The sequence below is a fragment of the Procambarus clarkii genome, chromosome 49, assembly GCF_040958095.1.
Source record: "Procambarus clarkii isolate CNS0578487 chromosome 49, FALCON_Pclarkii_2.0, whole genome shotgun sequence".
NCBI lineage: Eukaryota > Metazoa > Arthropoda > Malacostraca > Decapoda > Cambaridae > Procambarus > Procambarus clarkii.
In genome coordinates this window covers 28,376,202-28,447,593 of record NC_091198.1, presented here as the reverse complement: position 1 = coordinate 28,447,593, position 71,392 = coordinate 28,376,202, and the positions used below count along the sequence as shown (strand labels likewise).

At 48.2% G+C, this 71,392-nt stretch overlaps 2 protein-coding genes across 3 annotated transcripts; one reads left to right on the top strand and one right to left on the bottom strand.

Moving 5' to 3' along the window:
- The first annotated feature begins 14,244 nt into the window (after nucleotides 1-14,244).
- Nucleotides 14,245-58,727, top strand: LOC138351363 (cerebellin-3-like). Of its 2 annotated transcripts, none has more exons than XM_069303156.1 (5): nucleotides 14,245-14,344; nucleotides 57,397-57,551; nucleotides 57,655-57,724; nucleotides 58,275-58,393; nucleotides 58,476-58,727. In XM_069303156.1, exons 2-5 carry the CDS (start codon nucleotides 57,397-57,399, stop codon nucleotides 58,675-58,677), a joined length of 546 nt encoding a protein of 181 aa, XP_069159257.1. In that variant the 5' UTR covers nucleotides 14,245-14,344; the 3' UTR covers nucleotides 58,678-58,727. The 2 variants fall into 2 exon arrangements, with proteins under 2 accessions (XP_069159257.1, XP_069159256.1); XM_069303155.1 differs by lacking the exon at nucleotides 14,245-14,344 and adding an exon at nucleotides 57,061-57,216.
- Nucleotides 35,498-36,857, bottom strand: LOC123748507 (complement C1q-like protein 2). The gene is made up of 4 exons (XM_069302874.1): nucleotides 36,688-36,857; nucleotides 36,479-36,548; nucleotides 35,807-35,925; nucleotides 35,498-35,721 (listed from the first exon to the last, which is right to left on the bottom strand). Exons 1-4 carry the CDS (start codon nucleotides 36,840-36,842, stop codon nucleotides 35,520-35,522), a joined length of 546 nt encoding a protein of 181 aa, XP_069158975.1. The 5' UTR covers nucleotides 36,843-36,857; the 3' UTR covers nucleotides 35,498-35,519.
- Nucleotides 58,728-71,392: the final 12,665 nt, after the last annotated feature.

Here is a 71,392-nt window from a genome sequence, read left to right as displayed (position 1 = left end):
CTTCGACAGCCCAAAATTAACAGAATATGACTCACTCCTAAGGTCAATAACCGTGAAAGTGTTAAACCTCTCCCTGCAAGATGACCAATGGGACCAAGCAACGCTCCCAGTTAGACTAAGGGGGTATAGGTATTCGCAAGGCAACGCAGTTAGCATTGCCGGCATTCTTATCCTCGACCAGTGCTACAGGTGATTTAGTTAAGGAAATACTACCAGAATACCTAAGAGATTCCATTGGAATTCATGATTCCAAATTCGCGGAGGGAGTCAGTCAGTGGAACACTCTTGCCAACCCTCACCCTCGACTGACTTTTCCAAATGACTGCAAACAGGCCAAATGGGATAGCCCCATAGTGGAGAACATCGCCACATCATTGCTGGAGGCAGCTTCCAGGAAGGACAGAGCGTGTCTTCTAGCTGTGCAAGCTCCCCATGTCAGGGACTTCCTATTGGCAGTCCATAATTCCGTCTTGGGCACCCGCCTGGACCACCAGGTCCTAAGTACTTGTGTTGCCCTGTGCCTTGCCGCCCCTATCTCCACCGAACATAGGTGCATTTGCGGCCATGCACGGGCAGACCAATACGGTAGCCATGGTCTCATCTGTCGTAAGACACAAGGAAAGATTGCCAGACACGAAGCAGTCAATAACATCATCAAGAGAAGTTTGACTACAGCTGGGTTCCCAGCACAAAGGGAACCTCAGTTGTGCAGACTTGACAACAACCAAAAACGCCCAGATGGAGTCACCCTGCAGCCATGGAGGGAAGGTAGACAGGTCGTATAGGACTACAAGTGTACGGCTACATTGGCTGATACCTATCTACGTTAAAGCACAGCTGATGGAGGCGGGACGGCCATCTTCAGGGAGACCCAGAAAACCAACAAGTACAGGAACCTAGAACATTGTTACAGGTTCGTGCTGATAGGCTCCGAGACTCTGGGCGCTTGGGGTATATGTGCACTTAAATTCCTAAAGAAGGTGGGTGAGGACCTCATAGGGAAAACTAGAGACTCAAGAGCGGCCAATTTCATGTTCCAGCACCTCAGTGTCGCGGTTCAGAGGGTATATACGTGCTGTATCTTGGGTACGCACCCGACCTCCGAAGAGATGGACGAAGTCTTTGAACACTGACTGTTATATTGTTATATAAGTGTGCGGTCTCTGTAAACTGTAGCAATGCAATAAAATTAAATAAAACAAATTAATAAAAAATAATAGGGGTGGTAGGAGAGGAAAAGATTAAAATGTTCAGTGAGAATCCACAAGGTCTTCTCTCAACACTCTTTATTTTCTTCTTCGAGGATGTGGGTCCCTTCAATTGGACCAGTGGTGGTACTTCTAAATATATTATATATTAAACATATATATATATATATATATATATATATATATATATATATATATATATATATATATATATATATATATATATATATATATATATATATATATATATATATATCAACCTTCCCTTGTCTCCGAGTCCTCCCCACAATTCCCCCTTCTCCCCCCCCATCCCTTCGTCCTCGCAAATATTCCTTACTCCCCTCGTCCCCTCATCCTCTTAACCATTCCCCAGTCCCCTTTCCCTAGTCCTCCTCATTATTACCCTATCCCCCATCCCCTTGTCCTATCCATCATCCTCAACTCCCCCGTCCCCTCATCCACTCCACCATTCCCCACTTCCACATCTGATGCATTCCTAAATGATGTGATGTTCCCATCAGAAAATTGGGAACATCAAATGATCTGATGTTTCCCTCACTGAAATATAAACAAAACAGTTAAAAACGAAATGAAAAACAATGAATAAATACAAAAATAAAAAATACTCATAAAATGAACATTATTGTAAACAACACAACACAATTCCAATGCAATGTCACACAAAATAATTAAATCAAAATGAAAATAAATCGAAATCTATGAAAGTTTAATTTAACAATGAATTTGGAAACTTTGACATTGAATTTTAACATATTTAGTATAGTGAGTGTTGCTCTAATGTGCAACAGATGGTGCATTTTAAAATAAAAAAAAATATTACCTGTCACAGGTGTTGCATCTATATATTGTTGACCAAACCACACACTAGAAAGTGAGGGGACGACAATGTTTCGGTCCATCCAGGACCATTCTCAAGTCGATTGATTGATTGATTTCAAGTGGCATCTATACTTATACTCTCGAAATGAACGGTATGGTAAACCACACAGCTCAATTGTAACACAATATTACACAAAAATATTAAATCAAAATGAAAATAAATTGAAATCTATGAAAATTTAGTTTGTTATTGCAATCGAAAACATTGAAATGGAATCATAACATATTTAGTATAGTGTGTGTTGCTCTTACATGTAACAGATGGCACTGTTTCATAAAAATAAAATGTTTTCACCTGTCACAGGTGTAGCATTTATTCTTATACTTACTAAACGAATGGTATGGTAAATAACACAGCTCAATTCTAACACAATGTCATACAAAAAAATTAAATCAAAATGAAAATAAATCAAAATAAATAAATATTCAACCTATCAATGCAATCGGAAACATTGAAATGGAATCGTAACATAGTTAGTGTAGCGTGTGCTGATATTATGAGCAATAGATGGCGCTGTTTTTCCAAAAAAGAAACATATTTTTTTCCTGTCACAAGTGTGATATCTATATAGTAGGTATATAAAAACATGTGCATATTAAAATTAAACATTGTGTCGAAATTTCAACGCAATCAGTGAAGAACTTTCGGAGATTAACAGCCTGTGTTGATCTTACGTCCAACAGATGGCGATTTCAAAAAAATATCATGTTTTTTTCCTGTCACAGGTAAAGCATGTATATAATAGGTAAATAAAAACACACACCTTTTCTAATGCAACGTTGTGTCAAAATTTGTGTCAAAATCAAAAGAGGTTTCGAAGATTTCCCTCACATGGAAAACACCTAAAAAAACAGTTTTTCAAACAAGCATGTTTTTTCCCATCACAGAAGTGACATCTATAAAGTATGTATATAAAAACCCGCTAGGATGCGAATGGAATGCTGTGTGAAAATTTCAAAGCAATCGGTGAAGAACTTTCGGAGATTAGCGATTTTGAACAAACGAACATTTCCATTTTTATTTATATAGATATATAAAACTATTCTGAGGAATTGTATCTGACAACACTCCCAAAAATTCATTCCTTAAAGTATAATTTAGCACCAACGTTCCTTCTAATTCATTAGATTTTATAAAGGACGTAGAAATTTTAGGAAATTATGGAAGTACTGAAGAACACGATTTCAGTTACAAATTTTAATGTAGTCAATCTTATCTACACCGCCACGGAAGAAACTGCTGGCTGTCAGAGATTCTTTGAATTGTCTAAGGCGAGCCCTAGTCTATGTGTGAGTAGTTTAGAGAGTTGCATGGTGACCACCGGCCCGGTCGGACGTTCCTGAGGTCTCTCCGCTCCTGGCTCGTGTTTATGTTGGGTGATTGCTGGTGGAGGTTTGCCACTGACAGGGTGACGTTTGACTTAGCCATGGGGACTTCTCGCCCTCCAGTGAAGAGGACTTTGTCGGCTTGTCCGGCATTTACGGTGCCAGTGGACCATTCGTTGGTTGGTGTCGCCCTGGTGGACGTGCTCCACGTGCAGCTGTCGGACCTTGTGGGCATCCAGCTGCTTCAGGACAACCGTGCTGTGGTCAAGTTCCGCCTCCAGGCTGCCTTTCAGGCTTTTCTCGAGCGGTGTGAGGGGCGTGTTTAAACTCTCCCAGATACTGCTGGTTCTGTTAAGGTGGTGAATCCTAGTGTCACCTTGACGACTGTGGCGGTGTATGGTGCCCCCTTCGAATTTCAGGACGACTTCTTGACCTCCTGTTTTGAGAGATTTGGGACAGTGTTAAGTGTTCGTTGGAACAAGGTCGTTGCCGGGCACTGTGTTGGTATGCTTGACGGCTCCCGCACCCTGACGATGTCGCTGAAGTATAATGTACCGTCATCAATGTCCGTGTTGGGTTACACACTCCGCCAGTATCGGCATCAACAGCGCACCTGTTATCGGTGTGGTCACGAGGTCATCTGGCTGCAGGGTGCGACGTGGGAGTGACTGGTAGGGTGCATGTTTTTCGTGCTGAGGATTTTCCGCCCCTGTTGTGTTCGGACGGTTCTGAGGGCGAAGTGGGTGCTGTGCCTGAGGTGCCTGATTGCCTGTCTGCTGCTCCGCCTATTGAGGCGAATTCTACGGCCTGTTCGACACGTCTGGTGACTGCTGTGGCCCCTGGGGTTGTTGAGCCGGTGTGTGTGGGTGTCGGGCCGTCGCCTGCGCTGCGTGTAGTGCGGGATGTCCCGGTGGAGGTTCATGTCCCACCCCCGCCTGTCGATGTGGTACCGTCTCCTGGGGATGCGGGTTCTGCTGTTTTGGAGGGTAAGTTTTGGCAGGGGGAAGTGCCTGCCGTGCCTGTGTGTGTTGGCGCCTGTAGTTCTGCTCTTTCCATCTCTTTGCAGAAGCGTGCGCGTCGGTGTTCTGAGGCTGTTTCCCTGGATGATGTGGACAGTGCGGGCGATGTGGCCTCTGTGGACTCTTCCGACGGTACGGGAGTGGCCTGTGTGGATGTGAAGATGGTGGCCATGCCTGCGGAGGGGCCTGCTGGGCGTGGTGTGGTGCAGCCTGTCTCGAAGCGTTCGCGGCGGGCTCAGAGTGTCTTCCCTTCGTGGTGTGCCTTGGGAGGAGGTGGGGGAGTATGGTGCTCACCTGGCATCCCCCGCCGTGGATGATGGTGCTGTACGAGGCTCCGAAGTTGCTGCCTGTGCCCGCCCTCCTGCGTCTCAAGCTATTGGATCCCCGCAGTGGGGGGTTGCCCCTGATGATCGGGACCTCGTCGTGGTGTTGCGGAAAGATATGCGCCGAGGTGCCTCAGCTCCTGTGCCCTGTGATGCGGTCGATGTTGCGCCTGCATCCCCTGCGGTTCCCCCTCCTTCGTTGTCCTGGACTAGGGGAAGCCTAGTTCCGACTGCGGGGGTCGTGCCCTGTTGGGGTCCGGTGTAGGGCCCTTATCGGGATGCCTGGGAGCTTCCGATCCCGTGGTGCACGTCCACTGTCTGGGTATCGACCGTAAAGGAGTTTGTTTAAAGGGTGCCGGATAAGATGTCTCAGCCGAGGGCACCGCCTGGTGGCTGAATGCCCTCTGACCTGTGAATGATTTGGGAAGCATACTGCTTGCGCATTCCGATATACAAGTTTCTGGAGAAGTATTAGTTAACGTCTTGCGCGCACTGCTATGCCGTGCGTGGATCAGTAAGTAATTATCAAAAGAAGGCACCAAACCGGGAAGGCTATGTAGCACCATCAAATGTGCGGAATAATCAGAGGGCGCTAAATATCACCAAGGATGCTAATACGAGAACAAAAACGCATAAGGCGAATGATATCAAAAGTATCCGAGTCACCAAGAATTCTATTGAGGGACAGGCGACCGCGAGGGGAAGTCGGAAAGCAAAACACATGCTCGTCCTGGAAGTCAGGACATGCACGACCGTAAGAGGGACAATGCCATTAGTACAATAAGGAGGACGGCGCTCCATCAAGTGACCATGGGTTAAGCAAGTATGGCCAATACGCAACCTCGCCAGAGCTGTTTCCCATCGACGGTTACAGTGGTAGGAGGACGGCCACGAGGAAACACAACATTTAAGAGTACGTAGTTTGTTACCAGTAACAGACGACCAAGAAGCCTGCCAACGGGTAAGGATGAAGGAATGGATAACCGGGTAAAAGTCGGAATTTGAAATACCTTTACGAGAGATGGGACAAGAGCGGACAGCTTCCTTAGCGGCAGCATCCGCACACTCATTTAAAGACACACCAATATGGCTGGGAACCCGACAAAACTTAACCGACATACATATACTGTGAACAAGAAACAGCCAATGCTGGATATCGACAACTACTGGATGAACCGGATTAAAGGACCCGAGAGCCATGAGGGCACTACGCGAGTACACAATAACTACAAAGGAAGACTGACAACGAGAAAGCAGAAGACGAAGAGCATAGAGAATAGCATAAAGCTCCGCTGTAAAGATGCTAGTCTCTGGAGGTAAGTGACACATATAAGTGCGATCAGGAAAAACAACATACTAGTTAACACCGTCCGCAGACTTAGACCCATCGGTGAAGACAGAAACGGAGCAGAAGTGAAAATAAAAGTGCGCAAGGAAAAGGCGTTTTAGAACCGTAGGAGGGGTAAAAGCTTTAGTGATGGGGGGTCAAGGATGTACAAAACTGCGGAATGGGGACTCTCCACGGGGGCAAAGAAGGAACAACACGAGGAGAAACATTAGAAACACGAACGGAAAGAGAATCCTGTAAGCGAGATAACCGGGCAGAAAGAGGGTGGTGGTGAAGAGGAACAGGAACCGCAGGAAAGGTAAAAGTTGAAGCACGACAGAGGCAAGAGGAAGGATGTTGTAAGGACCACGCAAGATAGCGAAGACAGTAGCGATCACGGCTGTCCTGGAGAGACAGGAAGCCAGTGTCAACATACAAGCTAAGGACGGGAGTCGAACGCAAGGCACCAGAACTGAGGCGCAACCCAGTATAGTGCAAAGCATCAAGACGGCGAAGAGTAGAAGGAGAAGCAGATGAGTAAGCAGGGCAACCATAATCGAGCTTAGACAGGACGAGAGAGGAATGTAAAGCAAGGGGAGTGCGCCTATCCGCTCTCCAAGAAGTATGGGACACTACCTGAAGAAGGGTAAGGGCCTTAGAGCACTCAATACGGAGGTAAGAGATATGGGGAGACCAAGACAAACGAGTGTCAAGGAATAACGCGAAAAGCTTTGCGGAATCTTTGTACTCAAGGGGATGACCATAAAGTGACAAAGAGGGACGAAGAAGGACTCGTTTCCGAGAAAAAGACATGGCACAAGTCTTAGAAGTAGAGAACTTGAAGCCATGATCGGTGGCCCAAGACGACACGGCATCAATTGCAAGTTGAAGCCGGCACTGAGGGAGAGGCGAATCATCACCCTGGCAGCAAAGGGTAAGATTATCGACATAGAGAGCGGAGAAGGCGCCCGAAGGAAGAGAGGAAAGAAGACCATTGAAGGCAACCAGAAAAAGAGTAGTGCTCAGAACACTACCCTGGGGCACACCTTCGTACTGCTGAAAAGAGGCCGAGAGAGCGGTACCAAGGCGCACCCGAAAGGAACGACGAGAGAGGAAGCTGCGGAGAAAGAGAGGAAGATGACCACGAAGGCCAAAAGAATGAAGCTGGGATAGAATATGATATCGCCAAGTAGTGTCGTAAGCCTTTTCCAGGTCAAAGAGGACGGCAACAAAGGAGGTCCTCGAAGCAAAAGCAGTACGAATATAGACCTCCAAGTTCACCGGGACATCTGTCGTGCTGCGGCACTTGCAGAAACCAAATTGAGAAGGGGAGAGGTGATGGTGTTCCAGGAACCACACCAGACGAACGTTAACCATACATTCAAAGAGTTTGCAGACACAACTTGTGAGGGCAATAGGGCGAAAGTCCTTAGGGGAAGTTGCCAGAGACCCTGGTTTGCGAACAGGGAGGACAACGGCATCGAGCCAGTCCTCAGGGACTGACGACTCCTAGATCCGATTATACAGACTCAGTAAATACTGAAACGTGCACGGAAGGAAATGGCGAAGCATCTCATAATGAATACCATCGAAGCCCGCAGCCATAGAACCGCAAAGGGCCAGGGCAGAACGAAGTTCAGAGAGAGAGAAGGGATCGTTATAGGAAAGTCGAAGACGAGTGCAGAAATCTAAAGGACGAGACTCAAGGACAGGTTTACATAGAAGGAAAGATTGGGGAAGATGAAGACCAGAGCTAACAGAAGAAAAGTGGGAACCCAGTTAGGTAGCAACCTGCAACGGGTCCGCCACAAGAGTACCACGGAGGTGAAGGACCGGTGAAACATCGGGAACGAACTTACCCGCTATCTTGCGGATATGCTTATAGATCTGTGGCAGTGGAGTTTCGGACGTAATTGTGGAGACATATGATGCCTAACATTCACGTTTAGCCGTACGGATGGCCCTACGGCCCACCGCACTCGCTTTCCGAAAGAAAAGAAAAGAATCGGCCGTCAGCCGACGGCGGTGCCTCTTCCAGGCTGCACGCTTACAGCGGACAGCCCGAGCACAGTCCACACTCCACCAGGGAACGCACTTCCGCGGACCCTAAGAGGAAGAGCGAGGAATAGAGCGGAGGGCAGCGTCGAAGACAGTGTCATGAAAAAGGAGGAGAACGTGAGGGAGAGGCAGAAAGGGGAGGTCAGAGAGAGCAGCACTGAGGGTAAATAGGTTCCAGTCCGCTTTAGCAAACTGCCACCTTGCGAAGGAGAGGGAAGGACGAAAAGAGTTAAAGGAAACAAGGATGGGGAAATGGTCACTGCCATGGAGGTAATCAAGAACCTACCACGTGAAATCTAAGTAAATAGAAGAAGAGCAAAGAGAAAGATCAAGACAGGAAAGGGTGCGAGTCCGCGAGTCCAAATGAGTGGGCTCACCAGAATTCAGAAGAGACAGGGAAGAAGAGAGGAGAAACGGCTCAAGAAAGCGACCTCGGGTATTCGTCAGAACATCACCCTAATGAGAATGACGACAATTGAAATCACCTAGCAGGAGCACAAGCTCCGGCAAGGAGTCCAGGAGGTGATTCAGATCAGGAAGAGAAATCGGGACACTCGGGGGGGGGGGGAGATAAATGGAACAAACTGTGTACCATTTCCCCACAAAGACACGAACAGCAGAACAATGGAGAGGCAAAGGAAAAAGTAAGGGGACAAAGGGAACATCAGTGCGAATCAAGAGAGCAGAAGAATTAGGAGCCCCAGCAACAGCTGGGGGGGGGGGGGTGAGAAAGGAATAGCCACGAAAACGACCAGAACGAGCACTAAGCATCGGCTCCTGGAGACAGACACAAAGGGGCCAAAACCGCAAAATCAGAAGTTGGAGTTCGAGGAATTTAGCGTAAGAACCTCGAACGTTCCATTGAAGAATAGACATCGACGAGAAGAGAAAGGACAACAACAGAGAACAAGGAAGAAACAAAGGTAAAAGAGTAATATAGCACATTAAAGAATATCAGGGTCAGCAAAGTCAGGGTTAGGGGGCATGGGTAAACTGAGCAAAGACGGAGGGAAGGAAGCGGGAGAACAGACCAGAGGGGGGTGGGCGTGGTCCGGATCAGGAGGAGGAAGAGGAGGAGACAACGGAGAGGAGCAGTCAAGGACAGCAGCAGGAAGAGGGGGAGTAGAAAGAGGGGAGCGCACCTCAGCAAGGACAGCAACCAAGAGGGAAGTGGGGGCCAAAGAAACCTCCATAGCAGGAACAGGGGGCGCAACCACCGAAATGGGAGGGGAAGGTGCGATAGAGGCAGAAGTAGGGGCCGAGGAAGAAAACGAAACCATCTTACCCGCCGGGGAGGAGGAAGGAGAGGAGCCAGGCTTACGCTTCTGACGGAAAGAGATAGGTGTCCCAGCAACTACGTACCGGGCAACGGATTCGAGCGTCTCAACAGGAGAAGCCGATCGAGAGCACACACGACGGCCGTTTGGAGAGCAATGGACATCAGCCCGCACCGACAGGCGGCGGGAAGAGTCAAGAGACGGAGGGGAAAGATGGGAAGAAGGAACAGAGGGAGACGAGGAAGAAGACACAGGAGACAAGACAGACTGGGTAGAAAGGAGGGGAACCCCACACAGAGGACCAGGAGGTGGATCCTTCGGGACAGAACTCAAAGGAACAGAGGAGGGGGCAGTGGGCGTATCAGGGTCCAAGGCTCGGAAACGGTTGTGAGTCTGAGGAAGGTGGGAAGGATGAGGAGAGGAAGAGCGTAACAGGCGAGCATAAGAGATATTAGCATAAGGCGGGAGCCGGCGAACCTGGTGCCCCGCCTCAAGAAAAGATAAATGCTCCCGGTTCTTCAAGTTGAGGACGGCTGCCTCAAGCTTGTAATGGACACACGCACAGGAGAAGGTAGGATGGGCCTCACCGCAGCTGAGGCAACGAGCCCGGGGAGAAGTGCACTCCGACTTAAAGTGACCTTCGCCACCACACAAAGGACAGAGAGAGACAGTCACAGAGCAGCGGAGGGCACCATGCCCAAACCTCCAGCACTTGTTTCAGAGCCTAGGAGAAGGAATGTACTCCTGGACAGAGCACCTGGCACCAGCAAGAATGACAGAGGGTGGAAGGGGTCTGACCATCAAAGGTAATCTGCACAACCCGAAGGGGTTGACGGCGACTACCACGAGGGGGACGAGTAAACGTGTCCACCTGGAGATTAGAATGGCCCTGGGCATCAAGGATATGTCGAATATCGTCGTGGCAGTCTCGCAGATCCCGAACACCGGTCGCAACATGAGGCGTTAGGAGCACATGCGTTGCTGAGCCACAGCAACGCGTGGCCGGGTACAGCTAGTACTGAATGATTATTACAACGCTACACCCAGGTTAGTCTTACAGTCAATACTCATACACTGCAGACTGGACATGGGTCAACAAGATCACATCAGGCTCCCACATATATGTCAGCTGCACTTCGTTGCTGGCACAGACGAGAGCTGGAGGACTTGCCAGTACCATTCCAACCACCAGACTAACATCAGCCAGCCATAGCTTCAAACATTTCACCCCGCCTCTCATGGAAGGTATAATTCGATTAGCCGTCGGTCACCTTGTTCCTAGAAGCCTGAGGTCACCTTTTATCCTCTTGGCTGTAATCATTAGTTGGGCAAGTAGCTGCGGTCTTAATCCCTTGACCTTACCTCGATGTGTGACCAGTCGTCTGTACACTTAACATGTACTTCCACTCATCATTTGTTAAGTGTTGCAGTAATGATTCTCTAGCTAATATTTCCATCTAATATGTGGATTACAACATATGCTGTAAGTTACAGCATAACAACAAGCCAAACACGCCATCTGTTGAGCGAGATAGATAGCAACATAGATACAAACTCATTTTTTTTTTATTTGGGAAACACAAATACAACAAAACAGAAAAACATCAACAGCATCATTCACATGTACAAAGCAGAAACACACCGATAAACTGTAGAACAGGAAAACACAAAAACAAAAGTCATACAATACACAAAACCGAATCATAAACATAGGTAACAATGAAATACAGTCAGAAAAGAAAAACACTAGAGCATTATAATTCAACAATAACCAGGTAAGAAAAACATGAAAAAAAAACTCGTATCACACAGCTTATCAAAACAAGTAAATAAATAAATAAAGCAATCAAAGCAAGAACCACATCCACAGTTAATCATCATCATATTTATCTGGATAGAAACGACGCGGGCACTTCTTCCCACTGAGCCCACGACTCCACAGACGCGTTAACGTGACTACGTGATCCTCGCGGACGATGCATGAAGTCAGGAACTTTCAACTCGGCGCCCTCCACCACGGGGGCGGAAGTCACGGGAAGAGGCTGCACAGAGCTCTTCGGTACAGACGGTGGAACCCCACAGGATTGAAGCACAGGAGTCGGCCAGACACAGGCTGGCAACATAGCAGGCAGAGTCGCAAGGAACACAATCACAGAGGGCGATGGTGCAGGAACCGACACCACAGGGGGCGGAGTAACAAAGGACGGCTCAGCAGAGGGCAGCCACGCAGCGGTCGGCATCACCGAGGGCAGATGCGCGGAAGGCACAGATATAGACGCCAGAGGCACGAGGGTCGCCGGAACAGAAGCATTCTTAAGAACCAGCACCAAGTCCCCTCCCTCTCCGGCAATCTCGGCCAGTGGCACAACCTCCCAACTCGGGGAACCAGCAACCGATGATGCGGAGGCAGCCGGAGAAGACACCGGACCAGGGCCAGGCGACAATCCCACCACAAGACCCATCACCGCTGCAACACGGCCCACAGGAGCCGCAGGCGCTCCAACAGTGTCGCACACATCACCATCCACAGAAGACGAACTTCCAGAGTCCTCAAAATCCCTGACGTCGGCCCAGGCCTCATCACGAGGCGGAGACAGACTCAAAGCCCGCCGCGAACGCTTGGACACAGGTCGCAGATCGTCGGAACTATCACCCCCGCTAGGAAGCACCGTAGCAGAACCGCCTGTTGGTCGCGCAACTCCCCGCAGCGCACGATCACTCAATATCGCAACCTCAACAACCCGGGGAAGAGGACCACACACCGCAGGAGACATCACAGTGTGCACGTCGACACAGGCCGAAGACACAGCTGCCGGAGACAGTACAGGCCGAGGTGCAGCCTCGACGTTCGGAGTCACGAGATCACACATCACAGGAGACACAACTGGAGACTCGACTGGAGACGAGGCAGGTAGGGAAGGCTGAGGTGCGGGAGCCGGGGATGCACTAACTTCCACTCCGACACCCACAGCCACATCGAGGCCGGCATCAGAGACCGACAACGGGGCACCAGACGACTGGGAAGTATCACCCATCACAGCAGCATCTTCCGACAGGTCCGGGACCGCCAACGGTGGAAAGTCCTCCTCCCTGAAGAGGTTCACAGGCCCGACCCGGCTCGCATCACATCCCGCAGCCTGATGGCCCGAGAGTCTGCACCGGAAACAAGTCTGGGGCTGATCCCCATAGAATACGCGTACCATAATGCCCAGAAGCTGGAGAGACGAAGGGATGGAATCCTTCAAGTGCAGCACCACAGTGCGGGTTCCATTCGGGATACCCTTCCACCGCCCGGAGTAGACTGCATTCATCCTAACACTCAAGACCAACCCATACCGGGTAAGGTGATGCTGGAGAAGAGAATCAGGGAACTCAAAGGGAGCACCATGAACTGCCACATAGGTAATCTCACTGCACCTGTCCGACACCTCCACCGAACCACCACCCTCAGGCAGAGTAAACGTCCTCCCGTCATAGCGGTTCACAAAGTCACGATACACACCCGTAGAGCAGAATTTCACAAGAATTCGATGCCCGGATACAAGTTGAACGCCGCACACAGATGCCACATCCACCCGCAACAGGTCAATCATCACCACCTCAACTGCCGGGTAAGACGCGGGGCCAGTAAATTCTAGGCCAATGGTATCCCTCCGCTTCACAGGAGGGAGGGGGGCCACCATCCCTCCAACTGCCACGGCCCCAAGGGTCTGCTCACACACCCTCTGTTTGTTGTACTTGTGTTTACCAAATAATAATAAAAAAAAGACTTTGTGGCCCGGTAGCTTTACTGTCTCTTCATAATTTGTTTACGTTCTACTACTTAACACTTCGCGGTGAATAATGTGAAAGGAAATTGCGAACTTTCAAAGTTGTTAGATGCAGTTATCATTTTCTGATGTCAAGAAGCTACGTCAGCCTTTCTACCGAGCATCTACGTGGCTTGCATTGGTGGTGTTGTGTAATAGCGAGACTCGTAGCTTTGGTCCAATAAATGCCTAGTGCCACGAGCATTCCTGTCAAACTCATCAATTATTCATCATCTATTTTTGTTCTATATATTGACATCAAAGCTAAAAATTCTTGTTTCCTTGAAGAAAACACTTTTCAAGTTGCACTACATCAGTTATATGTATAATGTCATTAATTCCTATAGAAAATGTAGTAAATTTCTTAACTTTTTCTTGTACATACTAAAAACTGGGCCTGTGGACTACTTAGAAAGGTAATTAACTGATATATACTGAACTGGCATTGACAAATATCCATTGACAAACTGAAGCGCTACAGGGCCTACAATTAAGCATTTAAGTTTGAATGGCCACAAGACATCAATTTTCTCATATATTTTCAGTATTTTCAACTTAAGGTGTGGTAGTCGGGTCGTCAAAGGTGTGGGTGAAATGAGTGCCTCACAGGCAACATACTGAAGGGTAAAGGGCCGCTTGTATGCTGTTTGTGGGCGGCTTGTGAGCTGTTTGTGGGCCGCTTGTGGGCCACCAGTGTCCCGATGGCCGCATGTGAGACATTGCTCGAGATATCGCCTTGACACAGCTGGCCACCTAGTCTTTAGGCATTTTACAAATTGATCAACGACTCCACGCGTTTAATGCACCGTGAATTATACTTAGCGAAGGCTTAATTTTTGCATGATTCTCAGGTGAATGAACAATTACTTTCTGACTCTTGTTCCTAACTCGCTCAATAGATGGCGAGGTAACTGCGATCTTACGTTCAGGCAACTCCGGTTATGTGTGGCAGTTGTCGGCTTAGTGTGATATCCCGACCAGTAAGTCCTTGTTGAAAGTTTACAAGCGACGTTGGTCAGTGGGTGTTGGTTAGTCTGCCTTCTTCTCTTGTTTGGTGAAGATCTACGTCCAGTTTTGTGTATACTTATTTATTTGAGGTGAGTAAGATTGTGAAATGTGTGTTCAGATATGTAGTTAAAAGTTACTAAATAAATTTAATCTTTATTTTGGGTGTTGCTTGGCAGTATACTTAACTTTAGGTTATACAAGTTTTGTAGTGTTTATATCTGCGGTTTTAATTATTACATAAATTGCATGACTTTAAATGTATTGAACAGATGGCCGTAACCCTTATCTGGATGGTACTTGTGGGTCTCCTAGCAATAGGTATAGGAAAAGGTTCTTTAATGAGCTTGGCTGAAAAGGCTTAACAAAACTAAAACCTACTGTATAATGCAAGGTATAAGTTTGTATACTTGCACCACATGACTCGTCTCAAGTTTAAGCTTAAGACGGTGTAGTGTTATTCCCTAAACTAGTAAATTAGGTGTTAACCCATTACCTCCCCCCACACGCACGTGTGTGTTTACGCTAAACAATCCTGAACTGCACCTGTTCATAGTAACTGTTCTTCGTTTAAAAATCTTTAGACTATATTGTCATAGACTTCTCAAATTATTCAAAGATTAAAAAATATATATTTAAATATAGGTATTGAAGTTTCGAGACATTCTAGCAAACAAAAGCTTAACATCCTTTACTACAGGAAGTGGTGACCAACACAGGAGGCGGTTGGGACAATACAACCAGCGAGTTCGTGGTTCCTGTTGCAGGACGTTATTTATTCATTTTCGGCGCTATTAGTGACCAGACCAGCAACTTTGCGTGAGTAGAAACACTCAACGTTAGGTAGTGCTGAAACGAAAAAGTGCATACATCATTAATTCAAATTTACATTTGTTTGCAGACTGTCTTTGACCCACAATGGCGTGAATAGGGCGACTGCATACGCGACAACCACCACCTTGGAATACGCCTCCACCTCGGTGACCCTGGACCTCTACACACTTGACAGGATATACTTACAGTTGCAGCAGGGCAGGATACACGAAAGGCCGGGCGAAGAAACTTTTACAACCTTCGTGGGTTATCTTCTCGTCCCCAGGTAAAAGTCGGTCAGAAGTGAGGTGCCTTCATCTTTATTAAACGAATTCGTGCATTGTGTGAATTTTAATGAGTTCGTTCCCATTGTTTATCCTGTATCGTTGGTACTCAAATATTTAGCAAAGTTTCAAATGAAACTTGGAGGGGAACTGGGCTAAGTTCATAAAGATCTTGCTTGCATAAATAGAATGCTTACAGATTAAACTACTGTAATTAATTAATTTATATCTTGATGAAAGTTAACCATATGTAATGTTAACTAGTCAGCCTTTCATGTTTCCCATCGTCAAGAAAAATCGACTAAATGTCCTTTACTCTAACCTACAAAGGCCCCAAAACAGGACAGTACATCTAAATCGTGAGCAGTTTCATTTAATAGCAAAAAAAAAATTATGGCTTTGTATAACTCGTACGAACGGAATCCTACGTACTTTGTAAGAGGAAAAGTTGGGTCGACATTCATGATTCTTCAAAAACTACAGGAAGGGTAGTTTGTATGAACAAATCCACAAGGGCCGTGACGTGGATTCGAACCTGCGTCCGGGAGCATCCCAGACACTGCCTTAATCTACTGAGCTACGACAGGGTGGTTAAAAATTTTTTTTTTTTTGAAACCAAAGTTCTACTGAACTTGCTGGATCCAGTAGCCTCTCGTAGGCGCACACCAGCATTTTGCACAATTTCCCCCCCCCTCCCCCTCCTTTTGCACCCGACTATGTCAATAGGCCGTTCTCCCTCTTCAATGGCAAGATTGTCAATAGGCCTGCCTCCCTAAGGCAGTGTCTGGGATACTCCCGGACGCAGGTTCGAATCCTCGTCACGGCCCTTCTGGATTTATTTGATTACCATGTTGGTGAGATCTGTGTGTAATGGTAACTTGTATAGTCTTACACCCTCGCCATTAACCCCCCCCCCCTCTTTTTCCTTGCTCATCCCTACATTTGAGCATGCTTACTGGGATCCAGAAGAGCCTCCCTAGTAGTTTAAAGAATAAAATGCAAGGAACTTGCATTAAAACTTGGCTGTACCCAGCCACGTGTTGCTGTGGCTCGGCTATGTGTGGGAGTTTGAACCACAAACTGTCCTTCCCACAATTCCCTACATAACCTTCCCAGTTTGGTGCCATCTTTTTTGATAATTACCCCCTCCCCGCTCAGCTCGTTGTCGCCGTGTGGGGGCTTCGTGGGCGGCTGCTGGAGTGTGATGCTCCTTAGGACAGTCCTCTGTCCTTTTCTAGCCTTGTGCTCCTGCTGCCGCCCTCTCCAATTCTGCTGGGCACCTTTTCCTTTTCCTTCTGTTTCGTTTTTCTCCCCCCTCTTCTCCTATCTGCTTGCCGTTTCCTGCCGACCTTTTGCTCGTTCTGGTTCTTCCATGGACTTCTTCTATTTTGACGCCCGGGTGCTTGAGGAGGCATACTCATGCACCCGTAGAACTGCAGTACCCGACGTAGAGAGCGAGGGGAACCTTTTATTGTCAATCCCCACTTCGTCACTGAACCCGATCTCGACGGACTGTCGGTTTCTTAAGGTGGCGTTTGTGGGGCGTATACTCACGACGCACCCCTAGGAGGCCCCGACAAGATCGGCGATAGCTTCTTGTTGGGTGTCCTGCCTCTAATTGTGGCTCCATGGTGGGTGTGGGGGCACATTCGTGAGTGAATTCTTAATTTCGTCAAGATAACCCCTGTTTCGGCTGCTTCTGGCTTACCTTTTCAGGCTCGTGGGGTGGGCGACCAAGCCCCCGAGTCGGTCCGTATTGGAAGACCGGGCTCTGTAGCCTCCGCTGCATTGGGCCCCGACCTTGCTCCTCCTTTGGCCTCTCTGACTCCTTCCCCTGGCTCCCCTCCCTCCTCTGTGGTTGGGTCGAGCCCCAAGCCCCCAGTGGTGACTACCTCGTCCCCTGGCGCGGCTCCTTCTCTAGTTGTAACTACTGCGCCTTTTAACCCCTCTCTCTCTGGGGGTTCTCACCGCCGTCCTCGTCACGGCCGCCCTCGCTCGATTCCTTCCAGTTCTGCTACCTATCAAGCCTTGTTTGGTCCCGCTTCGTGGGCCAAATATTTTGATCTCCTCCCTCTTGATTTTGCGCCTCCTGACGATTTCTCCCTTCATCGACATCTCATTGATTCCGTGGATGCCTCCATTACTTTCAACCCCACTCGTCTCGGTACACGTGTCGTTGCTGCTCCTTCTCAGGATGCTGCTTCCCGCTTGGCTGCCTTATCCTGCCTTGGCGAGACCCCCGTTCGGGTCTCGAAGAACGCTCAATTGAATGCCAGTGTTGGCACTATTTTGCTCCCGCCCCATGTTGCAACCGGTGTTCGAGACCTGCGCGACTGCCACGACGATATTCGCCATATCCTCGCTGCCCAGGGCCATTCTATTCTCCAGGTGGACACGTTTACTCGTCCCCCCTCGTGGTAGTCGCCGTCAACCCCTCCGGGTTGTGAAGATTACCTTTGATGGTAGGACCCTTCCACCCTCTGTCATTCTTGCTGGTGCCAGGTGCTCTGTCCTGGAGTACATCCCTTCTCCTCGGCTCTGCAACAAGTGCTGGAGGTTTGGGCATGGTGCCCTCCGCTGCTCCGGGACTGTCTCTCTCTGTCCTTTGTGTGGTGGCGAGGGTCACTCTAAGTCGGAGTGCACTTCTCCCCAGGCTCGTTGCCTCAACTGCGGTGAGGCCCATCCTACCTTCTCCCGTGCGTGTGTCCATTACAAGCTTGAGGCAGCCGTCCTCAACCTGAAGCACCGGGAGCGTTTATCTTTTCCTGAGGCGAGGCGCCAGGTTCGCCGGCTCCCGCCTTATGCTAATATCTCTTATGCTCGCGTGTTGCGCTCTTCCTCTCCTCGTCCTTCCCGCCTTCCTCACTCGCAACCGTTTCCGGGCCTTGGACCCTGATGCGCCCACTGCCCCCTCCTCTGTTCCTTTGGGTTCTCTCCCGAAGGATCCTCCTCCTGGTCCTCTGTCTGGGGTTCCCCTTCCTTCTACCCGGTCTGTCGTGTCTTCTGTGTCTTCTTCCTCGTCCCCCTCCGATCCTCCTTCCCATCCTCTTCCTCCATCTATTGGCTCTCCCCACCGCCTGTCGGTGCGGGCGGATGTCCATCGCTCTCCTAACGGCCGTCGTGTGTGCTCTCGTTCGGCTTCTCCTGTTGAGACACTGGAATCCGTTGCCCGGTACGTAGTTGCTGGGACACCGGTCTCTTTAAGTCAGAAGCGTAAGCCTGGCTCCTCTCCTTCCTCTTCCCCGGCGGGTAAGAAGGCTTCGCTTTCTTCCTCAGCTCCTCCTTCTGGCTCTGTTGCTCCTTCCCCTCCCGTTTCAGTGCTTGCGCCCCCTGTTCCTGCTATGGAGGTTTCTTTGGCCCCTGCTTCCCTTTCGGTTGCTGCTCTTGCTGGGGTGCGCTCCCCTCTTTCTACTCCCCCTCCTCCTGCTGCTGTCCTTGACGGCTCCTCTCCGTTGTCTCCTCCTCTTCCTCCTCCTCCTCCTCCTCCAGACCCTGCCCGCCCACCTCTGCTCTGTTCTCCCGTTTCCTTCCCTCCGTCTTTGCACAGTTTACCCATGCCCCCTAACCCTGACTTTGCTGACCCTGGTCCCGACCCTGATATTCTTTAACGTGCTCTGTTGGTCTTTCGCCTTTGTTTCTTCCTTGTTCTCTGTTTTTGTCCTTTCTCTTCTCGTCGTTGTCCATTCTTCAATGGAACGTTCGAGGTTATTACGCCAATTTCCTCGAACTCCAACTTCTTATTTCGCGGTTTTCGCCCCTTTGTGTCTGTCTCCAGGAGCCAATGCTTGGTGCTCGTCCTGGTCGTTTTCGTGGCTATTCCTTTCTCTCTCCTCCCCCAGCCATTGCTGGGGCTTCTAATTCTTCTGCTCTTTTGATTCGGGCTGATGTTCCCTTTGTTCCTTTACTTTTTCCTTCGCCTCTCCATTGTTCTGCTGCTCGTATCTTTGTGGGGAAATGGTACACAGTTTGTTCCATTTATCTCCCCCCAAGTGTCCCGCTCTCTCTTCCTGATTTGAAACACCTCCTGGACTCCTTGCCGGAGCCTGTGCTCCTGCTGGGTGACTTCAATTGTCGTCATTCTCTTTGGGGTGACGTTCTGACGAATACCCGGGGTCGCCTCCTTGAGCCGTTTCTCCTCTCTTCTTCCCTGTCTCTTCTGAATTCTGGTGAGCCCACTCATTTGGACTCTCGGACTCGCACCCTTTCTTGTCTTGATCTTTCTCTCTGCTCTTCTTCTCTTTACTTAGATTTCACGTGGCAGGTTCTTGCTGACCTCCATGGAAGTGATCATTTCCCCATCCTTGTTTCCTTTTTCTCTTTTCGCCCTTCCCTCTCTTTCCCTAGGTGGCAGTTTGCTAAGGCAGACTGGACCCTATTTACCCTCAGTGCTGCTCTCCCTGACCTCTCCCTTCTGCCTCTCTCTCGCGCTCTCCTCCTTTTTCATGACACTGTCTTCAACGCTGCCCTCCGCTCTATTCCTCGCTCTTCCTCTCGGGGTCCACGGAAGTGCGTTCCCTGGTGGAATGCGGACTGTGCTCGGGCTGTCCGCTGTAAGCGTGCAGCCTGGAAGAGGCACCGCCGTAGGCAGACGACCGATTCTTTTCTTTTCTTTCGGAAAGCGAGTGCGGTGGCCCGTAGGGCCATCCGTACGGCTAAACATGAATGTTGGGCATCTTATGTCTCAACAATTACGTCCGAGACCCCTCTGGCCCAGATCTGGAAGCGTATCCGCAAGATAGCGGGTAAGTTCGTTCCCGATGTTTCACCGGTCCTTCACCTCCATGATACTCTTGTGGCGGACCCGTTGCAGGTCGCTTCCGAACTGGGTTCCCATTTTTCTTCTGTTAGCTCTGGTCTTCATCTTCCCCAATCTTTCCTTCTTCGTAAACCTGTCCTTGAGTCTCGTCCTTTAGATTTCTGCACTCATCTTCAGCTTCCCTATAATGATCCCTTCTCTCTCTCTGAACTTCGTTCTGCCCTGGCGCTCTGCGGTTCTACGGCGGCGGGCTCCGATGGTATTCATTATGAGATGCTTCGCCATCTCCCTCCGAGCACGTCTCAGTATTTACTGAGTCTGTATAATCGGATCTGGGAGTCGTCGTCAGTCCCTGAGGACTGGCTCGATGCCGTTGTCCTCCCTGTTCGCAAACCGGGGTCTCTGGGTACTTCCCCTAAGGACTTTCGCCCTATTGCTCTCACAAGTTGTCTGCAAACTCTTTGAACGTATGGTTAACGTTCGTCTGATGTGGTTCCTGGAACACCATCACCTCCTCTCCCCTTCTCAATTTGGTTTCCGCAAGTGCCGCAGCACGACAGATGTCCTGGTGAACTTGGAGGTATATATTCGTACTGCTTTTGCTGCGAAGACCTCCGTTGTTGCCGTCCTTTTTGACCTAGAAAAGGCTTACGACACCACTTGGCGTTATCATATCCTATCTCAACTTCATTCTTTTGGCCTTCGTGGTCATCTCCCTCTCTTTCTCCGCAGCTTCCTCTCTCGTCGTTCCTTTCGGGTGCGCCTTGGTACCGCTCTCTCTCCCTCTTTTCAGCAATACGAAGGTGTGCCAGGGTAGTGTTCTGAGCACTACTCTTTTTCTTGTTGCCCTCAATGGTCTTCTTTCCTCTCTTCCTTCTGGTGTCTTCTCCGCTCTCTATGTCGATGATCTTACCCTTTGTTGTCAGGGTGATGATTCGCCTCTCCTTCAACGCCGGCTTCAACTTGCAATTGATGCCGTGTCGTCTTGGGCCACAGGTCATGGCTTCAAGTTCTCTACTTCTAAGACTTGTGCCATGACTTTTACGCGGAAACGGGTTGTTCTTCGTCCCTCTTTGTCACTTTATGGTCATCCCCTTGAATACAAAGATTCCGCGAAGCTTTTGGGGTTATTCCTTGACACTCGTTTGTCTTGGTCTCCCCATATCTCTTACCTCCGTGTTGAGTGCTCTAAGGCCCTTACCCTCCTTCGGGTCTTGTCCCATACTTCTTGGGGGGCAGATAGGCGCACTCTGCTTGCTTTACATTCCTCTCTCGTCCTGTCTAAGCTCGATTATGGTTGCCCTGCTTACTCGTCTGCTTCTCCTTCTACTCTTCGCCGTCTTTATGCTTTGCACCATACTGGGTTGCGCCTCAGTTCTGGTGCCTTTCGTTCGACTCCCATCCTTAGCTTGTATGTTGACACTGGCTTCCTGTCTCTCCAGGACCGCCGTGATCGCTACTGTCTTCGCTATCTTGCGCGGTCCTTGCAACATCCTTCCTCTCGCCTCTGTCGTGCTTTAACTTTTACCCCTCCTGCGGTTCCTGTTCCTCTTCACCACCTCTCTTTCTGTCCGGTTATCTCGCCTACAGGATTCTCTCTCCGTTCGTATTTCTGATGTTTCTCCTCGTGTTGTTCCTTCTTTGCCCCCGTGGAGGGTCCCTCTTCCGCGGTTTTGTACTTCCTTGACCCGTATCACTAAAGCTTTTACCCCTCCTACGGTTCTAAAACGCCTTTTCCTCGAGCACTTTTCTTCTCACTCCCGCTCCGTTTCTGTCTTCACCGATGGGTCTAAGTCAGCGGACGGTGTTGGCTACTCTGTTGTTTTTCCTGATCGCACTTATATGTGTCGCTTGCCTCTGGAGACTAGCATCTTTACAGCAGAACTTTATGCTATTCTCTCTGCTCTTCGTCTCCTGCTTTCTCGTTGTCAGTCTTCCTTTGTGGTTGTTGTTGACTCTCGTAGTGCCCTCATGGCTCTCGGGTCCTTTAATCCGGTTCATCCAGTAGTTGTCGAGATCCAGCATTGGCTGTTTCTCGTTCACAGTAAATTTAAGTCGGTTGAGTTTTGTTGGGTTCCCAGCCATATTGGTGTGTCTTTAAATGAGCGTGCGGATGCTGCCGCTAAGGAAGCTGTCCGCTCTTGTCCCATCTCTCGTAAAGGCATTCCGTATTCCGACTTTTACCCAGTTATCCATTCCTCAGTTCTTACCCGTTGGCAGGCTTCTTGGTTGTCTGTTACTGGTAACAAGCTACGTACTCTTAAATGTTGTGTTTCCTCGTGGCCGTCCTCCTTCCACCGTAACCGGCGGTGGGAAACAGCTCTGGCGAGGTTGCGTATTGGCCATACTCGCTTAACCCATGGTCACTTGATGGAGCGCCGCCCTGCTCCTTATTGTCCTAGTTGCATTGTCCCTCTTACGGTCGTGCATGTCCTTCTTGAATGTCCTGACTTTCAGGACGAGCGTGTGTCTTGCTTTCCGACCGCCCCTCGCGGTCACCTGTCCCTCGATAGAATTCTTGGTGACTCGGATACTTTTGATATCGTTCGCCTTATGCGTTTTTGTTCTCGTATTGGCATCCTTGGTGATATTTAGCGCCCTCTGATTATTTTGCGTATTTGATGGTGCTACATAGCCTTCCCGGTTTGGTGCCTTATTTTGATAATTACTTACTTTTGATAATTACTCGCTTCCCACCCCCCTCCCCGCTCAGCTCGTTGTTGCCGTGAGGGGGGCTTATTGGGCGGCTGCCAGAGTGTGATGCTCCTTGGGACAGTCCTCTGTCCTTTTCTAGCCTAGTGCTTCCGCTGCCGTCCTCTCCCATTCTGCTGAGCACCTTTTCCTTTTCCTTCTGTTTTCGTTTTTTCTCCCCCTCTTCTCCTATCTGCTTGTCGTTTCCTGCCGACCTTTTGCTTGTTTTGGATTATTTCTTTGGACTTCTATTTTGAGGCCCGGGTGTTTGAGGAGGCATACTCTTGCACCCGTAGAACTGTAGTACCCAACGTCTCGAGCGAGGGGAACCTTTTATTGTCAATCCCCCTTTCGTCGCTGAACCCGATCTCGACGGACTGACGGTTCTTAAGGTGGCGTTTGTGGGGCGTATACTCACGACGCATCCCTAGGGGGCCCCGGCATGATCGGCAATAGCTTCCTGTTGGGAGTCCTGCGTCTAATTGTGGCTCCATGGTGGGTATGGGGGCACATTCGTGGATGAATTTTTCTCTTCGTCTCTGTCGTTGACTGTTTCCGTTGTACCCTCTCGGTCGCCCACCCCACGAGCCTTAGCCCCTGAGTCGGCCTGTATTGGAAGACCAGGCAAAGTAGCTCCTGCTGCGTTGGGCCCCGACCTTGCTCCTCCTTTGACCATCCTGACTTTTTCCCCCAGCTCCCCTCCCTCCTGTGGTTGGGTCGAGCCTCCAGCCCCCGGTGGTGACCACTTCGTCCCCTGGTGCGGCTGAGTCTCTCGTGACTACTGCGCCTTTTGACCCCTCTCTAGGGGTTCTCAACGCCGTTCGCGCCCCATCCGCACTCGCTCGATTCCTTCCTGTGCCGATGCGTATCAAGCCTTGTTTGGTCCTTCATGGGCCAAATGCTTTGATCTCCTCCCTCTTGATTCTGCGCCTCATGACGATTTCTCCCTCCATCGGCATCTTGTAGATTCCGTGGATGCGTCTGTTACTGTCAACCACACTCGTCTCGGTACACGTGTTGTTGCTGCTCCTTCTCAGGATGCAGCTTCCCGCTTGGCTGCCTTATCTTGCCTTGGCGAGATCCCTGTTCGGGTCTCCAAGAACGTTCAGATGAATGCCAGTGTTGGCACTATTCTCCTCCCACCCCATGTTGCAACCGGTGTTCGGAATCTGCAGGATTGCCACGATGATATTCGGCATATCCTTGATGCCCAAGGCCATTCTGTCCTCCAGGTTGACTCGTTTACTCGTCCCCCTCTTGGTCGTCGCCGTCAACCCCTTCGCGTTGTGAAGATCACCTTTGATGGTAGGACCCTTCCATCCTGTCATTCTTGCTGGTGTTAGGTGCTCTGTCCAGGAGTATATTCCTTCTCGACTTTGTAACAAGTGCTGGAGGTTTGGGCATGGTGCCCTCCGCTGCTCCGGGACTGTCTCTGTCCTTTGTGTGGTGGCGAAGGTCACTCTAAGTCGGAGTGCACTTCTCCCCAAGCTCGCTGCCTCAACTGCAGCGAGGCCCATCCTACCTTCTCCCGTGCCTGTGTCCATTACAAGCTTGAGGCAGCCGTCCTCTACCTGAAGCACCGGGAGCGTTTATCTTTTCTCGAGGAGAGGCGCCACGTTCGCCGGCTCTCGCCTTATACTAACATCTCTTATGATCGCGTGTTGCGCTCCTCCTCTACTCGTCCTTCCCCCCTTCCTCAGACTCGCAACCGTTTCCGAGCCTTGGACCCTGATACGCCCACTGCCCCCTCCTCTGTTCCTTTGGGTTCTCTCCCGAAGGATCCTCCTCCTGGTCCTCTGTCTGGGGTTCCTCTTCTTTCTACCCGGTCTGTCATGTCTCCTGTGTCTTCTTCCTCGTCCCCCTCCGATCCTCCTTCCCACCCTCTTCCTCCATCTATCGGCTCTCCCCGCCGGCTGTCGGTGCAGGCGGATGTCCATCGCTCTCCTAACGGCCGTCGTGTGTGCTCTCGTTCAGCTTCTGTTGAGACACGAATCCGTTGCCCGGTACGTAGTTGCTGGGACACCAGACTCTTTAAGTCAGAAGCGTCAGCCTGGCTCCTCTCCTTCCTCCTTCTCGGCGGGTAAGAAGGCTTCGCTTTCTTCCTCAGCTCCTACTTCTGGCTCTCTCGCTCCTTCCCCTCCCGTTTCAGTGATTGCGCCCCCTGTTCCTGCTATGGAGGTTTCTTTGGCCCCTGCTTCCCTTTCGGTTGCTGCTCTTGCTGGGGTGCGCTCCCCTCTTTCTACTTCCCCTCTTCCTGCTGCTGTCCTTGACTGCTCCCCTCCGTTGTCTCTTCCTCTTCCTCCTCCTCCTCCGGACCCCGCCTGCCCACCTCTGATCTGTTCTCCCGTTTCCTTCCCTCCGTTTTTGCTCAGTTTACCCATGCCCCCTAACCCTGACTTTGCTGACCCTGATCCCGACCCTGATATTCTTTAACGTACTCTGTTGCTCTTTCGCCTTTCTTCCTTGTTCTCTGTTTTTTGTCTTCTCTGCTCGTCGTTGTCCATTCTTCAATGGAACGTTCGAGGTTATTACGCCAATTTCCTCGAACTCCAACTTCTAATTTCGCGGTTTTCGCCCCTATGTGTCTGTCTCCAGGAGCCAATGCTTGGTGCTCGTCCTGGTTGTTTTCGTGGCTATTCCTTTCTCTCTTCCCCCCCCCCCCAAGCCGTTGCTGGGGCTTCTAATTCTTCTGCTCTCTTGATTCGTGCTGATGTTCCCTTTGTTCTTTACTTTTTCCTTCGCCTCTCCATTGTTCTGCTGCTCTTATCTTTGTGGGGAAATGCTACACAGTTTGTTCCATTTATCTCCCCCCGAGTGTCCCGCTCTCTCTTCCTGATTTGAAACGCCTCCTTGACTCCTTGCCGGAGCCTGTGCTCCTGCTGGGTGACTGCAATTGTCATTTTCTTTGGGGTGACGTCTGACGAATACCCGGGGTCGCCTTCTTGAGCCGTTTCTCCTCTCCTCTTCCCTGTCTCTTCTGAATTCTGGTGAGCCCACTCATTTGGACTCTCGGACTCGCACCCTTTCTTGTCTTGATCTTTCTCTCTGCTCTTCTCCTCTTTACTTAGATTTCACGTGGCAGGTTCTTGATGACCTCCATGGAAGTGATAATTTCCCCATCCTTGTTTCCTTTTTCTCTTTTTGCCCTTCCCTCTCTTTCCCTAGGTGGCAGTTTGCTAAGGCGGACTGAACCCTATTTATCCTCAGTGCTGCTCTCTCTGACCTCTCCCTTCTGCCTCTCTCTCGCGCTCTCCTCCTTTTTCATGACACTGTCTTCAACGCTGCCCTCCGCTCTATTCCTCGCTCTTCCTCTCGGGGTTCACGGAAGTGCGTTCCATGGTGGAATGCGGACTGTGCTCGGGCTGTCCGCTGTAAGCGTGCAGCCTGGAAGAGGCACCGCCATAGGCAGACGACCGATTATTTTCTCTTTTCTTTCGGAAAGAGAGTGCGGTGGCCCGTAGGTCCATCCGTACGGCTAAACGTGAATGTTGGGCATCTTACGTCTCAACAATAACGTCCGAAACTCCTCTGCACCAGATCTGGAAGCGTATCCGCAAGATAGCGGGTAAGTTCGCTCCCAATGTTTCACAGGTCCTTCACCTCCATGATACTTCTGTGGCGGACCCGTTGCAGGTCGCTTCCATACTGGGTTCCCACTTTTCTTCTGTTAGCTCTGGTCTTCATCTTCCCCAATCTTTCCTTCGTAAACCTGTCCTTGAGTCTCGTCCTTTAGATTTCTGCACTCGTCTTCAGCTTGCCTATAATGATCCCTTCTTTCTCTCTGAACTTCGTTCTGCCCTGGCCCTCTGCGGTTCTACGGCGGCGGGCTCCGATGGTATTCATTATGAGATGCTTCGCTATCTCCCTCCGTGCACGTCTCGGTATTTACTGAGTCTGTATAATCGGATCTAGGACTCGTCGTCAGTCCCTGAGGACTGGCTCGATGCCGTTATCCTCCCTGTTCGCAAACCGGGGTCTCTGGGTACTTCCCCTAAGGACTTTCGCCCTATTGCCCTCACAAGTTGTGTCTGCAAACTCTTTGAACGTATGGTTAACGTTCGTCTGATGTGGTTCCTGGAACACCATCACCACCTCTCCCCTTCTCAATTTGGTTTCCCTAAGTGCCGCAGCACGACAGATGTACTGGTGATCTTGGAGGTCTATACTCGTACTGCTTTTGCTGCGAAGACCTCCGTTGTTGCCGTCCTTTTTGACCTGGGTAAGGCTTACGACACCACTTCACGGTATCATATTCTATCTCAACTTCATTCTTTTGGTCTTCGTGGTCGTCTCCCTCTTTCTCCGCAGCTTCCTCTCTCGTCGTTCCTTTCGGGTGCTCCTTGGTATCGCTCTCTCTGCCTCTTTTCAGCAATACGAAGGTGTGCCCCAGGGTAGTGTTCTGTGCAGTACTCTTTTTCTGGTTGCTCTATGGTCTTATTTCCTCTCTTCCTTCAGGTGTCTTCTTTGTTCTCTATGTCGATGATCTTACCCTTTGCTGTCAAGGGTGATGATTCGCCTGTCCTTCAGCGCCGGCTTCAACTTGCAATTGATGCCGTGTCATCTTGGGCCACCGATCATGGCTTCAAGTTCTCTACTTCTAAGACTTGTGCCATGACTTTTACGCGGAAACGGGTCGTTCTTCGTCCCTCTGTCACTTTATGGTCATCCTCATGAGTACAAAGATCCTGCGAAGTTTTGGGGTTATTCCTTGACACTCGTTTGTCTTGGTCTCCCCATATCTCTTACCTCAGTGTTGAGTGCTCTAAGGCCCTTACCCTCCTTCGGGTCTTGTCCCATACTTCTTGGGGGGGCAGATAGGCGCACTCTCCTTGCTTTACATTCCTCTCTCGTCCTGTCTAAGCTCGATTATGGTATCCCTGCTTACTCGTCTGCTTCTCCTTCTACTCTTCGCCGTCTTTATGCTTTGCACCATACTGGGTTGCGCGTCAGTTCTGGTGCCTTTCGTTCGACTCCCGTCCTTAGCTTGTATGTTGACACTGGCTTCCTGTCTCTCCAAGACCGCCGTGATCGCTACTGTCTTCGCTATCTTGCGCGGTCCTTACAACATCCTTCCTCTCGTCTCTGTCGTGCTTTAACTTTTACCCCTCCTGCGGTTCCTGTTCCTCTTCACCACCTCCCTCTTTGTCCGGTTATCTCGCCTACAGGACTCTTTCCGTTCGTATTTCTAATGTTTCTCCTCGTGTTGTTCCTTCTTTGCCCCCGTGGAGAGTCCCTCTTCCGCGGTTTTGTAAATCCTTGACCCGTATCACTAAAGCTTTTACCCCTCCTACGGATCTAAAACGCCTTTTCCTTGAGCACTGTTCTTCTCACTCCCGCTCCGTTTCTGTCTTCACCGATGGGTCTAAGTCTGCGGACCGTGTTGGCTACTCTGTTGTTTTTCCTGATCGCTCTTATATGTGTCGCTTACCTCCGGAGACTTGCATCTTTACAGCGGAGCTTTATGCTTTTCTCTATGCTCTTCGTCTCCTGCTTTCTCGTTGTCAGTCTTCCTTTGTAGTTGTTGTTGACTCTCGTAGTGCCCTCATGGCTCTCGGGTCCTTTAAACCGGTTCATCCAGTAGTTGTCGAGATCCATCATTGGCTGTTTCTTGTTCACAGTAAATTTAAGTCGGTTGAGTTTTGCTGGGTTCCCAGCCATATTGGTGTGTCTTTAAATGAGCGTGCGGATGCTGCCGGCAAGGAAGCTGTCCGCTCTTGTCTCATCTCTCGTAAAGGTATTCCGTATTCCGACTTTTACCCGGTTATCCATTCCTCCCTCTTTACCCGTTGGCAGGCTTCTTGGTTGTCTGTTACTGGTAACAATCTACGTACTCTTAAATGTTGTGTTTCCTCGTGGCCGTCCTCCTTCCACCGTAACTTGCGGTGGGAAACAGCTCTGGCAAGGTTGCGTATTGGCCATACTCGCTTAACCCATGGTCACTTGATGGAGCGCCGCCCTGCTCCTTATTGTTCTAGTTGCATTGTCCCTCTTACGGTCGTGCATGTCCTTCTTGAATGTCCTGACTTCCAGGACGAGCGTGTGTCTAGCTTTCCGACCGCCCCTCGCGGTCACCTGTCCCTCAGTAGAATTCTTGGCGACTCGGATACTTTTGATATTGTTCGCCTTATGCGTTTTTGTTCTTATGTTTTTTTGTTCGTTTTTGAATCTTTGTACTCAAGAGGATGACCATAAATTGACAAAGAGGGACGAAGAACAACCCATTTCCGAGTAAAAGTCAAGGCACAAGACTTAGTAGTAGAGAACTTGAAGCCATGATCGGTGGCCCAAGACGACACGGCATCAATCGCAAGTTAAAGTTGAGGCAAATCATCACCCTGACAGCAAAGGGTAAGATCATCGACTTAGAGAGCGGAGAAGACGCCCGAAGGAAGAGAGGAAAGAAGACCATTGAGGGCAACCAGAAAAAGAGTAGTGCTCAGAACACTACCCTGGGGCACACCTTCGTAGTGCTGAAAAGAGGCAGAGAGAGCGGTACCAAGTCGCAACCGAAAGGAACGACGAGAGAGGAAGCTGAGGAGAAAGAGAGGTTGATGACCATGAAGGCCAAAAGAATGAAGCTGGGATAGAATATGATATCGCCAAATGGAGTCGAAAGCCTTTTCCAGGTCAAAAAGGACGGCAACAACCTTCGCAGCAAATCTTCTTCGCAAGATCTTCGCAGCAAAAGCAGTACGAATATAGACCTCCAAGTTCACCAGGACATCTGTCGTGCTGTGGCACTTGTGGAAAGCAAATTGAGAATGGGAGAGGTGGTGATGGTGATCCAGGAACCACATCAGACGAACGTTAACCATATGTTCAAAAAGTTTGCAGACACAACTTGTGAGGGCAAAAGGGCGAAAGTCCTTAGAGGAAGTTCCCAGAGACCCCGATTTGCGAACAGGGAGGACAACGGCATCGAGCCAGTCCTCAATGACTGACGACGACTCCCAGATCCGATTATACAAACTCAGTAAATACTGAGACGTGCACGGAGGGAGATAGCGAAGCATTTCATAATGAATACCATCGGCGCCCGCCGCCGTAGAACCGCAGAGGGCCAGGGCAGAACAAAGTTCAGAGAGAGAGAGAGAAGGGATAGTTATAGGGTAGTCGAAGACGAGTGCAAAAATCTAAAGTACGAGACTCAAGGACAGGTTTATGAAGAACGAAAGATTGGGGAAGATGAATACCAGAGCTAACAGAAGAAAAATGGGAACCCAGTTCGGTAGCGACCTGCAACGGGTCCGCCTCAAGTGTACCACGGAGGTGGAGGACCGGTGAAAAATCGGGAACGAACTTACCCGCTATCTTGTGGATACGCTTCCAGATCTGCGGCAGAGGAGTTTCGGACGTGATGGTAGAGATATAAGATGCTCAACATTTACGTTTAGCCATACGGATGGTCCTACAAGCCACCGCACTCGCTTTCTGAAAGAAAAGAAAAGAATCGGTCGTCTGCCTATGGCGGTGCCTCTTCCAGGCTGCACGCTTACAGCGGACAGCCCGAGCACAGTCCGCATTCCACCAGGGAACGCACTTCCGTGGACCCCGAGAGGAAGAGCGAGGAATAGAGCGGAGGGCAGGGTTGAAGACAGTGTCATGAAAAAGGAGGAGAGCGCGAGAGAGAGGCAGAAGGGAGAGGTCAGAGAGAGCAGCACTGAGGGTAAATAGGGTCCAGTCTGCCTTAGCAAACTGCCACCTAGGGAAAGAGAGGGAAGGGCGAAAAGAGAAAAAGGAAACAAGGATGGGGAAATGATCACTTCCATGGAGGTCATCAAGAACCTGCCACGTGAAATCTAAGTAAAGAGAAGAAGAGCAGAGAGAAAGATCAAGACAAGAAAGGGTGCGAGTCCGAGAGTCCAAATGAGTGGGCTCACCAGAATTCAGAAGAGACAGGGAAGAAGAGAGGAGAAACGGCTCAAGGAGGCGACCCTGGGTATTCGTCAGAACATCACCCCAAAGAGAATGACGACAATTGAAGTCACCCAGCAGGAGCACAGGCTCCGGCAAGGAGTCTAGGTGGTGTTTCAAATCAGGAAGAGAGAGCGGGACACTCGGGGGGAGATAAATGGAACAAACTGTGTACAATTTCCCCACAAAGATACGAGCAGCAGAACAATGGAGAGGCGAAGGAAAAAGTAAAGGAACAAAGGGAACATCAGCCCGAATCAATAGAGCAGAAGAATTAGAAGCCCCAGCAATGGCTTGGGGGGGGGGGGAGAGAAAGGAATAGCCACGAAAACGACCAGGACGAGCACCAAGCATTGGCCCCTGGAGACAGACACAAAGGGGCGAAAACCGCGAAATCAGAAGTTGTAGTTCGAGGAAATTGGCGTAATAACCTCGAACGTTCCATTGAAGAATGGACAACGACGAGAAGAGAAAGGACAAAAACAGAGAACAAGGAAGAAACAAAGGCGAAAGAGCAACAGAGCACGTTAAAGAATATCAGGGTCGGGATCAGGGTCAGCAAAGTCAGGGTTAGGGGGCATGGGTAAACTATGCAAAGACGGAGGGAAGGAAACGGGAGAACAGATCAGAGGTGGGCGGGCAGGGTCCGGAGGAGGAGGAAGAGGAGGAGACAACGGAGAGAAGCAGTCAAGGACAGCAGCAGGAAGAGGGGGAGTAGAAAGAGGGGAGCGCACCCCAGCAAGAGCAGCAACCGAAAGGGAAGCAGGGGCCAAAGAAACCTCCATAGCAGGAACAGGGGGCGCAAGCACTGAAACGGGAGGGGAAGGAGCAACAGAGCCAGAAGGAGGAGCTGAGGAAGAAAGCGAAGCCTTCTTACCCGCCGGGGAAGAGGAAGGAGAGGAGCCAGGCTTACGCTTCTGACTTAAAGAGACCGGTGTCCCAGCAACTACGTACCGGGCAACGGATTCCAGTGTCTCAACAGGAGAAGCCGAACGAGAGCACACACGACGGCCGTTAGGAGAGCGATGGACATCCGCCCGCACCGACAGGCGGTGGGAAGAGCCGATAGATGGAGGAAGAGGGTGGGAAGGAGGATCGGAGGGGGACGAGGAAGCAGACACAGAAGACACGACAGACCGGGTAGAAGGAAGGGGAACCCCAGACAGAGGACCAGGAGGAGGATCCTTCGGGAGAGAACCCAAAGGAACAGAGGAGGGGGCAGTGGGCGCATCAGGGTCCAAGGCCCGGAAACGGTTGTGAGTCTGAGGAAGGCGGGAAGGACGAAGAGAGGAAGAGCGCAACACGCGAGCATAAGAGATATTAGCATAAGGCGGGAGCCGGCGAACCTGGCGCCTCGCCTCAGGAAAAGATAAACGCTCCCGGTGCTTCAGGTTGAGGACGGCTGCCTCAAGCTTGTAATGGACACACGCACGGGAGAAGGTAGGATGGGCCTCACCGCAGTTGAGGCAACGAGCCTGGGGAGAAGTGCACTCCGACTTAGAGCGACCTTCGCCACCACACAAAGGACAGAGAGAGACAGTCCCGGAGCAGCGGAGGGCACCATGCCCAAACCTCCAGCACTTGTTGCAGAGCCGAGGAGAAGGAATGTACTCCTGGACAGAGCACCTGGCACCAGCAAGAATGACAGAGGGTGGAAGGGTCCTACCATCAAAGGTAATCTTCACAACCCGGAGGGGTTGACGGCGACTACCACGAGGGGGACGAGTAAACGTGTCCACCTGGAGAATAGAATGGCCCTGGGTAGCGAGGATATGTCGAATATCGTCGTGGCAGTCGCGCAGGTCCCGAACACCGGTCGCAACATGGGGCGGGAGCAAAATAGTGCCAACACTGGCATTCAACTGAGCGTTCTTCGAGACCCGAACGGGGGTCTCGCCAAGGCAGGATAAGGCAGCCAAGCGGGAAGCAGCATCCTGAGAAGGAGCAGCAACGACACGTGTACCGAGACGAGTGGGGTTGAAAGTAATGGAGGCATCCACGGAATCAATGAGATGTCGATGGAGGGAGAAATCGTCAGGAGGCGCAGAATCAAGAGGGAGGAGATCAAAATATTTGGCCCACGAAGCGGGACCAAACAAGGCTTGATAGGTAGCAGAACTGGAAGGAAGCGAGCGAGGGCGGCCGTGACGAGGACGGCGGTGAGAACCCCCAGAGAGAGAGGGGTTAAAAGGCGCAGTAGTTACAACTAGAGGAGGAGCCGCGCCAGGGGACGAGGTAGTCACCACTGGGGGCTTGGGTCTCGACCCAACCAGAGGGGGGCCAGGGGAAGGAGTCAGAGAGGCCAAAGGAGGAGCAAGGTCGGGGCCCAATGCAGCGGCGGCTACAGAGCCCGGTCTTCCAATACGGACCGACTCGGGGGCTTGGTCGCCCACCCCACGAGCCTGAGAAGGTAAGCCAGAAGCAGCCGAAACAGGGGTTATCATCTTGACGAAAAGTAGAATTCACTCACGAATGTGCCCCCACACCCACCATGGAGCCACTATTAGAGGCAGGACACCCAACAAGAAGCTATCGCCGATCTTGTCGGGGCCTCCTAGGGGTGCGTCGTGAGTATACGCCCCACAAACGCCACCTTAAGAAACCGACAGTCCGTCGAGATCGGGTTCAGTGACGAAAGGGGGATTGGCAATAAAAGGTTCCCCTCGCTCTCGACGTCGGGTACTACAGTTCTACGGGTGCAAGAGTATGCCTCCTCAAGCACCCGGGCGTCAAAATAGAAGAAGTCCAAGGGAATAACCAAAACAAGCAAAAGGTCGGCAGGAAACGGCAAGCAGATAGGAGAAGAGGGGGAAGAAAAACTAAACAAAGGAAAAGGAAAAGATGCTCAGCACAATTGGAGAGGATAGCAGCAGGAGCACAAGGCTAGAAAAGGACAGAGGACTGTCCCGTGGAGCATCACACTTCGGCAGCCGTCTACTAAGCCCTTCTCACGGCGCCAACGGGCCGGATTGGGAGGGGGTCTGCACCAGCAAGAATGACAGAGGATGGAAGGGTCCTACCATGAAAGGAAATCTTCCCTACCCAAACGGGTTGACGGCGACGACCACGAGAGGGACTAGTAAAAACAGTACCTGGAGGACAGAATGGCCTTGGGCATCAAGGATATGCCGATTATCATCGTGGTAGTCCTGCAGATTCCGAACACCGGTCGCAACATTGGGGCGGGAGGAGAACAGTGCCAACACTGGCCTTCAACCGAGCGTTCTTTGAGACCTGAACAGGGATCTCGCCAAGGCAGGATAAGGCAGCCGAGTGGGAAGCTGCATCCTGAAGAGGAGCAGGAACGACACATGTACCGAGACAAGTGGGGTTGAAGGTGACGGCCGTCCACGAAATCAACAATGTGCCTATGAAGGGAGAAATCGTCAAGAGGCGCAGAATCAAGAGGCAGGAGATAACAAGTATTTGGCCCACGAAGCGGGACTAAGTAAGTAAGTAAGTAATTATCAAAAGAAGGCACCATATTTCTATGCCATTTCAACCTTTCCGATTGCTTGGTTAAATTTAGAATTTTTTTTTTTTTAATCATTTCTTTCGAGATTACATAGTCATTGAGCCGTGTCACAATATAATTTATTTCTTTTGTATAGTTTGTTCCCTCCAACTCTGCCCCCCCCCCCTGAAGTTTATTCTTATTTTTTTTCAGTGATGGGATCATATCACTTTCGAACACATTGGAATGGGGTGGCGGGGGAGGACGAGGTGGAGTGGGGAATTGTGGGAAGGACAGGTGCCGTGTTTCAAACTCCCACACATAGCCGAGCCACAGCAACATGTGGCTGGGTATAGCCAAGTTTTAATGTAAAAGTTCCTTGCATTTTATCGTTCTTTAAACTACTAGGGAGGCTCCTCTGGATCCCAGTAAGCATGCTCAAATGTAGTGTTGAGCAAGGAATAGGGGTGGGGGGGGGGGGGGAAGAAATAGCGAGGGGGAAAGAATATACAAGTTACTATTACACAATCACAGTAACGTGATGCATCAAATGAACAGATCCACAAGGGCCGTGACGAGGATTCGAACCTGCGTTCGGGAGCATCCCAGACACTGCCTTAGGGGAGGCAGGCCTATTGACATATCCCTCTTCTATGGCAGGCCTAACTGCCTATTGACATGGCTCAGGTGCAAGGGGGAGTTTTGTAAAATCCTGGTTTGTGCCTCTGAGAGGTTATGGGATCCAGCAACTTCAGTAGAACCTAGGTTCCAGTGCTTTTACCCTGTCGTAGCTCAGTAAATTAAGGCAGTGTTTGGGATGCTCCCAGACGCAGGATCGAATCCTCGTCATGGCCCTTGTGGATTTATTCACACAAGTTACGTTTCTTTTAGTTTTGGAAGAGTCACGCATGTTGACCCAACTCTTCATCCTACAGAGTAGGTAGGATTTCGTTCGTACTTGTTATACAAAGACAAATTTTACTAGAAAATGTTAACGGCTCGCGATTTAGATGTACTGCCCACTATTGGGGCCTTTGTAGGTTAGAGTAAAGACTAACTATTTTTCTTTACATTGGGAAACATGAAAGACCGACTAGTTAGCATTACATATGGTTAACTTGCGTCAAGACATGATCAATTAGTTACAGTAGTTTAATGTTTAAGCATTCTATTCATACATACAAGATCTTTATGAACTTCAGCCCAGTTCCCCTCCAAGTTTCATTTGAAACTTTGCTAAAGATTTGAGCACTAGCGATACAGGATAAACAAGCAATGGGAACGAACTTAGTAAAATTAACACAAGGCACAAATTAATTTAGTCGGAATAAAGGCACCTCACATCAAACAGACTTTTACCAGGGGACGAGAAGATAACCCACGAAGGTTGTAAAGGTTTCTTCGCCCGGCCTTTCGTGTATCCTGCCCTGCTGCAACTGTAAGTATATCCTGTCAAGTGTGTAGAGGTCCAGGGTCACCGAGGTGGAGGCGTATTCCAAGGTGGTGGTTGTCGCGTAAGCAGTCGCCCTATTCACGCCATTGTTGGTCAAAGACAGTCTGCAAACATGTGTAAATTTGAAATAATATTGTATGCACACTTATTCGTTTCAGCACTTCATAACGTTGGGCGTTTGCTACTCACGCAAAGTTGCTGGTCTGGTCACTAATAGCGCCGAAAATGAATAAATAACGTCCTGCAACAGGAACTACGAACTCGCTGGTTGTATTGTCCCAACCGCCTCCTGTGTTGGTCACCACTTCCTGTAGTAAAGGAAGTTAACTATTGTTTCCTCTAGAATATCTAGGAAGTTCAATAATTACATTAAAAATTTATAGTCTTAGAATAATTTGAGAAGTCTAGGACAGAATGTGACTAGTCTAGAGACGTTTAAATGCAGAACAGTTTATAATGTTTCTATCAAGAGCTGCAGGTAAGGACTGTTGACCATAAACAAGGGGGGGGGGGGAAGGTAGAGGGGTAACACCTAATTTACTAGTTTAGGGAATAATACTACACCGTCTTGGGTTTAAACTTAAGAGGAGTCAAGTGGTGCAAGTATACAAACTTACCGTGCATTATACAGTAGGTTTTAATTTTGTTTAACCTTTTCAGCTAACCTCGTTAAAGAACCCCCCCCCCCTTATTTTACTCTAGTGGTACGAAGATTTTGCAAGTTAAAGTCCCTGTAGCGTGTGTATAAATGCCACAAATAAATTACATTTTCATCAACTGAAACGCAAGTAGCGTACATTTTAACAAATTCTGTTACAGTACACTGCTAGACCTATCAAGACTCAAATTATCGAGTCTTACCTGAAAATGAACGTGAGCGACGGCGGTTAGTTTATCTGTAGCTCTCTTCACGTTGAAGGACACACGAGGCCTAGGGGAAGAAGTTTTTTTTTTTTTTTTTTTTTTTTTTTTTTTTTTTTTTTTTGTGTTCACACATGAGAATCATAGGTAAAATGGAAAAAATAATAACGGTACAATTTAGTAATTACGGAGCTGGGAGATCTACTCACCCCACGTCCCTCTGACGTTTTGTAGAGGTGTTAGTAGAGACGATGGCGAGGGATCCAGTCTCATTGTGAAGAGTATTGAAAGTGTAGTGTTCTTCAGAGTCTATACCCATTGCTAGGAGACCCACAAGTCCCATCCAGATCAGGGTTACGGCCATCTGTTCAATACATCATCTAAAGTCACGCAGTGTAATAATTAAAACTGCTGATATAAACACTAGAAAACTCGTCTTATCTAAAGTTTTAGTATACTGCCAAGCAACACATAAAATAAAGATTCCATTTATTTAGTAACTTTTAACAACAAATCTAAACACATTTAACAATCTTATGCACCTTCAGACACACTTGGAGCGAGTTCGGCTCCTATAATTTCTCTTGGACGAAGTGTTATGGAGATCAAATTAGTGCTTCTACCATCATCAACACGCTGTCAACAACCACAAGAGGAGTGTCTTTCCGAAATCTTATCTAAGTCATTATTGGCCAGTAATGTTATGTTAGAAAGAATTATTTCTGGCTAGAACACGAACGATCGACTCAACACACATGATTAAGCCATGGTCCTTATCATATAATATACAGTGTTTTCTCTGATAAGCTGTCGTATATTAGGATTCCGACTTTACAGCTACTGTGCTTTGACAGGAACAAGGAGAGGTAGCAAGAATTAATCTTGGTATATCAGTTACTATGGGTGATGGAAGCTAGCCTCACATGAGGATAATTTGGTGTCTACATCCTAGTTATATCTGGTGTACTAAGCTTGCTGTACAATAAGACAAGGCACCTCCAATTTATTTACTAATATTTGTAGTTAATACTGTAGTTTGATTGGCTGCATATATATAAATTTAATATAAACCCCCCTAATGTGTAAGGATCGATTTGTGAGAAATATTGCAGAAATACAGTCCACTTAACATCATACAAATTGCTATCGAAATATTTAAATTAACGTAAATATAAACTCTATAAAAATTCTCATAAATTAAATAAATATAAATCTCACAAGTTGGTTCCCACATTATATGGTACTTCGAACCGGATCATTATGATATTAAAAGTCCAAAGACTACAGCATTTAAGAATAATTCCCAACAGAATAGCTGGTGAATTTATCGTACTATGTGGCAATGATATCCCGTTTTCTATTGACGAAAAATTCCACTACAAGCTACATTTTCTATGGGTAACTTGTGTATACAACACAGCAGCAATATTATCTGGCTATTGTATGTAATATTATTAAATGGTGTCGGCGTTTCTGACAGAGGGGACTGGATCCTTCAAGCGCAGCACCACAATGAGGGTCCCATACGGGATACCCTTCCTCCGCCCAGAGGAAACTGCATTCATCCGGACACTCAAGACCCGGGTAAAGTGACACTGGAGAAGGGAGTCTGGGAACTCAAAGGGAGCACCATGAACTGCCACATAGGTAGTCTCACTGCACCTGACCGACACTTCCACCGAACAACCACCCTCAGGCAGAGTCAACGTCCTCCCGTCATTGCGGCCGACAAAGTCACGATACACAGCTGTGGAGCAGAATTTCACAGTGTTTAAATACCCCGAAATTACCATCTCTTTTAAGGGTCTGAGCGTGGTGCAGCGGGTTAAAGGCGTACCTGTTATGCCAGTTGCTGGAAGGTTTCTGTGCTGGCTAGGGTTCGAGTCTCTTGGTGGGAAAGTGTTCTAAAGTTGTATAGCTTCACTTGTGTGTTTAGGCAAGTTGTGCATCAAGCATAGACACAGAGTTCTCCCATATTAACAGGGACGAGATGAAAAACATAAGTGACCCATCACTTGCTCTAGTTGCCTTGGGAGGTGGTAATCTTTGGGGTGTTGAAATACCCTGAAATTACCATCTCTTTTAAGGGTCTGAGCATGGTGCAGTGGGTTAAAGGCGTACCTGTTATGCCAGTTGCTGGAAGGCTTATGTGCTGGCTAGGGTTCGAGTCTCCTGGTGGGAAAGTGTTCTAAAGTTGTATAACTTCATTTGCATGTTTAGGCAAGTTGTGCATCATATATATATATATATAACCACATGTGAAAAAGAGAAAATGCTTAACGCGTTTTCGGCTAATTCGTCTTCATCAGAGCAAAGTAGAATGAAGAGTAGTCATCTTCATTCTACTTTGCTCTGATGAAGGCGAATTAGCCGAAAACGCGTTAAGCATTTTCTCTTTTTCACATGTGGTTATTCTGCATACTTGGATCAGTGTTTTTGTGATCATTGTTGCATATATATATATATATATATGCGAACAAGCCTGAATGGTCCACAGCACAATATGCAACTGAAAACTCACACCCCAGAAGTGACTCGAACCCATACTCCCAGGAGCAACGCAACTGGTATGTACAAGACGCCTTAATCCACTTGACCATCACGACCGGACATAATGAGGTGATAGCCGAGGCTATTTGAACCACCCCACTGCCGGCACTCAGATAGTAATCTTGGGCATAGTCGTGATGGTCAAGTGGATTAAGGCGTCTTGTACATACCAGTTGCGTTGCTCCTGGGAGTATGGGTTCGAGTCACTTCTGGGGTGTGAGTTTTCAGTTGCATATCGTCCTGGGGACCATTCAGGCTTGTTCGCATTTGTGTTCCTCACGTGTGCCCCAAAGAATGAGGTGATTTGGTAAAATGCTATGCCCAAGATTACTATCCGAGTGCCGGCGGTGGGGTGGTTCAAATAGCCTCGGCTATCACCTCATTATGTCCGGTCGTGATGGTCAAGTGGATTAAGGCGTCTTGTACATACCAGTTGCATTGCTCCTGGGAGTATGGGTTCGAGTCACTTCTGGGGTGTGAGTTTTCAGTTGCATATTGTCCTGGGGACCATTCAGGCTTGTTCACATTTGTGTTCCTCACGTGTGCCCCAAAGAATGAGGTGATTTGGTAAAATGCTATGCCCAAGATTACTATCCGAGTGCCGGCGGTGGGGTGGTGCAAATAGCCTCGGCTATCACCTCATTATGTCCGGTCGTGATGGTCAAGTGGATTAAGGCGTCTTGTACATACCAGTTGTGTTGCTCCTGGGAGTATGGGTTCGAGTCACTTCTGGGGTGTGAGTTTTTAGTTACATATATATATATATATATATATATATATATATATATATATATATATATATATATATATATGGTACCTAGTAGCCAGAATGCAGTACTTGGCCTACTATGCAAGTCCCGATTTGCCTAATAAGCAAAGTTTTCCTAAATTTCGCAATTTTACTATTTTTTTTCATATGAAATGATAAAGCTATCCATTTCATTATGAATGTGTTAACTTTTTTAAATTTGAGTTACAACTAACGTAGATATATGACTGAACCTACCTAACCTAACCTAATAAGTTAATAAATTATGTTCCTAATATATAGTAGGCATCCATCAGTCTCAGGAGACTATTGAGTTGCGCTCTGGTTGTCGGTCTGGAGTGGCCTCACCAGGGCGCAAAGTCAGGGTAGGTCGATTGGGGGGAGACGCTGTTACCCAGGCAGCAGGTCCCCCCTCTCCAGGACGCTGAAAGTCTCCAATGGAAAGACATACACCAATACGATTGGTTCCAGCGCCGTCACAGGAACTGTGAGTTCTGGGGTTGACCTCGAAGGTGGTGAAGAAGGGCACAGGGACCTCCAACCCCGGAGACCGCCGTGGTCGGGACCTGAGAAGAACCACCCCATCAAGGGTATGAATGACCCCAGCCACCTGAAGCAGAGCCTGGGCCGCACGACCCTCGGGAGGTGGACATCCTGGTCCTGCACCTACGCGTTCCAGACAAGGATCATCACAGCCCCTTTTCACCCGAGGCCGGCGTCCTTAAAAACCAAGTAGAAGGAAGAGTGATAATTATTAAATACAACAATTATTATTATGATAATTAGTACAAGAACACACATTATATTATATTATAATATAATAATAATAATAATATTCCAATTAAATCAATTAGAAACAATTTTTGGAAAATAAAGAAAATCACTCGGACTATTAGGCAAGTCGAGCCTTGCATAGTAAGCCGAGAAGTGCGTTCTGGCTATTAGGTACGACATATATATATATATATATATATATATATATGTCGTACCTAATAGCCAGAACGCACTTCTCAGCCTACTATTCAAGGCCCGATTTGCCTAATAAGCCAAGTTTTCATGAATTAATATTTTTTCGTCTACCTAACCTACCTAACCTAACCTAGCTTTTTTTGGCTACCTAACCTAACCTTACCTATAAATATAGGTTAGGTTAGGTTAGGTAGGGTTGGTTAGGTTCGGTCATATATCTACGTTAATTTTAACTCCAATAAAAAAAAATTTACCTCATACATAGAGAAAAGGGTTGCTTTATCATTTCATAAGAAAAAAATTATAGTAAATATATTAATTCAGGAAAACTTGGCTTATTAGGCAAATCGGGCCTTGAATAGTAGGCTGAGAAGTGAGTTCTGGCTACTAGGTACGACATATATATATATATATATATATGCATAGCATATAGGTGTCAAGGTATTACAGCGCCTGACTGGTCAACTATGTATGACGTATGTATGAAGTATGCAGAATAACCACATATGAAAAATAGAAAATGCTTAACGCGTTTTCGGCTAATTCGCCTTCATCAGAGCAAAGTAGAATCATTCTACTTTGCTCTGATGAAGGCGAATTAGCCGAAAACGCGTTAAGCATTTTCTATTTTTCATATGTGGTTATTCTGCATATATATATATATATATATATATATATATATATATGCAGAATAACCACATATGAAAAATAGAAAATGCTTAACGCGTTTTCGGCTAATTCGCCTTCATCAGAGCAAAGTAGAATGATTCTACTTTGCTCTGATGAAGGCGAATTAGCCGAAAACGCGTTAAGCATTTTCTATTTTTCATATGTGGTTATTCTGCATACTTGGATCAGTGTTTTTGTGATCATTGTTGCATATATATATATATATATATATATATATATATATATATATATATATTGTCGGGGTGTCTCTTTCTCTATCCAGTCACCACCAAGTATTAGTAGTGATAAACGTTACTTACTGTAGCCCCCATGGGTCTGCACTCGATCCTCACGGTGCCACTGTTCACTAGGAGAGTCTCTCAGTCTGTCTCCAGCTGGCCTCGTAACCTAAAGACGAGTGAGAACACAATCACTTCACTTGATCATGTGCCCGCCCCGACAGAGGGCTCTACCGCTCACTATAGGTCGCCAACTGGTGTTTGCCATGTCCAGTAACACCTCAGTGGAATAGTTGTAATATAGTAGTGGCCCCAGGGAATACTAATAAATTTGGTAACAGGTAAGTATATGTTTAAATCACTCACTCTTAGATAGTCTCAATAGCAACAAGGTAACGGAGGGTTGACACAAACACGGAGGTGGTTTTGTAGTTTACTTAAAAGATCAAAGAATCATAACTCTGCATCAACAACATGGCAAAGGAATAAATGAGCAGCCTTCTCTCCGCCTCTTCACAATTCTGGAACACTCCGGAAATGGCAACACTCCCAGCTGACGTCCATTCCCATGCTCCACTGGGAGCATGGGAACGAGCATGTAACATCAAATATGAGCATGTAACATCAAATACACATGCAAGTAGGACGCAAAAGAGCGCATTGGTTATCTGGTGACGTCATACATAGTTGACCAGTCAGGCGCTGTAATACCTTGACACCTATATGCTAATGGCCAGCAATACCTTATCCCTATACCTGAGGTCGCTTTTCACGATGTCACTAAACAACAACAATAACTGGTCTGTAGAATGTATTTGTTTGTTATATATAATAAGTTAGGTTAGGATGGTTTGATTGGGTTTACGAATAACAGAAAATATAAGCAATGAGCGAAAATACGAGCTATTGTAGCTGAATATCAACTTTGATGAAGCACAGAGTACACTTGAGGTATTAAGCCAGATTAAGAGTTCACACTTTTGTGTGAACCTCCTGGGATCCGCATTTAGCGCGTTGCCGCCTCGCGCCGTATTAGGGTTGATGACGTCACAAAGAAGGTAACTGCAGAAGGCCTTATTTTAAAACATGAGAGGCTTGCTTTACTGAATGAGCATTTTTTTTATTTGTTATATGCTACAGTAAGGTGTGGGAGGTATGTTTTGAGCGAATGTGAGACGTGTATGAGGATAGGGTTACTACTGAACTCGCATTGAAATCGCCAATGCCCAGGGCTCTGTTTTTTCATATAAACGACTGATAGCAGTTTTTTCATTTTATTTTTGCCCTATGCATAATAAACGATCCTTCAAGAAAGATTGTCAAAGCTCAAATCACATTCTCTAGAACGACGACGAAGAAGAAATAGGGGTGACATGATAGAGGTGTGACTGAATGGTCATAGCCAAGGGGAATATTAATAACCTATTAAACGTATCAACATGAAACAGAATAGGAATGAATTGGATAAGTTTTATATTTAGGAAAAAAGACCTGGGTAAATACAGGCAGCAGGAGACGAACTTGAAAATACACACATAACTTCTTGCAGTGCTGACGTTATGTTCTTCCCTCACATACATGATCCCCTTTGATAAATGTAATGGGCGATGGTTGGAAGTAAATATGAAATTAAAAATAGACTAGGGATGATGGTATTTTACATTAGGTTTCAAGGTCACTGTTGTATCGCAAAACACACGACTCATAGACCGGCTTTTTAATCCCCTTGAACGTGCCAGTACAGGAACGCTGAGCGGCTAGCTGGTGACGTCATTGACCATTAGCAATGTCTGTGCAGGGTCACTGGGCTAACGAAATTTGGGTATGCCAGGGACCGGCATTTTAATCCTACCCCCAGGCAAATTGAAGACTGGCATGGAGAAAAATGTTTGTAAAACCCATGTGCCAATGACGTGCATGGAGAAAAAAGTTCGTAAAACCTATGTGCCAATGACGTGCATGGAGAAAAAAGTTCCTAAAACCCATGTGCCAATGACGTGCATGGAGAAAAAAGTTCGTAAAACCCATGTGCCAATGACGTGCATGGAAAAAAAACAAAATTGCACGTCATTGGCATACTTCATACTACTGGTGAGGACCTCATTGGGAAAACTAAAGACTCAAGAGCGGCCAATTTCATGTTCCAGCACCTCAGTGTTGCGGTTCAGAGGGAATATACGTGCTGTATCTTGGGTACGCACCCGACCTCCGAAGAGATGGACGAAGTCTTTGAACACTGACTGTTATATTGTTATATAAGTGTGCGGTCTCTGTAAACTGTAGCAATGCAATAAAATTAAATAAAACGAATTAATAAAAAATAATAAGGGTGGTAGGAGAGGAAAAGATTAAAGTGTTCAGTGACAATCCACAAGGTCTTTTCTCAACACTCTTTATTTTCTTCTTCGAGGATGTGGGTCCCTTCAATTGGACCAGTGGTGGTACTTCTAAATATATTATATATTAAACATATATATATATATATATATATATATATATATATATATATATATATATATATATATATATATATATATATATATATATATATATATATATATATATATATATATAATATATATATATATACACACACACACACACACACACACACACACACACTAGCTGAACCCGGCCACGCGTTGCTGTGGCTCAGCCAGCTACAGCAACCTTCCCCTGTCTCCGAGTCCTCCCCACAATTCCCCCTTCCCCCCCCCCCCCACCCATCCCTTCGTCCTCCCAAATATTCCTTACTCCCCCCGTCCCCTCATCCTCTTAACCATTCCCCAGTCCCCTTTCCCTAGTCCTCCTCATTATTACCCTATCCCCCATCCCCTTGTCCTATCCATCATCCTCAACTCCCCCGTCCCCTCATCCACTCCACCATTCCCCACTTCCACATCTGATGCATTCCTAAATGATGTGATGTTCCCATCAGAAAATTGGGAACATCAAATGATCTGATGTTTCCCTCACTGAAATATAAACAAAACAGTTAAAAACGAAATGAAAAACAATGAACAAATACAAAAATAAAAAATACTCATAAAATGAACATTATTGTAAACAACACAACACAATTCCAATGCAATGTCACACAAAATAATTAAATCAAAATGAAAATAAATCGAAATCTATGAAAGTTTAATTTAACAATGAATTTGGAAACTTTGACATTGAATTTTAACATATTTAGTATAGTGAGTGTTGCTCTAATGTGCAACAGATGGTGCATTTTAAAATAAAAAAAATACATATTATCTGTCACAGGTGTTGCATCTATATATTGTTGACCAAACCACACACTAGAAAGTGAGGGGATGACAATGTTTCGGTCCATCCAGGACTATTCTCAAGTCGATTGATTGATTGATTTCAAGTGGCATCTATACTTATACTCTCGAAATGAACGGTATGGTAAACCACACAGCTCAATTGTAACACAATATTACACAAAAATATTAAATCAAAATTAAAATAAATTGAAATCTATGAAAATTTAGTTTGTTATTGCAATCGAAAACATTGAAATGGAATCATAACATATTTAGTATAGTGTGTTGCTCTTACATGTAACAGATGGCACTGTTTCATAAAAAAAATATGTTTTCACCTGTCACAGGTGTAGTATTTATTCTTATACTTACTAAACGAATGGTATGGTAAATAACACAGCTCAATTCTAACACAATGTCATACAAAAAAATTAAATCAAAATGAAAATAAATCAAAATAAATAAATATTCAACCTATCAATGCAATCGGAAACATTGAAATGGAATCGTAACATAGTTAGTGTAGCGTGTGCTGATATTATGAGCAATAGATGGCGCTGTTTTTCCAAAAAAGAAGCATATTTTTTTCCTGTCACAAGTGTGATATCTATATAGTAGGTATATAAAAACATGTGTATATTAAAATTAAACATTGTGTCGAAATTTCAACGCAATCAGTGAAGAACTTTCGGAGATTAACAGCCTGTGTTGATCTTACGTCCAACAGATGGCGATTTAAAAAAAATAGCATGTTTTTTCCTGTCACAGGTAAAGCATGTATATAGTAGGTAAATAAAAACACACGCCTTTTCGAATGCAACGTTGTGTCAAAATCAAAAGAGGTTTCGAAGATTTCCCTCACATGGAAAACACCTAAAAAAAACAGTTTTTCAAAAAAGCATGTTTTTTCCCGTCACAGAAGTGACATCTATAAAGTATGTATATAAAAACCCGCTAGGATGCGAATGGAATGCTATGTGAAAATTTCAAAGCAATCGGTGAAGAACTTTCGGAGATTAGCGATTTTGAACAAACGAACATTTCCATTTTTATTTATATAGATATATAAAACTATTCTGAGGAATTGTATCTGACAACACTCCCAAAAATTCATTCCTTAAAGTATAATTTAGCACCAACGTTCCTTCTAATTCATTAGATTTTATAAAGGACGTAGAAATTTTAGGAAATTATGGAAGTACTGAAGAACACGATTTCAGTTACAAATTTTAATGTAGTCAATCTTATCTACACCGCCACGGAAGAAACTGCTGGCTGTCAGAGATTCTTTGAATTGTCTAAGGCGAGCCCTAGTCTATGTGTGAGTAGTTTAGAGAGTTGCATGGTGACCACCGGCCCGGTCGGACGTTCCTCAGGTCTCTCCGCTCCTGGCTCGTGTTTATGTTGGGTGATTGCTGGTGGAGGTTTGCCACTGACAGGGTGACGTTTGACTTAGCCATGGGGACTTCTCGCCCTCCAGTGAAGAGGACTTTGTCGGCTTGTCTGGCATTTACGGTGCCAGTGGACCATTCGTTGGTTGGTGTCGCCCTGGTGGACGTGCTCCACGTGCAGCTGTCGGACCTTGTGGGCATCCAGCTGCTTCAGGACAACCGTGCTGTGGTCAAGTTCCGCCTCCAGGCTGCCTTTCAGGCTTTTCTCGAGCGGTGTGAGGGGCGTGTTTAAACTCTCCCAGATACTGCTGGTTCTGTTAAGGTGGTGAATCCTAGTGTCACCTTGACGACTGTGGCGGTGTATGGTGCCCCCTTCGAATTACCGGACGACTTCTTGACCTCCTGTTTTGAACGATTTTGGACAGTGTTAAGTGTTCGTTGGAACAAGGTCGTTGCCGGGCACTGTGTTGGTATGCTTGACGGCTCCCGCACCCTGACGATGTCGCTGAAGTATAATGTACTGTCATCAATGTCCGTGTTGGGTTACACACTCCGCCAGTATCGGCATCAACAGCGCACCTGTTACCGGTGTGGTCACGAGGTCATCTGGCTGCAGGGTGCGACGTGGGAGTGACTGGTAGGGTGCATGTTTTTCGTGCAGAGGATTTTCCGCCCCTGTTGTGTTCGGACGGTTCTGAGGGCGGAGTGGGTGCTGTGCCTGAGGTGCCTGATTGCCTGTCTGCTGCTCCGCCTATTGAGGCGAATTCTACGGCCTGTTCGACACGTCTGGTGACTGCTGTGGCCCCTGGGGTTGTTGAGCCGGTGTGTGTGGGTGTCGGGCCGTCGCCTGCGCTGCGTGTAGTGCGGGATGTCCCGGTGGAGGTTCATGTCCCACCCCCGCCTGTCGATGTGGTACCGTCTCCTGGGGATGCGGGTTCTGCTGTTTTGGAGGTATGGTTTGGCAGGGGGAAGTGCCTGCCGTGCCTGTGTGTGTTGGCGCCTGTAGTTCTGCTCTATCCATCTCTTTGCAGAAGCGTGCGCGTCGGTGTTCTGAGGCTGTTTCCCTGGATGATGTGGACAGTGCGGGCGATGTGGCCTCTGTGGACTCTTCGGACGGTGTGGGAGTGGCCTGTGTGGATGTGAAGATGGTGGCCATGCCTGCGGAGGGGCCTGCTGGGCGTGGTGTGGTGCAGCCTGTCTCGAAGCGTTCGCGGCGGGCTCGGAGTGTCTTCCCTTCGTGGTGTGCCTTGGGAGGAGGTGGGGGAGTATGGTGCTCACCTGGCATCCCCCGCCGTGGATGATGGTGCTGTACGAGGCTCCGAAGTTGCTGCCTGTGCCCGCCCTCCTGCGTCTCAAGCTGTTGGGTCCCCGCAGTGGGGGGTTGCCCCTGATGATCGGGACCTCGTCGTGGTGTTGCGGAAAGATATGCGCCGAGGTGCCTCGGCTCCTGTGCCCTGTGATGCGGTCGATGTTGCGCCTGCATCCCCTGCGGTTCCCTCTCCTTCGTTGTCCTGGACTAGGGGAAGCCTAGTTCCGACTGCGGGGTTCGTGCCCTGTTGGGGTCCGGTGTAGGGTGCTTCCGATCCCGTGGTGCACTTCCACTGTCTGGGTATCGACCGTGAAGGAGTTTGTTTAAAGGGTGCCGGATAAGATGTCTCAGCCGAGGGCACCGCCTGGTGGCTGAATGCCCTCTGACCTGTGGATGATTTGGGAAGCATACTGCTTGCGCTTTCCGATATACAAGTTTCTGAAGAAGTATTAGTTAACGTCTTGCGCGCACTGCTATGCCGTGCGTGGATCAGTAAGTAATTATCAAAAGAAGGCACCAAACCGGGAAGGCTATGTAGTACCATCAAATGTGCGGAATAATCAGAGGGCGCTAAATATCACCAAGGATGCCAATACGAGAACAAAAACGCATAAGGCGAATGATATCAAAAGTATCCGAGTCACCAAGAATGCTATTGAGGGACAGGCGACCGCGAGGGGCAGTCGGAAAGCAAAACACATGCTCGTCCTGGAAGTCAGGACATTCTAGAAGGACATGCACGACCGTAAGAGGGACAATGCCATTAGTACAATAAGGAGCAGGGCGGCGCTCCATCAAGTGACCATGGGTTAAGCAAGTATGGCCAATACGCAACCTCGCCACAGCTGTTTCCCATCGACGGTTACAGTGGTAGGAGGACGGCCACGAGGAAACACAACATTTAAGAGTATGTAGTTTGTTACCAGTAACAGACGACCAAGAAGCCTGCCAACGGATAAGGATGAAGGAATGGATAACCGGGTAAAAGTCGAAATTTGAAATACCTTTACGAGAGGTGGGACAAGAGCGGACAGCTTCCTTAGCGGCAGCATCCGCACACTCATTTAAAGACACACCAATATGGCTGGGAACCCGACAAAACTTAACCGACATACATATACTGTGAACAAGAAACAGCCAATGCTGGATATCGACAACTACTGGATGAACCGGATTAAAGGACCCGAGAGCCGTGAGGGCACTACGAGAGTCGACAACATCTACAAAGGAAGACTGACAACGAGAAAGCAGGAGACGAAGAGCATAGAGAATAGCATAAAGTTCCGCTGTAAAGATGCTAGTCTCTGGAGGTAAGTGACACATATAAGTCCGATCAGGAAAAACAACATAGTAGTTAACTCCGTCTGCAGACTTAGACCCATCGGTGAAGACAGAAACGGAGCGGAAGTGAAAAGAAAAGTGCGCAAGGAAAAGGCGTTTTAGAACCGTAGGAGGGGTAAAAGCTTTAGTGATGCGGGGTCAAGGAATGTACAAAACTGCGGAAGGGGGACTCTCCACGGGGGCCAAGAAGGAACAACACGAGGAGAAACATTAGAAACACGAACGGAAAGAGAATCCTGTAAGCGAGATAACCGGGCAGAAAGAGGGTGGTGGTGAAGAGGAACAGGAACCGCAGGAAAGGTAAAAGTTGAAGCACGACAGAGGCAAGAGGAAGGATGTTGTAAGGACCACGCAAGATAGCGAAGACAGTAGCGATCACGGCTGTCCTGGAGAGACAGGAAGCCAGTGTCAACATACAAGCTAAGGACGGGAGTCGAACGCAAGGCACCAGAACTGAGGCGCAACCCAGTATGGTGCAAAGCATCAAGACGGCGAAGAGTAGAAGGAGAAGCAGATGAGTAAGCAGGGCAACCATAATCGAGCTTAGACAGGACGAGAGAGGAATGTAAAGCAAGGAGAGTGCGCCTATCCGCTCTCCAAGAAGTATGGGACAATACCCGAAGAAGGGTAAGGGCCTTAGAGCACTCAATACGGAGGTAAGAGATATGGGGAGACCAAGACAAACGAGTGTCAAGGAATAACCCCAAAAGCTTTGCGGAATCTTTGTACTCAAGGGGATGACCATAAAGTGACAAAGAGGGACGAAGAACGACTCGTTTCCGAGTAAAAGACATGGCACAAGTCTTAGAAGTAGAGAACTTGAAGCCATGATCGGTGGCCCAAGACGACACGGCATCAATTGCAAGTTGTAGCCGGCACTGAAGGAGAGGCGAATCATCACCCTGGCAGCAAAGGGTAAGATTATCGACATAGAGAGCGGAGAAGACACCTGAAGGAAGAGAGGAAAGAAGACCATTGAAGGCAACCAGAAAAAGAGTAGTGTTCAGAACACAACCCTGGGGCACACCTTCGTACTGCTGAAAAGAGGCAGAGAGAGCGGTACCAAGGCGCACCCGAAAGGAACGACGAGAGAGGAAGCTGCGGAGAAAGAGAGGAAGATGACCACGAAGGCCAAAAGAATGAAGCTGGGATAGAATATGATATCGCCAAGTAGTGTCGTAACCCTTTTCCAGGTCAAAGAGGACGGCAACAAAGGAGGTCCTCGAAGCAAAAGCAGTACGAATATAGACCTCCAAGTTCACCAGGACATCTCTCGTGCTGCGGCACTTGCAGAAACCAAATTGAGAAGGGGAGAGGTGATGGTGTTCCAGGAACCACACCAGACGAACGTTAACCATACATTCAAAGAGTTTGCAGACACAACTTGTGAGGGCAATAGGGCGAAAGTCCTTAGGGGAAGTTGCCAGAGACCCTGGTTTGCGAACAGGGAGGACAACGGCATCGAGCCAGTCCTCAGGGACTGACGACTCCTAGATCCGATTATACAGACTCAGTAAATACTGAAACGTGCACGGAAAGAAATGGCGAAGCATCTCATAATGAATACCATCGAAGCCCGCAGCCATTGAACCGCAGAGGGCCAGGGCAGATTGAAATTCAGAGAGAGAGAAGGGATTGTTATAGGAAAGTCGAAGACGAGTGCAGAAATCTAAAGGACGAGACTCAAGGACAGGTTTACAAAGAAAGAAAGATTGGGGAAGATGAAGACCAGAGCTAACAGAAGAAAAGTGGGAACCCAGTTAGGTAGCAACCTGCAACGGGTCCGCCACAAGTGTACCACGGAGGTGAAGGACCGGTGAAACATCGGGAACGAACTTACCCGCTATCTTGCGGATATGCTTATAGATCTGTGGCAGTGGAGTTTCGGACGTAATTGTGGAGACATATGATGCCTAACATTCACGTTTAGCCGTACGGATGGCCCTACGGCCCACCGCAATCGCTTTCCGAAAGAAAAGAAAAGAATTGGCCGTCTGCCGACGTCGGTGCCTCTTCCAGGCTGCACGCTTACAATGGACAGCCCGAGCACAGTCCAAACTCCACCAGGGAACGCACTTCCGCGGACCCCAAGAGGAAGAGCGAGGAATAGAGCGGAGGGCAGCGTCGAAGACAGTGTCATGAAAAAGGAGGAGAACGTGAGGGAGAGGCAGAAAGGGGAGGTCAGAGAGAGCAGCACTGAGGGTAAATAGGTTCCAGTCCGCTTTAGCAAACTGCCACCTTGCGAAGGAGAGGGAAGGACGAAAAGAGTTAAAGGAAACAAGGATGGGGAAATGGTCACTGCCATGGAGGTCATCAAGAACCTACCACGTGAAATCTAAGTAAATAGAAGAAGAGCAAAGAGAAAGATCAAGACAGGAAAGGGTGCGAGTCCGCGAGTCCAAATGAGTGGGCTCACCAGAATTCAGAAGAGATAGGGAAGAAGAGAGGAGAAACGGCTCAAGAAAGCGACCTCGGGTATTCGTCAGAACATCACCCCAATGATGAATGACGACAATTGAAATCACCTAGCAGGAGCACAAGCTCCGGCAAGGAGTCCTGGAGGTGATTCAGATCAGGAAGAGAAATCGGGACACTCGGGGGGGGGGGGGGGGGAGAAATGGAGCAACTTGTGTACCATTTCCCCACAAAGACACGAGCAGTAGAACAATGGAGAGGCAAAGGAAAAAGTAAGGGGACAAAGGGAACATCAGTGCGAATCAAGAGAACAGAAGAATTAGGAGCCTCAGCAACAGCTGGGGGGGGGGGGGGGAGAAAGGAATACCCACGAAAACGACCAGAACGAGCACTAAGCATCGGCTCCTGGAGACAGACACAAAGGGGCGAAAACCGCAAAATCAGAAGTTGGAGTTCGAGGAATTTGGCGTAAGAACCTCGAACGTTCCATTGAAGAATAGACATCGACGAGAAGAGAAAGGACAACAACAGAGAACAAGGAAGAAACAAAGGTAAAAGAGTAATACAGCACATTAAAGAATATCAGGGTCAGCAAAGTCAGGGTTAGGGGGCATAGGTAAACTGAGCAAAGACGAAGGGAAGGAAGCGGGAGAACAGACCAGAGGTGGGTGGGCGGGGTCCGGATCAGGAGGAGGAAGAGGAGGAGACAACGGAGAGGAGCAGTCAAGGACAGCAGCAGGAAGAGGGGGAGTAGAAAGAGGGGAGCGCACCTCAGCAAGGGCAGCAACCGAGAGGGAAGTGGGGGCCAAAGAAACCTCCATAGCAGGAACAGGGGGCGCAACCACCGAAACGGGAGGGGAAGGTGCGATAGAGGCAGAAGTAGGGGCCGAGGAAGAAAACGAAACCATCTTACCCGCCGGGGAGGAGGAAGGAGAGGAGCCAGGCTTACGCTTCTGACGGAAAGAGATAGGTGTCCCAGCAACTATGTACCGGGCAACGGATTCGAGCGTCTCAACAGGAGAAGCCGATCGAGAGCACACACGACGGCCGTTTGGAGAGCAATGGACATCAGCCTGCACCGACAGGCGGTGGGGAGATACAACAGACGGAGGGGAAGGATGGGAAGAAGGAACAGAGGGAGACGAGGAAGAAGACACAGGAGACGAGACAGACCGGGCAGAAAGGAGGGGAACCCCAGACAGAGGACCAGGAGGTGGATCCTTCGGGACAGAACTCAAAGGAACAGAGGAGGGGGCAGTGGGCGTATCAGGGTCCAAGGCTCGGAAACGGTTGTGAGTCTGAGGAAGGTGGGAAGGATGAGGAGAGGAAGAGCGTAACAGGCGAGCATAAGAGATATTAGCATAAGGCGGGAGCCGGCGAACCTGGTGCCCCGCCTCAAGAAAAGATAAACGCTCCCGGTTCTTCAAGTTGAGGACGGCTGCCTCAAGCTTGTAATGGACACACGCACAGAAGGTAGGATGGGCCTCACCGCAGCTGAGGCAACGAGCCCGGGGAGAAGTGCATTCCGACTTAGAGTGACCATCGCCACCACACAAAGGACAGAGAGAGACAGTCACAGAGCAGCGGAGGGCACCTATGCCCAAACCTCCAGCACTTGTTTCAGAGCCTAGGAGAAGGAATGTACTCCTGGACAGAGCACCTGGCACCAGCAAGAATGACAGAGGGTGGAAGGGGTCCGACCATCAAAGGTAATCTGCACAACCCGAAGGGGTTGACGGCGACTACCACGAGGGGGACGAGTAAACGTGTCCACCTGGAGATTAGAATGGCCCTGGGCATCAAGGATATGTCGAATATCGTCGTGGCAGTCTCGCAGATCCCGAACACCGGTCGCAACATGAGGCGTTAGGAGCACATGCGTTGCTGAGCCACAGCAACGCGTGGCCGGGTACAGCTAGTACTGAATGATTATTACAACGCTACACCCAGGTTAGTCTTACAGTCAATACTCATACACTGCAGACTGGACTTGGGTCAGCAAGATCACATCAGGCTCCCACATATATGTCAGCTGCACTTCGTTACTGGCACAGACGAGAGCTGGAGGACTTGCCAGTACCATTCCTACCACCAGACTAACTCCAGCCAGCCATAGCTTCAAACATTTCACCCCGCCTCTCATGGAAGGTATAATTCGATTAGCCGTCGGTCACCTTGTTCCTAGAAGCCTGAGGTCACCTTTTATCCTCTTGGTTGTAATCATTAGTTGGGCAAGTAGCTGCGGTCTTAATCCCTTGACGTTACCTCGATGTGTGACCAGTCGTCTGTACACTTAACATGTACTTCCACTCATCATTTGTTAAGTGTTGCAGTAATGATTCTCTAGCTAATATTTCCATCTAATATGTGGATTACAACATATGCTGTAAGTTGCAGCATAACAACAAGCCAAACACGCCATCTGTTGAGCGAGATAGATAGCAACATAGATGCAAACTCTTTTTTTTTTTTTTTATTTGGGAAACACAAATACAACAAAACAGAAAAACATCAACAGCATCATTCACATGTACAAAGCAGAAACACACCGATAAACTGTAGAACAGGAAAACACAAAAACAAAAGTCATACAATACACAAAACGGAATCATAAACATAGGTAACAATGAAATACAGTCAGAAAAGAAAAAACACTAGAGCATTATAATTCAACAATAACCAGGTAAGAAAAACATGAAAAAAACTCGTATCACACAGCTTATTAAAACAAGTAAATAAATAAATAAAGCAACACAAAGCAAGAACCACATACACAGTTAATCATCATCATATTTATCTGGATAGAAACGACGCGGGCACTTCTTCCTGTAGGCATCCCACTGAGCCCACGACTCCACAGACGCGTTAACGTGACTACGTGATCCTCGCGGACGATGCATGAAGTCAGGAACTTTCAGCTCGGCGCCCTCCACCACGGGGGCGGAAATCACGGGAAGAGGCTGCACAGAGCTCTTCGGTACAGACGGTGGAACCCCACAGGACTGAAGCACAGGAGTCGGCCAGACACAGGCTGGCAACATAGCAGGCAGAGTCGCAAGGAACGCAATCACAGAGGGCGATGGTGCAGGAACCGACACCACAGGGGGCGGAGTAACAAAGGACGGCTCAGCAGAGGGCAGCCACGCAGCGGTCGGCATCACCGAGGGCAGATGCACGGAAGGCACAGATATAGACGCCAGAGGCACGAGGGTCGCCGGAACAGAAGCATTTTTAAGAACCAACACCAAGTCCCCTCCCTCTCCGGCAATCTCGGCCGGTGGCACAACCTCCCAACTCGGGGAACCAGCAACCGGTGATGCGGAGGCAGCCGGAGAAAACACCGGACCAGGGCCAGGCGACAATCCCACCACAAGACCCATCACCGCTGCAACACGGCCCACAGGAGCCGCAGGCGCTCCAACAGTGTCGCACACATCACCATCCACAGAAGACGAACTTCCAGAGTCCTCAAAATCCCTGACGTCGGCCCAGGCCTCATCACGAGGCGGAGACAGACTCAAAGCCTGCCGCGAACGCTTGGACACAGGTCGCAGATCGTCGGAACTATCACCCCCGCTAGGAAGCACCGTAGCAGAACCGCCGGTTGGTCGCGCAACTCCCCGCAGCGCACGATCACTCAACATCGCAACCTCAACAACCCGGGGAAGAGGACCACACACCGCAGGAGACATCACAGTGTGCACGTCGACACAGGCCGAAGACACAACTGCCAGAGACAGTACAGGCCGAGGTGCAGCCTCGACGTTCGGAGTCACGAGATCACACATCACAGGAGAGACGACTGGAGACGAGGCAGGTAGGGAAGGCTGAGGTGCGGGAGCCGGGGATGCACTAACTTCCACTCCGACACCCACAGCCACATCGAGGCCGGTATCAGAGACCGACAACGGGGCACCAGACGACTGGGAAGTATCACCCATCACAGCAGCATCTTCCGACAGGTCCGGGACCGCCAACGGTGGAAAGTCCTCCTCCCTGAAGAGGTTCACAGGTCCGACCCGGCTCGCATCACATCCCGCAGCCTGATGGCCCGAGAGTCCGCACCGGAAACAAGTCTGGGGCTGATCCCCATAGAATACGCGTACCATAATGCCCAGAAGCTGGAGAGACGAAGGGATGGAATCCTTCAAGTGCAGCACCACAGTGCGGGTTCCATTCGGGATACCCTTCCACCGCCCGGAGGAGACTGCATTCATCCGAACACTCAAGACCAACCCATACCGGGTAAGGTGATGCTGGAGAAGAGAATCAGGGAACTCAAAGGGAGCACCATGAACTGCCACATAGGTAATCTCACTGCACCTGTCCGACACCTCCACCGAACCACCACCCTCAGGCAGAGTAAACGTCCTCCCGTCATAGCGGTCCACAAAGTCACGATACACACCTGTAGAGCAGAATTTCACAACAATTCGATGCCCGGATACAAGTTGAACGCCGCACACAGATGCCACATCCACCCGCAACAGGTTAATCATCACCACCTCAACTGCCGGGTAAGACGCTGGGCCAGTAAATTCTAGGCCAATGGTATCCCTCCGCTTCACAGGAGGGAGGGGGGCCGCCATCCCTCCAACTGCCACGGCCCCAAGGGTCTGCTCACACACCCTCTGTTTGTTGTACTTGTGTTTACCAAATAAAAATAAAAAAAGACTTTGTGGCCCGGTAGCTTTACTGTCTCTTCATAATTTGTTTACGTTCTACTACTTAACATTTCGCGGTGAATAATGTGAAAGGAAATTGCGAACTTTCAAAGTTGTTAGATGCAGTTATCATTTTCTGATATCAAGAAGCTACGTCAGCCTTTCTACCGAGCATCTACGTGGCTTGCATTGGTGGTGTTGTGTAATAGCGAGACTCGTAGCTTTGGTCCAATAAATGCCTAGTGCCACGAGCATTCCTGTCAAACTCATCAATTATTCATCATCTATTTTTGTTCTATTTATTGACATCAAAGCTAAAAATTCTTGTTTCCTTGAAGAAAACATTTTTCAAGTTGCACTACATCAGTTATATGTATAATGTTATCAATTCCTATAGAAAATGTAGTAAATTTCTTAACTTTTTCTTGTACATACTAAAAACTGGGCCTGTGGACTACTTAGAAAGGTAATTAACTGATATCTACTGAACTGGCATTGACAAATATCCATTGACTAACTGAAGCGCTACAGTGTCTACAATTAAGCACTTAAGTTTGAATGGCCACAAGACATCAATTTTCTCATATATTTTCAGTATTTTCAATTTAAGGTGTGGTAGTCGGGTCGTCAAAGGTGTGGGTGAAATGAGTGCCTCACAGGCAACATACTGAAGGGTAAAGGGCCGCTTGTATGCTGTTTGTGGGCGGCTTGTGAGCTGTTTGTGGGCCGCTTGTGGGCCACCAGTGTCCCGATGGCCGCATGTGAGACATTGCTCGAGATATCTCCTTGACACAGCCGGCCACCTAGTCTTCAGGCATTTTACAAATTGATCAACGACTCCACGCGTTTAATGCACCGTGAATTATACTTAGCGAAGGCTTAACTTTTGCATGATTCTCAGGTGAATGAACAATTACTGTCTGACTCTTGTTCCTAACTCGCTCAATAGATGGCGAGGTAACTGCGATCTTACGTTCAGGCAACTCCGGTTATGTGTGGCAGTTGTCGGCTTAGTGTGATATCCCGACCAGTAAGTCCTTGTTGAAAGTTTACAAGCGACGTTGGTCAGTGTGTGTTGGTCAGTCTGCCTTCTTCTCTTGTTTGGCGAAGATCTAGGTTCAGTTTTGTGTATACTTATTTATCTGAGGTGAGTAAGATTGTGAAATGTGTGTTCAGATATGTATTTAAAAGTTACTAAATAAATTTAATATTTATTTTGGGTGTTGCTTGGCAGTATACTTAACTTTAGGTTATACAAGTTTTGTAGTGTTTATATCTGCGGTTTTAATTATTACTTAAATTGCATGACTCTAAATGTATTGAACAGATGGCCGTAACCCTTATCTGGATGGTACTTGTGGGTCTCCTAGCAATAGGTATAGACTCTGAAGAGCACTCTACTTTCAATACTCTTCACAACGAGACCGGACCCCTCGCCAACGTCTCTACTAACGCCACTACAAAACGTCAGAGGGACGTGACGTGAGTAGATCTCCCAGCTCCGTGGCTACTAAATTGTTCCGTTAGTTTCTTATATATTTTGCAAATGTTTCAAATTTGTGTACACTAAAAATTCTTCCCCTAGGCCTCATGTGTCCTTCAACGTAAAGAGGGCTACAGATAAACTTACCGCCGTCGCTCACGTTCATTTTCAGGTAAACGACTAGATGAATTTGAGTTTTGACAATTCTACTGTAATGGAATTTGGTATAATGTATGCTACATGTGTTTTAGTAAATGGGAAAAAAAAATTGATGTGGAATTTATATACACGCTATAGGGCATATTAACTTGGAAACTTCGTACCACTAAAGTAAAATAAGATGTGGGGGGGGGAGGTTCTTTAATGAGCTTGGCTGAAAAGGCTTAACAAAACTAAAACCTACTGTATAATGCAAGGTATAAGTTTGTATACTTGCACCACATGACTCGTCTCAAGTTTAAGCTTAAGACGGTGTAGTGTTATTCCCTAAACTAGTAAATTAGGTGTTAACCCATTACCTCCCCCCACACGCACGTGTGTGTTTACGCTGAACAATCCTGAACTGCACCTGTTCATAGTAACTGTTCTTCGTTTAAAAATCTTTATAATATATTGTCATAGACTTCTCAAATTATTCAGACTAAAAAAAATATATTTAAATATAGGTATTGAAGTTTCTAGACATTCTAGCAGAAACAATAGTTTAACTTCCTTTACTACAGGAAGTGGTGACCAACACAGGAGGCGGTTGGGACAATACAACCAGCGAGTTCGTGGTTCCTGTTGCAGGACGTTATTTATTCATTTTCGGCGCTATTAGTGACCAGACCAGCAACTTTGCGTGAGTAGAAACACTCAACGTGAGGTAGTGCTGAAACGAAAAAGTGCATACATCATTAATTCAAATTTACATTTGTTTGCAGACTGTCTTTGACCCACAATGGCGTGAATAGGGCGACTGCTTACGCGACAACCACCACCTTGGAATACGCCTCCACCTCGGTGACCCTGGACCTCTACACACTTGACAGGATATACTTACAGTTGCAGCAGGGCAGGATACACGAAAGGCCGGGCGAAGAAACCTTTACAACCTTCGTGGGTTATCTTCTCGTCCCCTGGTAAAAGTCGGTCAGATGTGAGGTGCCTTCATCTTTATTAAACGAATTCGTGCATTGTGAATTTTAAAGAGTTCTTTCCCATTGTTTATCCTGTATCGTTGGTACTCAAATATTTAGCAAAGTTTCAAATGAAACTTGGAGGGGAACTGGGCCAAATTCATAAAGATCTTGCTTGCATAAATAGAATGCTTACAGATTAAACTACTGTAATTAATTCATCATATCTTGATGAAAGTTAACCATATGTAATGTTAACTAGTCAGCCTTTCATGTTTCCCATCGTAAAGAAAAATCGACAATGTCCTTTACTCTAACCTACAAAGGCCCCAAAACAGGACAGTACATCTAAATCGTGAGCGGTTTCATTTAATAGCAAAAAAAAATTATGTCTTTGTATAACTCGTACGAACGGAATCCTACGTACTTTGTAAGAGGAAAAGTTGGGTCAACATTCATGATTCTTCAAAAACTACAGGAAGGGTAGTTTGTATGAACAAATCCACAAGGGCCGTAACGTGGATTCGAACCTGCGTCCGGGAGCATCCCAGACACTGCCTTAATCTACTGAGCTACGACAGGGTGGTTAAATTTTTTTTTTTTTTTTTTTTTTTTTTTTTTTAAACCAAAGTTCTACTGAACTTGCTGGATCCAGTAGCCTCTCGGAGGCGCACACCAGCATTTTGAAAAACTCCCCCCCCCCCCCCCCCCTCCTCCTCCTCCTTTTGCACTCGACTATGTCAATAGGCAGTTCTCCCTCTTCAATGGCAAGATTGTCAATAGGCCTGCCTCCCCTAAGGCAGTGTCTGGGATACTCCCGGACGCAGGTTCGAATCCTCGTCACGGCCCTTCTGGATTTATTTGATGCATCATGTTAGTGAGATCTGTGTGCAATGGTAACTTGTATAGTCTTACACCCTCGCCATTAACCCCCCCCCCCCCCCCCTTTTTCCTTGCTCATCCCTACATTTGAGCATGCTTACTGGGATCCAGAAGAGCCTCCCTAGTAGTTTAAAGAATAAAATGCAAGGAACTTGCATTAAAACTTGGCTGTACCCAGCCACGTGTTGCTGTGGCTCGGCTATGTGTGGGAGTTTGAACCACAAACTGTCCTTCCCACAATTCCCTACATAACCTTCCCAGTTTGGTGCCATCTTTTTTGATAATTGCTCTCTTCCCTCCCCGCTCGGCTCGTTGTTGCCGTGAGGGGGGGCTTATTGGGCGGCTGCCAGAGTGCGATGCTCCTTGGGACAGTCCTCTGTCCTTTTCTAGCCTAGTGCTCCCGCTGCTGTCCTCTCCCATTCTGCTGAGCACCTTTTCCTTCTGTTTCGTTTTTCTCCCCCCTCTTCTCCTATCTGCCCCCCTCCCCGCTCAGCTCGTTGTCGCCGTGTGGGGGCTTCGTGGGCGGCTGCTGGAGTGTGATGCTCCTTAGGACAGTCCTCTGTCCTTTTCTAGCCTTGTGCTCCTGCTGCCGTCCTCTCCAATTCTGCTGGGCACCTTTTCCTTTTCCTTCTGTTTCGTTTTTCTCCCCCCTCTTCTCCTATCTGCTTGCCGTTTCCTGCCGACCTTTTGCTCGTTCTGGTTCTTCCATGGACTTCTTCTATTTTGACGCCCGGGTGCTTGAGGAGGCATACTCATTGCACCTGTAGAACTGCAGTACCCGACGTCGAGAGCGAGGGGAACCTTTTATTGTCAATCCCCACTTCGTCACTGAACCCGATCTCGACGGACTGTCGGTTTCTTAAGGTGGCGTTTGTGGGGCGTATACTCACGACGCACCCCTAGGAGGCCCCGACAAGATCGGCGATAGCTTCTTGATGGGTGTCCTGCCTCTAATTGTGGCTCCATGGTGGGTGTGGGGGCACATTCGTGAAGTGAATTCTTAATTTCGTCAATGATGATAACCCCTGTTTCGGCTGCGTCTAGGCTTACCTTCTTCAGGCTCGTGGGATGGGCGACCAAGCCCCCGAGTCGGTCCGTATTGGAAGACCGGCTCTGTAGCCTCCGCTGCATTGGGCCCCGACCTTGCTCCTCCTTTGGCCTCTCTGACTCCTTCCCCTGGCTCCCCTCCCTCCTCTGTGGTTGGGTCGAGCCCCAAGCCCCCAGTGGTGACTACCTCGTCCCCTGGCGCGGCTCCTTCTCTAGTTGTAACTACTGCGCCTTTTAACCCCTCTCTCTGGGGGTTCTCACCGCCGTCCTCGTCACGGCCGCCCTCGCTCGATTCCTTCCAGTTCTGCTACCTATCAAGCCTTGTTTGGTCCCGCTTCGTGGGCCAAATATTTTGATCTCCTCCCTCTTGATTCTGCGCCTCCATGACGATTTCTCCCTTCATCGACATCTCATTGATTCCGTGGATGCCTCCATTACTTTCAACCCCACTCGTCTCGGTACACGTGTCGATTGCTGCTCCTTCTCAGGATGCTGCTTCCCGCTTGGCTGCCTTATCCTGCCTTGGCGAGACCCCCTGTTCGGGTCTCGAAGAACGCTCAGTTGAATGCCAGTGTTGGCACTATTTTGCTCCCGCCCCATGTTGCGAACCGGTGTTCGGGACCTGCGCGACTGCCACGACGATATTCGCCATATCCTTCGCTGCCCAGGGCCATTCTATTCTCCAGGTGGACACGTTTACTCGTCCCCCTCGTGGTAGTCGTCCGTCAACCCCTCTGGGTTGTGAAGATTACCTTTGATGGTAGGACCCTTCCACCCTCTGTCATTCTTGCTGGTGCCAGGTGCTCTGTCCAGGAGTACATTCCTTCTCCTCGGCTCTGCAACAAGTGCTGGAGGTTTGGGCATGGTGCCCTCCGCTGCTCCGGGACTGTCTCTCTCTCTCCTTTGTGTGGTGGCGAGGGTCACTCTAAGTCGGAGTGCACTTCTCCCCAGGCTCGTTGCCTCAACTGCGGTGAGGCCCATCCTACCTTCTCCCGTGCGTGTGTCCATTACAAGCTTGAGGCAGCTGTCCTCAACCTGATAGCACCGGGAACGTTTATCTTTTCCTGAGGCGAGGCGCCAGGTTCGCCGGCTCCCGCCTTATGCTAATATCTCTTATGCTCGCGTGTTGCGCTCTTCCTCTCCTCGTCCTTCCCGCCTTCCTCAGACTCACAACCGTTTCCGGGCCTTGGACCCTGATGCGCCCACTGCCCCCTCCTCTGTTCCTTTGGGTTCTCTCCCGAAGGATCCTCCTCCTGGTCCTCTGTCTGGGGTTCCCCTTCCTTCTACCTGGTCTGTCGTGTCTTCTGTGTCTTCTTCCTCGTCCCCCTCCGATCCTCCTTCCCATCCTCTTCCTCCATCTATCGGCTCTCCCCACCGCCTGTCGGTGCGAGCGGATGTCCATCGCTCTCCTAACGGCCGTCGTGTGTGCTCTCGTTCGGCTTCTCCTGTTGAGACACTGGAATCCGTTGTCCCGGTACGTAGTTGCTGGGACACCGGTCTCTTTAAGTCAGAAGCGTAAGCCTGGCTCTTCTCCGTCCTCTTCCCCGGCGGGTAAGAAGGCTTCGCTTTCTTCCTCAGCTCCTCCTTCTGGCTCTGTTGCTCCTTCCCCTCCCGTTTCAGTGCTTGCGCCCCCTGTTCCTGCTATGGAGGTTTCTTTGGCCCCTGCTTCCCTTTCGGTTGCTGCTCTTGCTGGGGTGCGCTCCCCTCTTTCTACTCCCCCCCCTCCTCCTGCTGCTGTCCCTGACGGCTCCTCTCCGTCGTCTCCTCCTCTTCCTCCTCCTCCTCCTCCGGACCCTGCCCGCCCACCTCTGCTCTGTTCTCCCGTTTCCTTCCCTCCGTCTTTGCTCAGTTTACCCATGCCCCCTGACCCTGACTTTGCTGACCCTGATCCCGACCCTGATATTCTTTAACGTGCTCTGTTGGTCTTTCGCCTTTGTTTCTTCCTTGTTCTCTGTTTTTGTCCTTTCTCTTCTCGTCGTTGTCCATTCTTCAATGGAACGTTCGAGGTTATTACGCCAATTTCCTCGAACTCCAACTTCTGATTTCGCGGTTTTCGCCCCTTTGTGTCTGTCTCATGGAGCCAATGCTTGGTGCTCGTCCTGGTCGTTTTCGTGGCTATTCCTTTCTCTCCCCCCCCCCCCCCAGCCATTGCTGGGGCTTCTAATTCTTCTGCTCTTTTGATTCGGGCTGATGTTCCCTTTGTTCCTTTACTTTTTCCTTCGCCTCTCCATTGTTCTGCTGCTCGTATCTTTGTGGGGAAATGGTACACAGTTTGTTCCATTTATCTCCCCCCGAGTGTCCCGCTCTCTCTTCCTGATTTGAAACACCTCCTGGACTCCTTGCCGGAGCCTGTGCTCCTGCTGGGTGACTTCAATTGTCGTCATTCTCTTTGGGGTGACGTTCTGACGAATACCCGGGGTCGCCTCCCTTGAGCCTGTTTCTCCTCTCTTCTTCCCTGTCTCTTCTGAATTCTGGTGAGCCCACTCATTTGGACTCTCGGACTCGCACCCTTTCTTGTCTTGATCTTTCTCTCTGCTCTTCTTCTCTTTACTTAGATTTCACGTGGCAGGTTCTTGATGACCTCCATGGAAGTGATCATTTCCCCATCCTTGTTTCCTTTTTCTCTTTTCGCCCTTCCCTCTCTTTCCCTAGGTGGCAGTTTGCTAAGGCAGACTGGACCCTATTTACCCTCAGTGCTGCTCTCCCTGACCTCTCCCTTCTGCCTCTCTCTCGCGCTCTCCTCCTTTTTCATGACACTGTCTTCAACGCTGCCCTCCGCTCTATTCCTCGCTCTTCCTCTCGGGGTCCACGGAAGTGCGTTCCCTGGTGGAATGCGGACTGTGCTCGGGCTGTCCGCTGTAAGCGTGCAGCCTGGAAGAGGCACCGCCGTAGGCAGACGACCGATTCTTTCTTTTCTTTCGGAAAGCGAGTGTGGTGGCCCGTAGGGCCATCCGTACGGCTAAACGTGAATGTTGGGCATCTTATGTCTCAACAATTACGTCCGAGACCCCTCTGGCCCAGATCTGGAAGCGTATCCGCAAGATAGCGGGTAAGTTCGTTCCCGATGTTTCACCGGTCCTTCACCTCCATGATACTCCTTGTGGCGGACCCGTTGCAGGTCGCTTCCGAACTGGGTTCCCACTTTTCTTCTGTTAGCTCTGGTCTTCATCTTCCTCAATCTTTCCTTCTTCGTAAACCTGTCCTTGAGTCTCGTCCTTTAGATTTCTGCACTCATCTTCAGCTTCCCTATAATGATCCCTTCTCTCTCTCTGAACTTCGTTCTGCCCTGGCCCTCTGCGGTTCTACGGCGGCGGGCTCCGATGGTATTCATTATGAGATGCTTCGCCATCTCCCTCCGAGCACGTCTCAGTATTTACTGAGTCTGTATAATCGGATCTGGGAGTCGTCGTCAGTCCCTGAGGACTGGCTCGATGCCGTTGTCCTCCCTGTTCGCAAACCGGGGTCTCTGGGTACTTCCCGTAAGGACTTTCGCCCTATTGCTCTCACAAGTTGTGTCTGCAAACTCTTTGAACGTATGGTTAACGTTCGTCTGATGTGGTTCCTGGAACACCATCACCTCCTCTCCCCTTCTCAATTTGGTTTCCGCAAGTGCCGCAGCACGACAGATGTCCTGGTGAACTTGGAGGTCTATATTCGTACTGCTTTTGCTGCGAAGACCTCCGTTGTTGCCGTCCTTTTTGACCTAGAAAAGGCTTACGACACCACTTGGCGTTATCATATCCTATCTCAACTTCATTCTTTTGGCCTTCGTGGTCATCTCCCTCTCTTTCTCCGCAGCTTCCTCTCTCGTCGTTCCTTTCGGGTGTGCCTTGGTACCGCTCTCTCTCCCTCTTTTCAGCAATACGAAGGTGTGCCCCAGGGTAGTGTTCTGAGCACTACTCTTTTTCTTGTTGCCCTCAATGGTCTTCTTTCCTCTCTTCCTTCTGGTGTCTTCTCCGCTCTCTATGTCGATGATCTTACCCTTTGTTGTCAGGGTGATGATTCGCCTCTCCTTCAACGCCGGCTTCAACTTGCAATTGATGCCGTGTCGTCTTGGGCCACAGGTCATGGCTTCAAGTTCTCTACTTCTAAGACTTGTGCCATGACTTTTACGTGGAAACGGGTTGTTCTTCGTCCCTCTTTGTCACTTTATGGTCATCCCCTTGAATACAAAGATTCCGCGAAGCTTTTGGGGTTATTCCTTGACACTCGTTTGTCTTGGTCTCCCCATATCTCTTACCTCCGTGTTGAGTGCTCTAAGGCCCTTACCCTCCTTCGGGTCTTGTCCCATACTTCTTGGGGGGCAGATAGGCGCACTCTCCTTGCTTTACATTCCTCTCTCGTCCTGTCTAAGCTCGATTATGGTTGCCCTGCTTACTCGTCTGCTTCTCCTTCTACTCTTCGCCGTCTTGATGCTTTGCACCATACTGGGTTGCGCCTCAGTTCTGGTGCCTTTCGTTCGACTCCCATCCTTAGCTTGTATGTTGACACTGGCTTCCTGTCTCTCCAGGACCGCCGTGATCGCTACTGTCTTCACTATCTTGCGCGGTCCTTGCAACATCCTTCCTCTCGCCTCTGTCGTGCTTTAACTTTTACCCCTCCTGCGGTTCCTGTTCCTCTTCACCACCTCCCTCTTTCTGTCCGGTTATCTCGCCTACAGGATTCTCTCTCCGTTCGTATTTCTGATGTTTCTCCTCGTGTTGTTCCTTCTTTGCCCCCGTGGAGGGTCCCTCTTCCGCGGTTTTGTACTTCCTTGACCCGTATCACTAAAGCTTTTACCCCTCCTACGGTTCTAAAACGCCTTTTCCTCGAGCACTTTTCTTCTCACTCCCGCTCCGTTTCTGTCTTCACCGATGGGTCTAAGTCAGCGGACGGTGTTGGCTACTCTGTTGTTTTTCCTGATCGCACTTAAATGTGTCGCTTGCCTCCGGAGACTAGCATCTTTACAGCAGAACTTTATGCTATTCTCTATGCTCTTCGTCTCCTGCTTTCTCGTTGTCAGTCTTCCTTTGTGGTTGTTGTTGACTCTCGTAGTGCCCTCATGGCTCTCGGGTCCTTTAATCCGGTTCATCCAGTAGTTGTCGAGATCCAGCATTGGCTGTTTCTCGTTCACAGTAAATTTAAGTCGGTTGAGTTTTGTTGGGTTCCCAGCCATATTGGTGTGTCTTTAAATGAGCGTGCGGATGCTGCCGCTAAGGAAGCTGTCCGCTCTTGTCCCATCTCTCGTAAAGGCATTCCGTATTCCGACTTTTGCCCAGTTATCCATTCCTCAGTTCTTACCCGTTGGCAGGCTTCTTGGTTGTCTGTTACTGGTAACAAGCTACGTACTCTTAAATGTTGTGTTTCCTCGTGGCCGTCCTCCTTCCACCGTAACCGGCGGTGGGAAACAGCTCTGGCGAGGTTGCGTATTGGCCATACTCGCTTAACCCATGGTCACTTGATGGAGCGCCGCCCTGCTCCTTATTGTCCTAGTTGCATTGTCCCTCTTACGGTCGTGCATGTCCTTCTTGAATGTCCTGACTTCCAGGACGAGCGTGTGTCTTGCTTTCCGACCGCCCCTCGCGGTCACCTGTCCCTCGATAGAATTCTTGGTGACTCGGATACTTTTGATATCGTTCGCCTTATGCGTTTTTGTTCTCGTATTGGCATCCTTGGTGATATTTAGCGCCCTCTGATTATTTTGCGTATTTGATGGTGCTACATAGCCTTCCCGGTTTGGTGCCTTCTTTTGATAATTACTTACTTACTTGCGTATTTGATGGTGCTACATAGCCTTCCCGGTTTGGTGCCTTCTTTTGATAATTACTTACTTACTTGACAGGAATGGTCGTGGGACTAGGCATTTATTGGACCAAAGCACAAGTCTCGCTATTACACATCACCATCATTGCAAGCCACGTAGATGCTCGGTAGAAAGGCTGACGAAACTTCTTGACTTCAGAAAATGATAACTGCTACCAACAACTTTGAAAGTTCGCAATTTCCTTCACATTATTCACCGGGAAGTGTTGAGTAGTAGAACGTAAACAATTATGAAGAGACAGTAAAGCTACTGGGCCACAAAGCCTTTTTTTATTATTATTTGGTAAACACAAATACAACAAACAAAAACTTCAACATCATCATTCACATTTATAAGGTAATTAGCACATGAACAAACTTTAGAACAGGAAAACACACAAACAAAAGTCGTACTATACACAAATAGAAACATAATCATAGGTAACAGCTAAATAGTCAGGAAAGAAAAAACACTAGTGCATTATAACCTAACAATAACCAGAAAAGAAACATTAAAAATGACCCGAATCTCACATTACATCAGAAGAGATAAATAAAGCAAAAAAAGCAAGAATCACACAGTTAATCATTTTATTTATCCGGATATAGACGACGAGGATACTTCTTCCTGTAGGCATCCCACCGAGCCCACGACTCCACAGACGCGTTAACGTGACTACGTGATCCCCGAGGTCGATGCATGAAGTCAGGATCATCTAGCTCGGCGCCCCCCACCACGGAGGCGGAAGTTACGGGAAGAGACCACACAGAGCTCGGTGGGTGCTCAGACAGGGGAACCACAAGGGGCAGGAGCACATTAGCCGGCCGGACAGAGGGTGGCAACATTGTGGGCAGATTCCTCGGGGACACAATCACAGTGCGATGGTGCAGGGGCCGACTCCACAAGGGGCGGAGTAACAAAGGGCGGTTTAGCAGAGGGCAGCCGTGCAGCGTTCGGCATCACCGAGGGCAGATGCGTGGAGGGCACAGATATGGACGCCAAAGGCACGGAGGGCCGCCGGAACAGAATCCTGCTTAAGAACCATCACCAAGTCTCCACCCTCTCACGCAACCTCGGCCGGTGCCACATCCTCCCAACCCAGGGAACCAGCAACTGGGGATGCAGAGGCAGCCACAACACACGAAAGAGACCAGGCGACAACCCCACTACAGGACCCATCACCGCTGCATCACGGCCCACAGGAGCCACAAGCTCCCCAACATTGTCACCCACATCACCATCCACAGAAGACAAACTTCCTGAGACCCCAAATTCACGGACATCGGCGCAGGGCTCACCACAAGGCAGAAACAAACTCAAAGTTCACCGCGATTGCTTAAACACAGGTTGCAGGTCGTCGGAATAAAAAATCCTCACTAGGAGGCACTGCAGCAGAACCTCTGGTCAGCCGCGCAACTGCACGCAGCGCAGGATCACGCAATATCGCAGCCTCAACAACCCAGGGAACAGGACCACAAACCGCAGGAGACATCACCACGTGCACGTTGACACAAGCCATAGACACAGCTTCCGGAGACAGTACAGGTCGGGGCGCAGCCTCGACGACCTGGGGCACGAGACCACACACAACTGGAAACTCGACTGGAGACAGGGCAGGCAGGGGTGGCCGAGGCGGGGGAGCCAGGGACGCACTAAAAACCACCCCAACACCCCCAGCCACATCGAGGCTGGCATCATAGACCGGCAATGGGTCACCAGACTACTGAGAAGCAGCACTCACCACAGCAGCACCTTCTGACAGGTCCGGGACCACCTACTGGGGAGAGTCCTCCTACCTGAAGAGGTTCACAGGTCCAACCCGGCTCGCATCACAACCCACGCCCCTGCTGGCCCGAGAGTCCGCACCTGAAACAAGTCCGGAACTGACCCCCATAGAATATGCATACCATGAAGCCTCGAAGCAGGAGAGATTATATGATAAGGACCAAGGCTTAATTATGTGTGTTGAGTCAATCGTTCGTGTTCTAACCAGAAATAATTCTTTCTAACATAACATTACTGGCCAATAATGAGAGATAAGATTTCGGAAAGACACTTCCCTTGTGGTTGTTGACAGCGTGTTGATGATGGTAGAAGCACTAATTTGATCTCCATAACACTTCGTCCAAGAGAAATTATAGGAGCCAAACTCGCTCCAACGACTCTGGTCTTAATAAACAATGGCTGACCTCTCCACTACTGCTGATGCCTGGCTCTCCTTGTCCAATGTCAATAAGTGATAGAAGGGTCACATTTACTTTATTTTGATACTGATAATTAAGTAATTCAAATGAGATGTTTTTATGATATTAAAAGTCCAAAGACTACTGTATTTAAGAATAATAACAAACATAATAGCTGGTGAATTTATAGTACTATGTGGCAATGATATCTCATTTTCTATTGATGGAAAATTCCACTACATGCTACATTTTCTATGGGTAACTTGTGTATACAACACAGCAGCAATATTATCTGCCTATTGTATGTAATAATATTAAATGGTGTCGGTTTTCCGACATAATTCCCCGGGAGGCTGCTCACAAGTCGCAGTCCTATTTAGAACAGACGAACGCCAATACTCCTCCTTGGAATTATTAGATTAATTTGAAATTAGTAGTTAGTAATCACACATTTGTGTGTCTGTTCTTACAGGACGGATGTCCCGTACTCGAGTTGCAGGGGTTAGAAATCTAATGCAATTTCATTTCCCTGTTAACTCTTGAAAGGCTAAAATTATAGCCTAAATACATATTATTTAACCCAGAAGACTGAATGTAGTCATGTACTACAGTCAAGTATGATTCAGGAACTGCAGTGAGATCAGCGACATTAGATATAACTTGAAGCGTGTTCAGGTAACTGGCCACTGATAAATAAACACTGAGGCCCATGGAATACATCTTGATTAAATAATAAATGTATCAAAATCAGTCGTCAGATTTATTGGGGTTTAATTTAGTTTATTGATTCAGAGGATTGAATAGTCCATCATTAAAGTCAATTGTGATTCTGAGACTGCAGTGGGTTCAGTGACATTGGTCGCTTTGATTTGTAACTGTTTAGGCTATTGTTCACTGATTTGCCACTTAGGCCTCATGAACTCATCTTCAGCTTTAAATTATATTAACATCAACCTCTGTTGCTATAGTCATCTGTAGTGGAGAGGTCACCCATTGTTTGTTAAGACCAGAGTCGTTGGAGCGAGTTCGGCTCCTATAATTTCTCTTGGACGAAGTGTTATGGAGATCAAATTAGTGCTTCTACCATCATCAACACGCTGTCAACAACCACAAGAGGAGTGTCTTTCCGAAATCTTATCTCTCATTATTGGCCAGTAATGTTATGTTAGAAAGAATTATTTCTGGTTAGAACACGAACGATTGACTCAACACACATAATTAAGCCTTGGTCCTTATCATAGAATATACAGTGTTTTCTCTGATAAGCTGTCGTATATTAGGATTCCGACTTTACAGCTACTGCGCTTTGACAGGAACAAGGAGAGGTAGCAAGAATTAATCTTGGTATATCAGTTACTATGGGTGATGGAAGCTAGCCTCACATGAGGATAATTTGGTGTCTACATCCTAGTTATATCTGGTGGACTAAGCTTGCTGTACAATAAGACAAGGCACCTCCAATTTATTTACTAATATATGTAGTTAATACTGTAGTTTGATTGGCTGCATATATATAAATTTAATATAAACCCCCCTCATGTGTAAGGATCGATTTGTGAGAAATATTGCAGAAATACAGTCCACTTAACATCATACAAATTGCTATCGAAATATTTAAATTAACGTAAATATAAACTCTATAAAAATTCACATAAATTAAATAAATATAAATCTCACAAGTCGGTTCCCACATTATATGGTACTTCGAACCGGTTCATTATGATATTAAAAGTCCAAAGACTACAGCATTTAAGAATAATTCCCAACAGAATAGCTGGTGAATTTATCGTACTATGTGGCAATGATATCCCGTTTTCTATTGACGAGGGAAAATTCCACTACAAGCTACATTTTCTATGGGTAACTTGTGTATACAACACAGCAGCAATATTATCTGGCTATTGTATGTAATATTATTAAATGGTGTCGGCGTTTCTGACAGAGGGGACTGGATCCTTCAAGCGCAGCACCACAATGAGGGTCCCATACGAGATACCCTTCCTCCGCCCAGAGGAAACTGCATTCATCCGGACACTCAAGACCCAGGTAAAGTGACACTGGAGAAGGGAGTCTGGGAACTCAAAGGGAGCACCATGAACTGCCACATAGGTAGTCTCACTGCACCTGACCGACACTTCCACCGAACAACCACCCTCAGGCAGAGTCAACGTCCTCCCGTCATTGCGGCCAACAAAGTCAGGATACACAGCCGTGGAGCAGAATTTCACAGTGTTTAAATACCCCGAAATTACCATCTCTTCTAAGGGTCTGAGCATGGTGCAGTGGGTTAAAGGCGTACCTGTTATGCCAGTTGCTGGAAGGCTTATGTGCTGGCTAGGGTTCGAGTCTCGTGGTGGGAAAGTGTTCTAAAGTTGTATAACTTCACTTGCATGTTTAGGCAAGTTGTGCATCATATATATATATATATAACCACATGTGAAAAAGATAAAATGCTTAATGCGTTTTCGGCTAATTCGTCTTCATCAGAGCAAAGTAGAATGAAGAGTAGTCATCTTCATTGTACTTTGCTCTGATGACGGCGAATTAGCCGAAAACGCGTTAAGCATTTTCTCTTTTTCACATGTGGTTATTCTGCATACTTGGATCAGTGTTTTTGTGATCATTGTTGCATATATATATATATATATATATATGTCGTACCTAGTAGCCAGAACTCACTTCTCAGCCTACAATGCAAGGCCCGATTTGCCTAATAAGCCAAGTTTTCATGAATTAATTGTTTTTCGACTACCGAACCTACCTAACCTAACCTAACCTAAATTTTTCGGCTACATAACCCAACCTAACCTATAGAGATAGGTTAGGTT

Bases quoted from the DNA above. Each gene is read 5' to 3' on its own strand.
- LOC123748507 (XM_069302874.1), bottom strand. From the start codon at position 36,842: ATGGCCGTAACCCTGATCTGGATGGGACTTGTGGGTCTCCTAGCAATG. The intron at 36,549-36,687 runs GTGAGTAGATCT...TTCTTCCCCTAG, and splicing joins AAACGTCAGAGGGACGTGGG to GCCTCGTGTGTCCTTCAACG. The intron at 35,722-35,806 runs GTGAGTAGCAAA...ACATGTTTGCAG, and splicing joins GACCAGACCAGCAACTTTGC to ACTGTCTTTGACCAACAATG.
- LOC138351363 (XM_069303156.1), top strand. From the start codon at position 57,397: ATGGCCGTAACCCTTATCTGGATGGTACTTGTGGGTCTCCTAGCAATA. The intron at 57,552-57,654 runs GTGAGTAGATCT...TTCTTCCCCTAG, and splicing joins AAACGTCAGAGGGACGTGAC to GCCTCATGTGTCCTTCAACG. The intron at 57,725-58,274 runs GTAAACGACTAG...CCTTTACTACAG, and splicing joins TCGCTCACGTTCATTTTCAG to GAAGTGGTGACCAACACAGG.